The sequence below is a fragment of the Vulpes vulpes genome, chromosome 1 (assembly GCF_048418805.1).
Source record: "Vulpes vulpes isolate BD-2025 chromosome 1, VulVul3, whole genome shotgun sequence".
Lineage (NCBI taxonomy): Eukaryota > Metazoa > Chordata > Mammalia > Carnivora > Canidae > Vulpes > Vulpes vulpes.
This window is the reverse complement of record NC_132780.1, coordinates 37,750,893-37,822,981: the sequence shown is the minus strand read 5'-3', so window position 1 is coordinate 37,822,981 and position 72,089 is coordinate 37,750,893. Positions and strand designations below refer to the sequence as shown.

At 36.5% G+C, this 72,089-nt stretch overlaps 2 pseudogenes; both read left to right on the top strand.

Moving 5' to 3' along the window:
- Positions 1-37,481: 37,481 nt before the first annotated feature.
- Positions 37,482-38,231, top strand: LOC112922063 (small ribosomal subunit protein eS4, X isoform-like; annotated as a pseudogene).
- A 6,104-nt stretch (positions 38,232-44,335) lies between these two features.
- Positions 44,336-44,944, top strand: LOC112922040 (cofilin-1 pseudogene; annotated as a pseudogene).
- Positions 44,945-72,089: the final 27,145 nt, after the last annotated feature.

Here is a 72,089-nt window from a genome sequence, read left to right as displayed (position 1 = left end):
TCAATACTTATTATTTTAATCTTTTATACTTTCGTTAGACATGCTTTATGGCCCAATATATGGTGAAATTTGATTTACAAAAAGAAATCTGCAGTTGTATGAAGTAGTCCACATATATTCATACAGGTCAATGAGCTGAATTTACATTGTTTGTATCTTCTGTATCTTTACTAATTTTACATCTACTTGGTTTTTCAGTAATTGAGAAAGATAAATTAGCATTTTCTACTATGATTGTGTACATATCTATTCCTTCTCTTATTTTTTTGCTTTATGTTTGTAGCTATATTTTTAGTTCATATAAAATTAACATTTTAACATATTCCTTAGAATTGGTCTTTTTATTATTATGAGATACTTCTCTATTTCTTTAATAATGCTTCTTGCATGGAAGTCTACTTTAATTAATGTTACTACTTTTTTTTTAGTATAGTCGCACTGACTTTATTTTTTATAAATAAATAAATATATTAATTAATTTTTTGAAAAAGAGCAAGAGCATGCAGCAGGGGAGTAGTAGAGAAGGGGAGAATCTTAAACAGTGCAGAGCCCAACTTGGGGCTTGATCTCACAACCCTGAGAACATGGAATGAGCAGAAACTGAGTCAGACATTTAACTGAAGGAACCATCCTGGCATCCCTGCATTGACTTTCACGTGTAGTGTTTGTATAGCATTGCTTTTTTTCTATTCTTTAACCTTCAGTCTTTTGTCTTCATATTTTTAAGGTTTATCTATTGTAAACAGCATATAATTTGTTTTGTTTCCATCTCAGTCTTGAAATAAAAATCTTCTCATTAAAGTTCTTAATTTATAAGCATGATTATAAAAATATGATTATTGCTAAATGCAGTGTTATATCAAACATATTACTAATTGCTTCCTTATATCCCACAAGTTTTTCATTTACTTCACATTTGAGTAGTATTTTTACAGAGAACAGAGCTCTATGCCTGTATTTTTTTTCAACTCTTAAAACATACCATTCATTTAAGTTTTGTTTCCATTGTTTCTATTGAGAGTTGTTAGTTTTATAATTTCTTTCTTTAAGGATTATTTGTCTTTTTATTATTGCAAACTTTTCTCTTTGTATTTGATTTTCAGTAAGTTTTATGATGTGCCTGGTTGTGATTTTCTTTTCATTTATCCTTTCCAGTGTTTTTATTTTTCAAATCTGTCTCACTTCTTTCATAAGTTCTGGACTATTGTTCATTATTTCTTTAAATATTGCTTCAGCCTCTTATTCTTTCTTCTCACATTTTGTGTTTCCAATTAAAAGTATCCTAGATCATTTAATCATATCCCATATGTCACTGACATTCTTTTTACATCTATTCTATATCTTTTTCTCTCTATGCTTTATCTTGGTTATTTTTTTTCTGCTTTCTAAATTACAAACATCCTTTCATGAGGAGTCCTTTTTATTAGTTAGCCCATTTATTTATTTCTTAAATTCAATTTCCAGGCTTACATTTGATTCTATTGTATAGTTTATAGTTGTTTATGAATTTTTAGATCTTTTTTATGTCCTTGTGCATATTAATCAAGCTCGAGGTACATATTTCCTAACTCTGAAATTTGAATTGTGCTATGTGTCTATTTCTATTCTTTGTTTTTTCTCTTGGCCTTTTGTCTTGATATGTCTAGTAATTTTGTATTGAATACTGGATATTTTGTATGAAAATTACAGTAGTTATGGATGATGATTATTCCCCTGAAGACCATTCATTCTATTCATTCACAGAGAGCTTGAATGAAGTCAGCACTTTATTTCACTCTGGGACTGAGTGGAGGCTAAATTATTGTCTGTATAAGCTTTGATATACCTCTGGCTTGTCTCCACTGCTAAGATGTAATCCTTTTGAATTCCAAACTTTGGAACTGGCATGTTTAACAGGATCTCTATTCTTAAGTCTAATTGTTTCTTTGTTTTATCTTCATTGAGACTACTGAAAATTATCTTTGTTTTTCAGAGCCTTTCTATTTGGTTTCTCAGCTTCTTTCCTAGTGTAGTTACAGAGTTCAACAGATACTCAAGTTAAACACTGTTGAGTGCTGGACCCAATTCATTGCATCACCCTTCCCTTTTGAATTTTTGCTCCATACATCCTAGCTGCTGTGAAAGTCATGAACTTTCAGTTTTATCTCCTAACCCTGTGGAAATATCAAAAGCTATTCTGGCTTTTCTGCTTCTCAGTAGTGCCCTGCTTCCCAGATTCTCATCCTTTTACCTACACAAAAAATACAGAAATGCCTTGAGCAGAAAAGTAGCTCACAGAAAATATCAGCTCACCTCTCTGCTAATCTACCATTTCCCTCCTCTCTGAAAAGTTTGCGCCTTAAGTACTGGCTTTTGGTACAGCTGTATTTTTTTTTTTGTCCAGATTTTAAAAATATTTTCAATGGAATTATTGACCTGTTAAAAGCTACTCTATCTCATCTGGTGATGAGCCATGCCCCCCACTTCAAAATTAATATTATATTAATCTTTGTTGCAAGACTCAATTACTAAAAGTTTTAAAAAAACAACTATCTTACTGGTGGGAAGAGTAAAGTTAAATAAAGTATTTGCTTACTATGAACAATGGGTAAAACTATGCTTTAGAGGATAATTGTAATAATTGCCTATAATACTGATGATAATAGGCAAAATGTAGTTTTCATCTGCTAGAGCTTACAATTTTGTAGGAAACACAAAACTAACCCACTGAATTACTAGAGAAATATGTCAGAATATAGTCACACACAAAAGAATATATTTATATTCTAGTTCAGGATTTGGTAAACTACAGCTAAAGGGCCAAATCTGGCCCATAGGCTGCTTTTATAAACAGAATTTTATTGGAACACAGCCACATTCATTCCTTTATGTATTACTGTAATAGAATAATTACAACAGAGCTTGTATGGCCTACAAAGTCAAATGTATTTATTAAAGTCATCTATTACAAAAATCATTTAAAAAATATATTTAGTATCATTTTAGACCATCATTTTTTCTTTCCTAGATTGAATAATACTCATTAACAGAAAATTCTAAAATATCTCCCCAAATTAATTTATTTCCTCTTTCATGACTATTTTAAAACTTTTCCTTGCTGGTTCAGGTGTGAGGACTTTAGTCTGTGGTTGCAAGCTTGAATGATTGCTACTGCTTGCACTGAACCTACAACAAGATTCATTTTGTTTGCAAATGGCATTGTCTTCAATCTCCTTGCAAAATTCATATGCCCTTTGCTGTTGCATCTTCTGCCCTGGGCACAATTTGTCTGAGACTATAACTGGAAAAATCATATTTGAATTGTTGTCAATATTGGAGTCAGAAGGCTAAGTAGGGGCAAAAAATCACTTTTACATCTGGAGACTTGCCATGGGATGTTTTACTTCTCCAGGATTGTCCCATAGGGAATACCAGACCACATGGAGTCTTTCTAGGAGGGAGAGAGGGCTCAAAACAGCCCACTATAATCTATGTACTTGTAGTTTAGAGTTCTCAATGAGGGCGGCTTTTCAAATTCTTATTCTTTCCTTCCTGGCATCTTTTTTTTTCTATCAACCCCCTCATTTTTATAGTTTTTCTTTAGCAATATAGCACTCTTTATTCCCCACTCCCCAAAACACACACACTCACACACACACACACACACACACACACACTCCTATTTTAACAGAATTTTAGAAGTTTTGGCTCTTTGATTTGGGGCTTTGATCCATCCATCTGATGTTTTGTAGTACCTGGTACTTTGGTTCTTTGTGTTAGTAATTGTAGAAGCCATTAAGAAAAGATTAATTGTTGACAGAGTTTCATTACTCTTTGAATAAATGGAAAGTCTATGGACTGAGATTGAAGAGGCAATAGAATAGTCTTGAAATGTAGAGGATATATATATATATATATATATATACACACACACACACACACATATATTTAAATTAAATTATAGATTATATTTATATATTTAAATTAAAAAAAGAAAATGTAGATGATAGATTTACAGAATATATTTTGGAGGTACCAGTGTTACACAAATACATGCAGCATGAATTCCTCAAGTTCTCACCCTAAAGTTCATCAAATGACATAAAAATATAAGAATGGATAGAGAAGGAAAAACCTAAAACCAAAGGGAAGAAATTCATTTTCAAGGCAGTCATTAGGTGAGTGAGATAATACATCTGAGGAAACTGGATAAAAATAAAATTCAGTGTGAACAAATTGTTTTGTCACCATAAAATCAAATACTAGTCTGATGGATTCCCTCACTATATTTGGCAAAGGTGATTGTTTAAATTACAATGCACATTTAAAATGCTGTCAATTCTTGGCAGTTTTCCACTTGATATATTCAATGCATATATAGGGGGTTATGATGATATCTCCTGATGTTTCTTTGTGGATGTATGCTTAAGTAGTATTGGTGACCTAAAATCTCAAATGTGATTCACCATCTGAAATTCTAATAGGTAATATGGCCAACACTCATTATAGTCAGTTATACAAAACCATAGATTCAGGTTACCTGAAGGGGCTTATTACTGGTTAACACTTCAGTCCCACTGAATTTGGTGATGATTTTTCACACTAATTCCAAGTAGAAGGGTGAATGCCTACATAATGGAGATCACCACACTGGTCAGTCCAGTGCAGGCTAGCCACAGTCTAAAATCTACACATAGGGATCCCTGGGTGGCGCAGCGGTTTGGCGCCTGCCTTTGGCCCAGGGCGCGATCCTGGAGACCCGGGATCGAATCCCATATCAGGCTCCCGGTGCATGGAGCCTGCTTCTCCCTCTGCCTGTGTCTCTGCCTCTCTCTCTTTCTCTCTGTATGACTATCATAAATAAATAAAATAAAAAAAATAAAAAAAATAAAATCTACACATAAATAAAATATTCAAGGATGGTCCATCATAGTTGATAGTGGATTATTTATACAATTGACAATTTTCTCTTGACAATTGAATGAATTTTTATTTCTATTAGATGTGGATGACCTTAGAATTTGGGCTTAAACTTGGACATTTTTCTATATAAAGAGCCATTTTGTTACCCTTATATTCTCTTTTCCCTTATCACTCAAATGTGATTTGAATGGAAAGCAGTGTTTTGTTTGAAACAGCTATTGATGGGTTTTTAGGGTAAAGGCATCTAATTACTGTTGGGAAAATCCCTCTAGCTCTCCTCTATTTTTGAAAGATAAATGAAGAGACTGTAGATGTTTAACCAACTTCAATTATGTTTCCATTTAGTTCATGCTATTGAGGTTGATTTGTATGCAACCACAGTGAATTGTTCATGTCCGGGATCTGGGGTTTTTTCTTGTAATTGTAAGAGATCACAGTGGCATTTACACCTGCTAACCATAGGCTTTCATTAAGATGATTGATTGCTTGCATTGATTTATTTGATATGTGGGCATTCCTGTGGTGTGAGTTTTCATTTTAAACTGTACACAGTTCATCATTTGGGCTCTTCTCTTGCACTGCTATTAATGGAATTTTAAGCATACATTCTTCCGAAAGGCTTTTCTTGATTAGACAAAAATTTATTGCCTTTGAAGGAATAAGATATGAATCACTGAATGCTTTTTTAGGTTGCAGAGGGGGATGTTTAGTGAGCTTTATTATTCTTAACTTTTAGATGCCTCCTCAACTTGATATCATTGATTGCCAGTTTATTTAGACATCTGCTTCTAGAATTGGAAGCAGATTTATAATCAGAGGGATGTTCAAGGTTTAAGACTAAATAGAGTAGAACCAACTCACACTGCTTCTTCCTAGGCCCCAGATTACATTCTGAAACTCTTTGTGAACTATCAAAAACTAAGGCCATTGAACTAAATCAATCCCTGTTTACTAGGAAATTCCATTCATGTATATAATTTTTTTAAATGGATGATTTCGAATAGAAGGAAAAAGAAAGGTAGTCTAGCAGGTACACTTATTGAAAGCTTTAGGGGTGCTTGGGTGCCACAGTTAATTGACTGACTCTTGGTTTTGGCTCAGGTCATAATCTCAGGATTGTGAGATCAAGCCCCTCATTGGGCTCCATACTGAATGTAGAGTCTGCTTAAGATTGTCTCTCCCTCTCCCTCTGCCCTGCCCCCCATGCATACTCTCTTTCTTGCAAAATAAATAAATCTTTTTTTTTTTTTAAAGAAAATTTTAGAGAAAACTTTTCGGTAAATAAGAAGCATCCTGCCTAGTAAAGATTTCTAGAATCTTTACTAAGTTTTTAATGTTGCAAAATGGAATTGTAAATTAGATTTGTAATCTAGTAATCTAGTAATTTGGAAATTAAAGAAATTTATATACTTATAGTAAGTTGTATTACGTCTCCCCCACTCTCAAAGATATATTTATCTCCTAACCCAAGTACCTATGAATATGACTATTTGAAAATGGGGTTTTTGAAGAGGTATTTAGGTTAAGGATCTAGAGATGAGATCATTTCAGATTTAGGGAGGGCTCTAAATCCAATAATTTGTATAAGAAAGGGAAATTTGACACACTAAGGGAAGAAGACCATGGAAGATGGACGCAGAGATTGAGTTATGCTGCCACAAGGAAGGATGCTTGAAGTGAGGATCCAGAATGGATCCAGAAGCTTCTGCCACCAGAAGCTGCAAGGGGTGAGAGAGGATACTTCCTTAGGGCCTTCAGAGGAGGTGAATGATCCTCAGCAGGAGACTCATCTCTCATCCTGCCAACAACTAGATTTTGAACTTCTGGCTTCCAGAACAGCAAAAGACTTAATTTGTTTTAAGCCACCAGGTTTGCGGTGATTTGTTGCAACAGCCCTGGAAAACTACAATACTTACATTGTTGTCTATGTGAATGGCTCCTCCTAATATATGTGTCATTTGCTACCTGTATGACTTGACCAGAGGGCCCTGATCTTCATGCTTAGAAAATATCCACTTTTCCATTGCAAAATTTACTTTCCAATGTTGGCATCTATGACAACTAATTCATGGAATATCTGTACTATACTTTTATTTATTTTTCTTTAACCCTAGTCAAGAAATTACAGGCCCCTATAAAGTTTTCCTTCTGAAATTTCAATCAAATTAGTTTTGAGGCTTGGGAATTTTACTTAGATTACTTAATAGCTCACTCTTTGTTTTCTATAGTTGTCTCTTAGCTTTTATATGTTGCTTATAAATTTAGCACTTCATATAATTGTATTTTTATTGTCCTTCACACAAAACCAGTATACACAATAATAAAATGGAAATATATACAAGTTAAGCCTCTTGCCCTTAAATAAAGAATACTAGGGACTCAGAAGGAGAACTATTTCTTCTCAGAACACTTACTGTACTTATTGGCAGTATACTTAGGTGAATATTTGGATCTACAAAGATGGGCTTCATTTCAAATTGTTTCTTGGGTATAAATCTTATCTCAACTATGACACAAACTTTCTGAAAGCAGCACTTGCCTTAAACTCTATACCTGAGGATTTCCTCCCTAGGGATATTCCTGGTGTAGTTGCTCGATAAATGCTAATCCAACTAAACTGATGTGTGGCTTCCTGACTGAGTTCAGTATTTTCAATCATTTCCAGAAATTCCTACAGAATAGTGAAAAATCATCACATCCCTCTCTCCAACATCTATTACTTAATAGACTGTCAAGTTTAGGAGAGAATAAATTAGATATTATAGGGAGGATTTTATTAACTATAATCAATTGTTTAGGAGGGCACTGACCCCAGAAAAGAAAACCACATAATACATTCCTAGAGGAAGGTAACTTTGAAAGCTAAATTGTGGCAAGGTTCTTTTTTTCTGATGAGTGAGGGAGAGAGGAAATGGGTTACTTTAGTCCATTGGTAATGGGGAGGGCAGGGGGCAGCATGGATTGGTCACTCTGTATTGAACCTGAGTATTTCTTATTTTAATTGACAACATTCACATCTTTGAGCTTCTCATTTAGACTTTGATAAAATCAACTTGCAGAGGCAGATGGCAGGCTGTTATTTTTAATTCACAAGCCATGTTAAATGTATGCCATATGTTATAGAACTTTTCAGGCTCAGCCTTTTGAGTGCTACCACAATAAACTCACCAACTTACAGAAAAGGAAATCTGACAGGAAGAATTATGCACTTGCGGGTTACATTTTTGAAAACTGAAGTCAGTTACTTGTCTCTCTGCCTGATTTAAGGAGGGGGTGGGTGGGGAAGAAAAAGCAGCAAAATGAGAAGCCACACATTGAAATGGTAATATCTGCGTAAAAAAGAAATGGGATTAGGGGGTCTGATTGTTGCTCTATACTCAGAGTGATATGTCACATCAACAGTATGACACCTCCAAAGAATATATGAGGCAGCCCGTTATAATCCAGAAAGGGTTTGAAACATGAGTTCTAGTTTGTATACTGCTAATGATCCTCAGTAGGGGACTCATTTTTCAGGTCCTCAGTAGTTCGTTCATATGTCAAATAAAAAAAGCTGAATTAGATAGTCCCTAAATCACAACATGTACTTACAGTTACTCATGGTTAATCACCGTCATCGTTACAGGGCTATATTATAGAAAATTGTTCTTTTTTGGAAAATTCTCCACTTGTCAAGACTCTAAATTTCATAGGCCTTCCTCCAATTGCCTTAATGAAGGTCAACACAGTTATTACAGAAATATTTTATTGAGTTACTTTTATGAAATCTACTTATTTCTTCATGTTTATGTCAGATGATTTCAGTCCATTAGAGGCTTAATATCTGAGATCCTATGCTAGTAACAAAGATAAAAGGAAAGATCTTGGCCACCTGCCTCTAACACCCTGGACACAAGTCAGGTCGTAAAGACATGATTGTAGGAATCTGACTAGGATTTAGGGGAATTCAGGGATCACTATTCAATGATGAGAAAATTTGTGTCTACTTGCCGTAAGATTTAATATGAATATCAATATTAATTTGTCTATAAAATGAGTTTTTATAAACTTCTAAGTTTTCTTTTTCCTTAAGTAGAATAGCAGATGTTTTCTGCTCCATGAGCAAGAGGTGGGAGGAGAATGTCAGATGACATCAGAAATATCTGACCCTGTATAAGGATCTAGGGGTTAGAAAAGGAAGAACATTGCACGAGAAACATAAAAGAAGGCTATGACTTTCAGAAAATAATTTACAATACTCTTACTTTTTTATTACAGCTTCCTCATCTTACTCATAGAACTCTAAGTATGACAATCACATTTAGTAGGAAGCACAAGAGGTAAGTCAGAGTTTACCAGCTTTGTCTTGAGGAAGGTGGATGCAGATGAGAGTGCCTATTGCTGAGATCTGAGATTCTTTCATAAAGATTCATTTGTTTGAATTAAGTTGTACCTTCCCTTGCAAGTAGAGATTGAACAAGAAAGGTGCCCTTTTCTGCAACTCAGAGTCACCTTTGTATAACACTCAGACCTTTTTTATTGCAACTTCCTGATTTCTATTCCAACCTTATGTGCTAATATAGCAGCTCCCTGAGATGGTTTCTTTCTCCTACTTTCTTTGACTTTTGCCACCACAAATAGCATTAAAGGAGAACTTTCCTTTACTTCCACACCCCTACCCATTCCCACATTGTCCATGGCTCTCCTTCCCATTCACATTTGCACACATACACATACAGGGCTGTGTTAGGCATCGGTATTACTGCTACCATTGTTCCCTTTCCGCTGTACAAAATGTACTTTCCAAGGTACGCTACTGTCATACACACCTCTCTATGTGGTTGTCTTTCCCGCTCTCTGAACCTGAATTTCTTGAGGATCATGGCTCTGTCCTATGTATCTTTATTTCCCCAACATCCAGCTCTACCTACTATATAGTAAGGACATAAACAGATGTTTACTGAGAAAGATGAATGAAAGTGCAATAAAATCTGATTTAATGAACAGCTTATCTAGTTAGGTCAAGAACTGCTTCAGTTTCTAGGTCATTTATTCATTCATTAGACAAGAGTGTCACTAATTATGTTATGTAAGAGGTTGATAACATCAGAACTCACTGTTTACTACTACATAGACTTTGTTGTTTGTGTATGTATGTGTGCATGTAAATCCACACATGTATATTTAGAATGAGATTAACTATTAAACTGGAAATTATTCATTTCACAGTGTTGGTTTAATCATTCCCACTAATCTTTCTGTTGCCTCCAAAGTTTCTAGAACATTTTTATATATAGATATCTGGTCAAAGTGTGCTGCACTGCCAACTGTAGTTGAGATTTAAGAGTCCAGAATAGACGGACCAGATGGGCAGCTTCCCTCACAGCAGAGTTTCCCAAAGTGCATTCAGCAGAATACTTGTTTCATGGGGTGTTAAATGGGATGTTACTAGGTGTTATGAGAAAAGGAACAGAGACAGATGAGAGAGAGAGAGAGAGAGAGAGAGAGAGAGATTTATATATTATATATATAATACATATATAATTTATGTGAAAATAAGCAGAAGTTACATGTATAATATCTAGCATTTCTCATTTATTTTTTCATGAAATTGAAAAATTCTAAAGCATTTTCAAGAACTATTGTCCTATAAAACCTTAGGGAATTGCCGATTATTAATTGGTAACTAAAAGGCATACTTCTGTCTGATTGTGAGACTCCTGATTGTGCCACATTTTATGAATTCATAGTTTTAGGTGGATATGACAAATTTGTAAGATCTGAGCTTGTCCTGAATACTAGTATACACATGTAATTTTTCTGGATTTGATATGATATCTGGTTTTTGACCATAGCACTGATTGATTCCACTCATCTTCTTGGTCCCCATACTTCCTTAGTCTTTATCAGGCAATATCAACTAGGAAATTGGAAATGTCTCAAGATATTTCAAGCAGAGAGGATTTAATTCAGGGAACTGATCAGAAGGTTTTGGAAAGTCTTAGAAAGCAAATAGGAGAAGTGGAAGGAAATAAAAAAAAAGAGGGTTTTTGTTTGTTTGTTTAAATTCAAGATCTAAAGCTGCTAAACGATTCAGGCTGGAGAGACCTGCCCTCCCTATTGAGTTGCTAGAGATGCTGCTGTTGCCTCTTCTATAATGGAACCTTACTCATGTCATTTAATCAGGAGTTGGACTTATCCAGGAGGCTGGACTGCCACCAACACTGCTGAAACTGCTACCAACACCACTAGAGCCCACAGTCATCTAGAGTTATTCTCAGTTGCTCACGGATGCTACTGCTGCTGCTGGAGAATTGACCAGAAGAAAGGGAAAAAAATAGCATCTCCCTTATCCCTAATTTCAAATCTCCTACTATTGCCTTCTATGACAGACCCATCAGAAACTCAACTGGCAAGGGGGTTTTAGAAATGTAGCATGCAAGCTTTCAGTCAGAGATATGAGGGAGATTATAGAAAGGCAAGGATGGAGATAAAAGCCACAGACATTCTTGAGCACAGTCCACTTCTTTGGGCACTTGACATCCATAAACGCCTTTCTATTCATACTTAAGCTTTTATACAAGAACAAGAAGCAGTGGACCTCTACTTTGCAGATATGCTATCATTTTTACAAATAGAGACCCTAAATATAAGCATTGGTAAAATCCTTTGAGTTTATAAAATTATCTGTTACATGGGCTCTCTGTATAAAAGCCCCTGCTGACTTTCATTTGCCTTTTGATGTAGCTTACATTCTAAGGTTTATCATTGTAATAATTTCTTTACAAATTTTCTCTGCTTCACAGTCTTTATCTATTCTCTTTGACAAAACTCAACTACATAAGCCCCAATTAGCTAATTTTTTTCCTTTGCATACTCCTTTCACAGGTAAGTCTAACTGGAGAAAATCATGTAACGTAGCTGACTTGTATTGGAATAAGTTAAAATCACCAGCCTTAAGTGAGTATTCAGTATTGCCTAGGACTTCTCTACAAAGCTTTTCCTCTACTATGTTCAATGATTATTTCAAAATCTCCCTTCCTCACAATCATTCAGTTATATTAGGAAAAAAGAACCAATAGCTGTAAGTCCTGTCATTGCCTCCAACCCCCAAAGTCTTACATGAATCTGCATCTTTATCTAATTCTCCTTCCATTGTTCTCCCACAAAAAAGAAAGTGTCCTTCATTCTCTTGAAGGCTAATCCCTTCTGGGACCCAAAATCTCTATTTCTCAAGAGCTCTGTTTTTTTTTTTTTTAATATTCACACCATTATTTCAATCTCTGCCTCTGCATTATTCCTATCACCAGATAAACTTGATATAAAATTTTAAATCACAAAACAAAGCAAAACAACCCTCTGTTGTCTTTCATTACCTTTTAGCTACTTTCTTTGTTACATTTCCTAAGTTGCCTAACTATACTGCCTCTGTTTCCTCATTTTTGAGTTACTCCTCTCTGCACCCCACCTTGGCTTCTGTTATCAACACCTTCCTGAGATTGCTATTGCCAATTAACCAGTGAACTTCATTTAAGGGAATTCAGTGGACAGACACTTCCATGCTCATCTTACTTGGCTTAGTTGACTACTTCCTTCATCTTGAAGTGTATTTTTATTTTGTTGTTTGTTTCTCAATAGAGCTTCTCTCTGAAAAAGCACTTCCATATGTTGATGATCTTTAGGCTCCTATCTTAGGAGGATGTTCTCTTTATCTCTGTTCTTTTCCTAAAAGATTTCATTAATTCCCAAGGGTCCCGATGACTCTAAAATCACCATCTCCAGCCAAGAGCAAGCCTCTGAGCTCCAATACATAACTAAATTATTCATAACTTCACTCACATGTCTCTCAGACACCTCAAAGTAAAAACCTCTAAAATGGAGTCCGTGGCTTTCTCTTCTAAATCTATTTCTTTCACCATCTTCCCCATCTCAGAACAGGATTCTATTCACCTGCAAAACCAGACTTTTGAGAATCATCCTTACTATTCTTTTTTTTATCTTCTTCATTCATTTCACCAGTATGATCTGTGAATTCCACAGGAATTCATTTCTCTTCATCTTCATTGCTATTCAACCTCCCCAAGTTTCCATCATCTCCCAAATGGATTAAAGTCCACACTCTTACTATGCTCTACATGGTAGTAGATGATAGCCTTCATATATCTTTCTGAACTCTATCTCCAGTTTTACTCTTCTCTTCATTTACTGCCTCTCAACATCCTGGGATTCCTTTCAGTTCCTCAAATACATCAGTCTCTTCTCTGTTTTAGGATCATTTGTACTTCTGTCTTTCCTGTCTGGATCTCTCTTCCTCTGATACTTCAAATGCTCACACTGTCTTCTCCTTATCTGGTCAATGATGTTTCCTCATTGCCTTACTTAGCTCTCACCAGGACCATCTTACAGTATTATTTTACTTTAATCTCAGCATCTATTTTAATTTGAGATTATATAATTTTAGCTTTACTGATGGATTGATTGGGTCACTTTCTAGGTTGTAAGCTTCATAAGGCAGGAACTTTGTCAATTTCATTTAGTGACCAAGAGCCTAGTACCTGGAACATAATAGGTATTTAACAGCATTTTCTGGAAGAGTAAAAGCATGAAGCTATCTAAATGGAACCATAAGCAGATCTTGATCAAGGAGTGTGAATACTGAATTTCATCTGTCAAGCTCTGACAAGAAGTCTCAATAGAGAATTGTTTGATTGGAAGATTTCATAGAGGAAAGTAAGATTTTTCCACTGAAATTTGAACATTAATCATATGTGACCAATATCAAGCTTGTCCTCATGGAAGAAACTGTTTGCCAAGGATGAAGAGGCTTTGAAGTTAATCACTCCTGAGGACATACTATCATGAAACCATTGGCAAGTATCTATTAGGATCACTAGTTTTTCTTAAAATGTCTTGGCTTTTGCATATAGTTCATATATAGGCACAGAATTCTGGGTTTTGCATCACCTTGTTTTATAACAGAGGGCTGAAATATTTGATATTACTGAAAGTATTGGGGAGAAACCCAGACAAATTCCATTGTGAATCATCTGCCTTTTTTCTCATGAGGTGGAAATTGAATAGAAATAAGGATGCTTGAGTGATAACAAAATGTATTATTCTCTTTGGCCTAACAATTCTAGAGGTTGGGCTGAGGTTGGGTACTGTTCTTCTCTTAACATGAGGAGATAAAGGACTGTATGAAAACTCTCCCTTGCTTTATTCTGTCAAAACTCCCTCAGTTTCCATGGAAATAAGAGCAGAAAGGCCATTGACATGTAGCCATGGAGAGTGAGTTCTCCCTGACATGCTTTGGCTGCTTATAGATAAGGGCTTGTAGAGTCAACTACTAATTTAAAGTTTATTTAACTTTTACTATTTTGCCCATTTTTATTTTCATTTTTTTTGACAGTGCAGTTTTCCCAGGCTCATTTAAAAAAGAAATAGGTAATAAAAGATGAGAAACAAAAATTATGCAAGATCTCTCCATGACTTTAATTTGAGTAAACTTGTCTGGGTCTTTTAAGGATTGTGAGGAAAGGGTGAAGAATTTGAGAGATTTATTCACACTTTGCCTCAGTTTTAAGAGTGATGTGAACCACTTTTGCCATCACCTCCAGCTCTCCCGAAGTGATAGAATGAATGGCAGCTTGAACTATAGAACAGAAAAGAGGGTGAAATTTTGGAGAACTCAGGGGTATTGCACAAAGAAAGAATGAGTAGAGAATAAGCAGAGAAATGACCCTGGAGGTATAAGCACAATGAGGCCCACCAAGCTCTCTATTATTTATTGCATTTATTATTTACATCATAGCTTTTATATTTTCTCTTGAGAGTCTTTGCAAAATGTGAGCCTGAAAACTCTAAAAGGCACCTATTCAGAGAAAATGGGACCTAGTTTTCAAATTATCAGAATACCGCTTATCTCTTATTAATTTTTTTCTCATTTATTTCTGTTTCCTTAATTGAGGTTCATCATTGACACTTGGAGTTAAAGATCATTGCATTTTGCCCTGATGGTTGAAACTTTTATAATTATTAAACTATTAAACTATATAACTATAACTTTGGGCAACCAGGAATCTTTGGAGACTATATTAACTATTTCAAACATAGCATTTTTCATTTCAATTACTAATTTTAAGTCCCTTCCTTTCGAAACTCCTGTGTGGAACACAGAATTTGAGTCAGTACACTAAATGCAGACCACAAGTACTAACATAGCTAAAATTTGGCTCTGAGTTCCCTAGCATTCAAGCAATGGTATTGGTATTAAAAAACAGAGTCCTAAAGAGCAAAGAATGCCAGGTGCTCAGAAGAAGTAGAAGTATCTTTGGTACTGGGAACCCAGATAGGTGTCTCCTAGGGATTTTTACACAATGTAAACATTCTGTAACAGAGATAAGTATATCCACCACACCTTCTCTACAATATAGCTAAGGGAAAATTTTGTATGTTGAACCTTACATAGTCCTTCAACACATTTTGGCCACATCAAGCTAGAGTAAGATTGAGTAATTGCAAACACATGGAGGCCAAAGAATGTGATCCAAGGAGTACTTTGGATTGATCCAATAATCAAAATATATAATACTTAGGGAAATATATCACATCTCAGAAAAGCTAGGATGTAATACCAGAAAAAAAGTAATTTTCTCCTATTCCACTAGAAGATAATCAAATAGTTAGCTGGACTACATTCTTAGCCTTTTTTGGGCAAATTTGGGGCAGTAGTGATTCCTTGCTATTTGAGAAACTAACAAAATAAAAGTATTTTTACTGCAAAATTAGTTTATAATTGTCTTATTTAAAAAGAAAACAAATAGAAACATCAATAGAAGGATCATTTTCTGGCTCCAATGGCTATACATTTCAAAACACACACACACTCAGACACACACATACACACACACACACAGAGACATGCAGAAGCCAAACAAAGAATTGCTGATTGATGCTAAGCTGAATATTTTATTTTTAGATTATAATTGAACGAATTTGATTTACAATTTAAACAAGTGATATTTTTACAAAAGAAAAGATTTTTTTCTCCTATGTATTTTTGGTAAAGGACAGAATTCCCTTTAGGAATGAAATATAGCTAGAGATCCATCCATGTTGTCTTTTATAATGGAAACATATTCTAGCCTCTATAAATCTCACTTATCCCTTAAAAATCATGAACATAAGCTGACTATATTATAATATTTGAAGAAATCAACTGGAAGAAAGGTCTTCTTTGCAGAAGTTTTGCCGAAAGGTCCTGGGCTTCCTGGAGGTACTTATACTCCATCCATCCTTTTTTTTTAAAAAAGATTTTATTCATTCATTCATGAGAGACACAGAGAGAGGCAGAGACATAGGCAGAGGAAGAAGCAGACTCCCTGCAGGGAGACTGATGCAGGACTCAATTCCAGGACCCTGGGATCACGACCTGAGCCAAAGGCAGATGCTCAACCACTGAGCCACATCCATCCATCTTTTTCTTGTTGCTGCTGTTTTGATAGGGAGAGAGAAAGAGGGGTGGGGAGTGGCAGAGGAAAGTGAAAAAGAGAATTCCAAGCAAGCTCCATGCCCAGTGAGGAGCCGGACACAGGGTTCCATCCCATGACTCTGACACCAGGACCTGAACTGAAATCAAGAGCCAGATGCTCAACCAACTGAGCCACTGAGATGCCCCTATACTCCATCCATCTTAACTTGGACTGTGATATACCATCTTAGGTATTACTGAGGTTTTATTCACTGGATCAAAATATAATTAAGCTTAAGCCAAATATAAATTTTTTATATTTTGTACATGTTAAAGATTTCCTCTCACCTTTGAACATCATGACATAGTTGGGATTTTCCATCTTACTCAGTTTTAGTAAAAAAACAGTATCGGGGATATACCACACAGGTTTTGGTTGTCTCAAAGTGACAGTCAGGTAATCCAGATATATCTAAACCCTCCTTTGTCTATGCTGCCTCTTTTCTGTGAGACATCTAAGGTAGTTGTACATAGAAGGTACAATGTGAATGGAAATCTGGGGGTCCTTCTTTCAAAAGTTTTCTCTGAACATTGACTTTATGCCAGGCACTGTCCTAGGTGCTACTACAGTGAACAAGTGACAAGAATGCCTTGCAATAGAGCTTACAATCTAGTAAGTAAACCAATAAAAGATGGAATATATCAGATAGACTTGAAACAGTAATAACAACAATCTAGATCACTTCTTAAATTTCTTATTCCAAAGCAGATAGATCTTTGTCTTGGACCTGACTTAAAGTATGTGACTTAGGCTCATCTTTAATCCTTACTTTCACTGTGCCCTCAGGGGACCACCATGCTCACAGTGATGAATGCACTCTACCCACTGGCACAGGACAGAGGAAAAGCAGAGTGGTTTTATAGCAGTGATCTTACCTGCTATTAAACAGGCCCTTTAGCATCATAATTAGACCAATTGAAATTTCAGTTCCTTCTTGGTTTAGGACTGGTGCATTTGAGAGGGAGCAACCCTCTGAGTTAGAAGCAATGCAGGGAGTGCAACCCCTCCCACCCCCACCCTTTCTTTGGAGCATGAGAACTCATGTGCTATGGTTCTCATGTAAGGACTTCTTATGCATGTAACAAAAGAATTTCTCCTATTTGGGCTGCCTTCCCTCACAAACACCAAACAGTAACTGTAGGCTAGTAGTGTTCATTGGATACATTTTCTGGAAATATACCTGATGAAAGTATGAAGGCCCATAGGCCAGGATAGCTTGTCTATGCTCTGCACCACAAAAACCTCCCTTCTCTGCATTCTCATAACTGGGGTTTCTCTTTTTTATTTTTATAGTCAATTTATTTTGCTTAAACAGGGAGTAATGAGGATAAGGTTTTCATCCCCCTAAGATTATGGTCCTATAGTCAGGTAAAAATTTTGCTGTGTATATGGCAATCATTTTAGGAATATGTAATTTCTCTTGAATTGGCTGCTCCTAGAGCACTTATTCAGAAGGCACTAACTCATTCTCAAAGAGGATCATTAGAAACCAAGCCAAATAGGCAGCTGATCTGCCTTGCCTAGTGAAGTAAGCTGCTTTGGGAGTCCTCTCTGTCTCCCTCTCTGCCTCTCTCTCCCTCCCTCCCTCCCTTCCTCCCTATCGCTTTTCTGTTCTTTCACTCTTACTCTCTCATTAATTCAGCTTTCAGGGTTGCTGCAGCAGGTGGAGGATTTTATCTTTTCATCTCATTAATCACTTGTGGGTTGCTGAGGAGAGCTTTATTAATACCTGGTCGAAAGACAGGATAATCCATAACATCTTCTAGCAGAAGCAAAGCCAGCTGTGGAACCAGTGTATCACTATGTAACCAGGCTGAAGAAATTTATGCAAACTAACATGATGCATCTCTAAAGGAAACTTGCTCAAGCAGCTCAAATCAGGAAGGAAATGATTACTGTAACCCTCACTTGCATGATTGGATCTCTGCTAACATCATCAAAGTTGGTTTTGCACTCCTAACATTTCTGCTATCTTCTCTTTCTTACTGCTCTGGCACTACAGGATCCTAGCAGTTCTCCAGAACCCTGCTCTACCCTGCCCCTGTCCCACTAATTGCTCTCTCAAATTTGTGCTTCTTATTTTTTTGTTTAGAGTATCATCCCTTCCACAATTTCCACTGTGGTTAAATTTTTAGTTAAGATGTTGGAATTTGAAAGTGAAATCATATTACTATACTTGAAACTCCTTGGAGCACCTGGGTGGCTCAGTGGTTGAGCATCTGCTTTTGGCTCAGGTCATGATCCTGAGGTCCTGCAATCAAGTCTTGTATCAGGCTCCCCGCAGGGAGCCTGCTTCTCCCCCTGCCTGTGTCTCTGCCTCTCTCTGTGTGTCTCTCATGAATAAATAAAATAATTTTTTAAAGATTTTATTTATTTATTCATGAGAGAGAGAGAGAGTGAGAAAGAGAGAGAGAGAGAGAGAGAGAGAGGCAGAGACATAGGCAGAGGGAGAAGCAGGCTCCATGCAGGGAGCCTGACGTGGGACTCGATCCTGAGACTCCAGGATCACGCCCTGGGCCGAAGGCAGGTGCTCAACCTCTGAGCCACCCAGGGATCCCCTCTCTTTTTTTAAAAAAAGAAACTCCTGAAAACCCATATAGGTTGATGTTCTTCAGTCATTTCATCATCCAAATCCTCCACTCTCATGAAAAGTTCCATGTATTGAGTGTTAACAAATGCATTTTTTTAAAAGATTGATTGATTGATGATAGACACACACACACACACACAGAGAGAGAGAGAGAGAGAGAGAGAGAGAGAGGCAGAGACACAGGCAGAGGGAGAGCAGGCTCAATCCCGGGACTCCAGGATCGCGCCCTGGGCCAAAGGCAGGAGCCAAATGGCTGAGCCACCCAAGGATCCCCAAAAAATGCATTTTATCATTTTTTTAAAAGATCACAGACACTATAAAACTGTTAAATAGATTATCTGATGCAGGAGAACAACACACTAAGCTGATACAATTCCAGCCCAAAGCAAAGGATCCTGTCATTTTAATTTTATAAGCTTCTTAGGGGAAAATATAAGAGACACATTAGATCTTTCTGAGTACTGAACATAGCTTGGGGATCCCCATGATTTGTTTTGTGGATCTCTAAAATAGATGGTAGTAGCTGTTAGCTGAGCTGGCCTAGGCTGCATACTTCCCAAAGAATCAAAGATATAGTTTTAATAATGAAGAACTTTCATTCTGGAAAGTTTGACAAATGATGTTTTATGTTGTTACTAAAGGAACTGTTACTGAAGTATTAAGAGATTCATAAGGATTAAGGTTTAAGGTTGGATTTAAGTGAGTGGAATAGCTAGAAGCCAGTTAGATCAACTTCCAGGGCTAGATATATATATATATATATATATATATATATACACACACACATACATATATATGCATATATATACACACATATATGTATGCATATATGCATATATGTAATATATATATTTGTATATTAAAAAATTAAATAGAATTTGAATATGACTATCATATGTTTAGAAAGAAGAAATAACTGCTGAAACTGACTGGAGTCAGTGTTTTTGTGGTTCCTCTTATTGAATCTGTGCTCTACCATATTTGTTCTATACCTTGCATCCAAGCTAGCATCTCTAGCCATGGTTTCCCATCAAATTTTCTTTTTTTAAAGATTTTATTTATTCATGAGAGACACAGGGAGCGGCAGAGACACAGGCAGAGGGAGAAGCAGGCTCCCTGCAGAGAGCCCCATGTGGAACTTGATCCCAGGACCCCAGGATCATGTCCTGAGCTGAAGGTAGATGCTCAACTATTGAGCCACCCAGGAATCTCTCCCATTAAAATTTACTGTATTTGATGTGCTTCAACTTTGGTGTGACATAGACTACCTGATGAAGGCCACAAATCTTCCAGGATCACTGTAATTTTGTTTCTCAGAGGCATAACTGAAAGAAATGATAACTTCTAGAGTTTAGTGAAAATAAGGATGTAATTTTTCTCCATCTAAGTATCTGGATTCCTTAAATTCTATCTTGGAGGGGCATCTGTGTCTCTCATGAATAAATAAATAAAAAATCTTTAAAAGAACTCTATCTTGGATTAAAGACCCCTACAAATATAATCCATTTTTTGTTGTTGTTGTTGTTATTGAGGAATATATAGTGAAGATTGGGCCCAGATTAAGTTACATATAGAAAGAGAATGCTTGGGGCATCTGGGTGGTTCAGTCAGTTAAGTGTCTGCCTTCAGCTCAGGTCATGATCTTCAGGTCCAGGGATTGAGCCCCACATTAGGCTCCCTGCTCAGTGGGGAGTATGCTTCTCCCTCTCCCCCTGCCCCTCCCCTCTCCCCAACTTGTGCTCTCTTTCTCTCTCAAGTAAATAAATAAAATCTTTTTAAAGAAGAAAGATAATGCTTTATTTCAGATATTTTCAGCTACTAAAACCACCCCATTATTTCAGAACCAGAGACAGAGAGGGAGATAGGTCTCTAAAGCTTCTCTGCCTTTACAGTTCTGATTCCTACTCTGTATTTTGACTTGTTTTGGAGCTACCTGATTTGGACTTCTTTATTCTTTCTGCAGTTAACATATGGCACTGTCTCTCAGACTTGGTTCTCTATAATGATTTGTGTTTTAAAAAAAAGTCTCTTCCCTTTGTCATCTCAAGTCTTCCTCTGTCTTCCCTGAATGTTGATATTCAGTCTGTCTCCTGGCCACCTACTATTGCTCTACCTCTGACGAATGGCCCATCTCCAGCTCTGCAGAGGAATATGGACAAATGAGAAGAGAATGTGTTAATTAGGGAACTAGAAACTTAATGAATATTTGACACAGTACTTTGCCATTTGCTATGACTTTCTTTTTTGGCAGAGTTAAGCAGTGAATAATTTTAACTGTATTATGAGTTGATGCAATTTACAATACAATGTTTGCTTATATTTGGGAATGCAATAGAGAGTCCCTAATGTAGTCTAGGTCATCAGCCCCATTTAAATTTCTGCAATGGCTCCTAATAACTAGGATATAGCAATAGACCAAAGTCTAGCACCCTGAAGTGATCTGGCTCCATGTTGCATTTAGTTGACAGATAATATACAAGTCAGTCTGTTTACTTATGAGACAACAGGCCCTTCACTTTCCTTGATGAATCAAATTTACTCCTGTAAACATATTCTATGTGTCTCTCTAAGTTCTCCAAAATTCTATTTAGGAGGAAACATACACATATTAGCCAATTTCATTAGATTTATAACTAACTTGGTTTAGGTGGTAGAACCTCGATAATAGAGAGAAATTTGCAACACACTTTGTAATTGGATAATAATCCTCCTCATTATTTAGATGCACAGTGACCAAACCAATGATGATAAATGTCCTATTACACTCTAGGCTTATCTGTCCAAACTTGCATGAGTATGATAAAAGAGAAGGGGGCATTATAGACTTGGAAATTATACTATAACAATGGTTGAGGGACCTGGAGTATTTATCTTGGAACATGAGAGTAACATTTAAGAATCAGAATAACTGTCTTGAGTAAGTAGGGTTAAAACTTGAAGGAGCCATTCAAGGACTCCTTTGATCTATATTGTTGCTATATCTTAGTGGAGGTAAATTAGTTGGAAAGATACCTGCAATTCATTTTGCTCTTAGGTTCAACTTATGTTAAATATTTTTCCAGCATTCCTACTTTTAGAAAGCATGATGGCTATGGGTTTTACATTCCTTTATTCTTTTGACTATCCTAGGAAGGGAGTGCTTTTGTTCTCATAGCAGGGTGAACTTTGGGAAGTTTTTCCTCCTTTTCTATTTTTTGGAAGAGTTTATGAAGAATTGGTATTAATTCTTCAGATTTATTTATTTAATTTTTTGGGATTCACCACTGAAACCATCCATGTCTGGGATTTTCTTGGTAGTTTGTTTTTGATTACCAATTTAATCTCATCTCTTGTTATAGGTCCATTCAGACTGCTTCACAAATGACCTTTAGTACTTTGGGTCCTTATAAGAGTTTGTACATTTCATCTATTTAATTTGTTGACATACAATTGTTCAGTTTTCATTGATGTTCTTTTTAGCTTCTGTAAGGTCATAGTAATGTCACTTCTTTGATTTCTGATTCTAATAATTTGAGTCTATGCTCTATATTCCTCTCCTACCCTTCTTCTCCCCCACCTCCCCAACTCCCACCATCAAACTAACTAAGAGTTTGTCGAATTTTGTTGATCTCTCCAAAGAATCAGCTTTTGGCCCTATTGTTTTTCTCAAATCTTTCCTCTATTTGGTGAATTTTCATTTTAATCTTTATCATATCCTTCTTTCTCTTGCTTTCAGTTTAGTTCAATCTTCTTTGTCTCATATTAGTTCTTGCTACTGTTTTGAGATCTTTCTTCTTTCTTAAGATAAACATTTATAGCTATAAAGTCCTTCAAGGCATTGCTTTAGCTGCATCTCATGATTTTGCATATGTTGTGTTCTTATTTTCATTCACTTCAAAGTATTTTCTGATTTCTGTTTTTGATTTATTCTTTGGCTTATTGGTTATTTATGTGTGCTGTTTAATCTCCACATATTTGTTAGTTTTCCAGCTATTGGTTTTGTAATTTCATCTTACTGTGGTCAGATAACATGCTTTGCATTTTCCCTATCTTTTTAAATTCATTAGGTTTGTTTTACAGCTTCACATATCCTGGAGAATGTTCCATGTGCTTTTGAGGAAAATGCATAATCTGTTGTATTGGGTGGAGTGTTCTAGAAATGTCTATTAACTTCAGTTGGTTTACAGTGTTATTCAAGTCTCTTTTTTCCCTTGTTGCTTTTTTGTCTAGTTCCATCTATTATTGAATGTGGAAACCATTCATTACTGATTTATTTTTTTTCCTTAAAATATTCCCCGCTCTGTCATAACTTATGGAGTTGTGATCATAACATGTAATTATAGTTTCTCAATGCTAAAACCATATTACTTAAGTCAAAACTCTTGAACCTTAGTATTCCTATCTTCAAAATGTAATACTCACTCTGTACTGCTTGTTTTAAATGGGTTATGTTTGGATTGTACCTAATAGTACATGTAAAAGCATTTTGTAATTACATAGACTTCTATAATATTGATTCTCAACTGGGGGCAATTTTGCCCCCCTGTGATATCTGGCAATGTCTGAAGACATTTTTGATCATCACAACTTGGGAGGTGATACTAATATTGGTGGATGGAGGTCAGAGTTGGTATTAAGTATCTCACAAGGCACAGGAGAGTTCTCTTCAACACACCATTATCTGGTGCAAAATGTCAACAGTTCCACTGTTAAGAAATACTGCTATACATAGGTGACTCAGCTTTTGCAGAAATCAGGCTAAGAAAAGATATAAATGGTGTTTATAAAATCATGGAGAGTGTGGATAAGGGGATGTTAACCTTAGTCTCAGGACATGAGTGTCTTAAAGAAGGCTAGATCCATGAAACTTCAAACAAACAAGGAGTTGAAAAAATGTATATACTGAGTGAGTTTTACATTATACATATAATTATAATTAAATAATTTATATATGCAAAATAAAAATTCTAGGTCCCACATTTTTCCCAGAATGACTCATACAGTAACAGTAAAGACACTGGGGAGAAAAAGAAGATATGGGTTTAAATTCCCATACTAAAAACATATATCGAAATTATAAGTAAAAATAAAAAATATTAAGAAGTACATTAAAAGAAAGGATAAAACGTAAGACTTATTTATGTCTGCTAAAATCAGGGGATTCAGTTACAAAGAGGAAGCCAGACATTTTTGCAATCCAAACAGTAAAGCTTCTCTAGTTCAAAGGGTTAATGAACAGGCATCTAAAGAATACCTGAAAAAGCTAACTTCTGCCATGCCATCCTACCAGCCATACTTCCTAAAAATAACCACTGTTAACATTTTATGTTTTTCTAGAAAAATCGGGTCTAGTTTTAAAAACTAGTAAATACATTGAAAAACCGTGGAGATGGGGTTTATGAGAGTTCAGGGGAAGATATTTCCATTTTGCTTATTAATGGAAGCCTGGGATGTTTTAGAAAAGACCTTTGACATTTTTATTATGCCACAGAGAAAGGCAATTCTGATGTACCTCAGTATTTTTATCCGTTACATTCCCAGAGCAGAATGCAGTTCCGAGGAAGTATGGTATTTGGTTGTCATTATTACTCTGATTATTCTGGCACTTCTGAGTTTGCAAAACCCTCAAATCGAATTTACTCCTACACCTATCCTGAAAGGACACAAACACAACCACAGGAAAATGGCAATTTCAATGACTACACCATATCTCTGGTATATTCATTTCAGTCAAACTTCAAACTTAGCTAAGTCTTTCAGGAGCTTTAATGTTTTCAAAAGCTCCTTAGAAAATCTTTCAGGCAAAGGAGACTTAAAGTCACACACTCCAAAGCTGAGCAGTCAATGAGAATGCAGATAATAAGAATTTAGCAGACCATTAGCATGCAGCTGCTTCATTCTTAAAAGAATAATTTTATGTAGGAGTGGACCTCATTCTTTCTGGGCTGCAGTTTGCTGCAGAACACCTCAGGAACAGGCATCACTGGCAAGATTTCCAGTACAATGCACTATCTTCGGAACTTTTCAATAGCTCACCCTCAGTCTTGCATGTGATAAAGAACCATGAATTTCATGGGATTCTTTTTTTTTATGATAGGCCACTAATCACCCTTGATCCTATGATAAATTTAAATACTAACTAATCCACTTTGAATAGGGATTAAGCTTCAACATAGAAGGAAAGGATTCATTAGAATTCATTACATCAATTTGTAATTTGAATGATGCATCTTCTAAATAAGATACTGCTGTTTCTAGCGATTGTTAACTGGCAGCCTAAACATCCTTATTATTAATTAATGGGAAGGGTGATAAAATCTGTAATAATGGAGGGAATGTTGGTGTGCCCCCCTCCTCCTTTAGCTTCTTGAATTGTGTAACAGTTCTTATTTTTAAGACAAACAATCCCAAGGTAGAATAATCATCATGGCAGAAGGAAAAATATAACAAACTCAAATTTCTCATGTCAAGGATAATTTGATGTGTATGAAAAATGTAATGCATATTGTTAGACTTCCTCATTTGATGTATGATTTATACTTGTTGGACTTATTGTTGTCAAATTATTTTACAAATTTGGGGTAGAAATCAGATCAAATAATCATCTATCACTGCCGTATTTTCCATATCTGGAACGGAAACATCCAGTATTACTGAGCTAAACTGGAATAATAGCTTCCAAACCTGAGTAATATTTCATTCCAAACAATTGTTACTAATAGTACATTGATTTAACTTTTGATCTTCAGAATGAATTAGATATTTCTCTTTCCCACTTAAAAAATAAAGACTTCTGTAAGTAGTCAGTCATTTGAGAACTGAATAAAGAAATGTTCTGGGGCCTTAGGGGCTATGACAGTGTTTCACTCAACTTGAAAAACTAAATCATGTTTTTCAATGCAGTGAATTGTCTTAAATTTTAATTCTGTACTTACATAGGGTACTGTCAAATGAAGCTTAGTATTTTTATTCTACTGACTTTTATGGCTTATTAAAAATTATTTTTTTAATAAAGATTGGTAGTGACACAATGGGAGTGTTTACACAGCACTTGGTGGATGCAAAGCATTGTGCTAGTGCTCTAGCAGTAATTCATTTAGTCCTCACAACAGCCTTTTAATTCTGTCATGTTAGAAATCTCATTTCAGGGGTGCTTGGGTAGCTCAGTTGGTTAGGCATCCAACTCTTGATTTTGGCTCAGGTCATGATCTGAGTTGTGAGATTAGGCCCTTTGTCAGTCTCTTTGCTCAGCAGAGTCTGCTTGAGATTCTGTCTCTCCCTCTCCAACTACTTCTCCCCCCACCCAATAAAAAATAGAATAAATCTTTAAAAAAAAAAAGAAGTCTCATTTCATAGGTGAGGCACATGAGGCTGAGAGGTTAAACAACTTGTCCAAAGTCACACACAGAGTTAATAGTGGAAATGAGATTCATACCTAGATAATGTGTCACTAGAGTTCATGCTTACATTCAGTCTATGATTCTACCTTGTTGATTGAGTTCTCCCGATGATCCACTTCCTATACATATGGGAATGATTCTTGACTTCCATAATGGAATAATCTCCTAATAATTCTTCTTCAGCTCATGATTGATTTTCATCTTGTGCCTTGAAAGGAACCCAATGCATTTTTATAATCCTAAAGCTGGACACCAATGCAAAATGCCACAATTGCAGGCAATTTCCAGAAAATTTCCTCAACTCTTCTCTTTATCATCTTCACTATCTTTTTCCTACCCAATTCTTTTTGATATTGTTCCCAATTCCTCCACTGATCACAGCTTATATACTCATTCATTTCTTCATTTTTTTGCTCCTGATTTTATATATCTAATTTCTCTTGTCTTCCTCAGTTTATATACCTTACATAAAATTATTACACATTATACATGATTGAATAGTTTATGCTGTGGTAATGGGTACATCCTGAAATCTCAGTGTCTTAACACAATAAGGGCCCTTTTCTCTCTTTCAGCTCTTCTATCAGGACCCAGTGGTCTCCAAGGTCTTCATGGTAGAAGAGAAGGATGATGGAGTCAGTCATACTGATTCTTAACTGCTTTCACTCAAAAGTGGGACATGTACTGGTCAAAACTAGTCTATGGACCCAACTTAACTGAAGGGTGATTGAGAAACATAGGGGAGCATATGGAATATCTCGTGAGCTTTTATAATCTTTCCCATCATGTATTAAGACTTCACTATGTTCTGATATATATACATTATAAAGCTGCCTCTTAATTTTATCCTGAGAATGAGCTTATGATCTGCTTAAACCATTTTCTCTTTTTACTATTGATGTATAGTGAAGGGAACCCTCTAACACCAAAGCCTAGAATACCAAAACAATAATACTAATATTATAATGATATTTTGCTACACTTATAATGGACATTAGAAGACTCCAAGTCAGGTAATAAAGGTACCATCTAATTTTAAATTCATGAGATATAAAGAAAAAAACTTAAAGAAAAAAATTTAATTAAACCAGTGTGTTGTAATTCCTCTCTCAATCTCTTGTCCAATCTTTCATAAATTTTATAAAGTATGTGTACCAATCAAGATATTTTACAAAAGGACATAGTACATATTAAAATAACAAAACTATTGTTTTAATCTATGGCATTGGGGATCTTTTCTTCATATCATTCTAAGATCAACAAGCTGTGTTGGATTATCCAGCCTTATATAACTGTTTTCCAAAGAATAGGAATCAACACTTCAGTTTGGGAGCTCTTTATAAACAGGTAGAATTGTTACTATGCATATATGTTTGTATCCTCCTAAAATAATGAAGGTAGACATTTATTTAAAAAAATTGAGGTTATTTCTTTCGAGATGATAAAGTAATGCCTTTGTGGAGATCGGTTGTAGAAAAAAACATTTTTTTTTTTTTAAGCCTGGTAAAAGGCAACTGTCTTATAGAATGGGTGTCTAACTTGAAACTTCTTTTACATTAACTTAATCTTCTTTGAATGTCCAAAATCTTCACTTAGTGACTTTCATCTGAAGTTCTCCAATTTGTATCAACTACTACATGAACATTTATTTTCTTAAGCTTTCATATTAAGTGATATCACCAGTCAAATTTCTACCTCTGTTACTACATCAGTGAAACAGTGATTGAATACTGATATAATTACAGGTTATTGACATTTGATATAAGGGGAAAATAAGTCTTAAGTTAGTTGTCTATACTTTTTCAAATCAATTGATCTGCTGGAGGACACCTTTAATGAATGGATATTTGTAGAAGAGTGACTAAGGCATAGTAAGAAAAATATAATAAAAATCAGCTTTGAATTTTTTTAGTTTTCATTTTTGATCTTTTATTTTTAAAATTTCAAGATGAATTTTTGATAATGACATTTCTATGCTGGTCTTTAGTTTTGGTTTTATTTATTTTATGTATTATAGATAGAATTTATAAATTTTTAATGAAAAATGGTTTTACATATAACCAACTTATTGTGGTAATTATATTATTATCTTGTTTTATTTTATGGAGAAATTAGAGGAATACAATTTTGTTACATTTTTCTATCATTTGTAGACTAGATATTGTCTAGTATCAAAATATTGTCGGGGCAGCCTGGGTGGCTCAGCGGTTTAGTTCCGCCTTTACTCCAGGGCGTGATCCTGAAGATCCAGGATCAAGTCCCACGTCTGGTTCCCTGCATGGAACCTGCTTCTCCTTCTGCCTGTGTCTCTGCCTTTCTCTCTCTGTGTGTGTGTGTGTGTGTGTGTGTGTTTCTCATGAATAAATAAATAAAATATTAAAAAATATTATTGTTAAAATTGAAGAAGGTAGTAAGATTACATTTTTGCCACTAATTATGCAAATAGACTCAGAGGAGACAGTTTATGTAAAGTCAGGCATTCCAGGGATTCACACTGACCTTCCTGCAAGAACTTCAAGGGCTGAATGCAAATACCTTCACTGCCCTGAAATTTGTCCCAGTCAAATCCTCTCTTTCAAATCCTGCACAATAGAAGTCTTGGGTCCCCACCAAGTCCTTGTTTACATATTTAAGCAGATCTTCTTTCTTTTCTTTCCATTTTGAAAACTTGGCCCTGCCTTTTGGCATCCATGTTACCTATCCCTTTGCAAAGGTTGGTGATCTTTCTGGCTAGAAGATAGTGAGGATCATAATTTGTATAGAAAATCCCAGACACACCACTAAATTATCAGGCATAAAATGACTATGGATTTTCTTCATTAACTACAACACAGGAGTAATTCTCCTTTACCAGAAAGGAAAATCTGTTTGACTATGGGTTTAGCAATTTCTGGATACTTAGTTATGTTGATTAATATTTGAAAGAATGTCTGTATAGAACACCACCATAATCAAGATGAGAGATTGCAAACTGATGGCCAGTAGGTAGGCTCTGCTAGGCTAGAAGGTGTGCTTCAGCCATATTCACATGTTGGGTTTTGACTTTTTTTAAAAATACTTTATTTATTTATTCATGAGACACACAGAGGCTGAGACATAGGCAGAGGGAGAAATAGGCTCTTCAAGGGGAGCCTGATGCGGACTGGGTCCTGGGACTCTGGGACCGCCGTGAGCGGGAGGCAGATGCGCTCAACCACTGAGCCGTCAGGCGTCCTGGGTTTTGACTTGTTTTAAATGTATTAGTTGCCTACATCAAAAACAAAAAAATAAAAGGGGTGCCTGGATGGCTCAAATGGTAGAGCATTCTACTCTTGATTTTGGGATTGTGAGTTCAAGCCCTATGTTGAGTATAGAACTCAAAAACAAACAGGGATCCTGGGTGGCTCAGTGGTTGAGCGCCTGCCTTCAGCTCAGGGCATGATCCTGGGAGTCCTGGGATTGAGTCCCAGTGGCTTCCTGGCAGGGAACCTGCTTCTCCCTCTGCCTGTGTTTCTGCCTCTCTCCCTGTGTCTCTCATGAATAAATAAATAAAATCTTAAAAAAGCAGACAAAGAAAGAAAAATCCCAAACCAAAGCAAAGAACAACAAACAAAACCAGAATATTTTTCATAAAAGTCCAGATGTTAAGTGTCTCTTCAAAAATCTCTTACAACTTTGGACCTACATTGCTTGCATTCATTCAGCTGCAAGTGCTCTGGGTCTGTAGCTGAGATGTGTGTTCTTCGGGTCACAGTTCCTCTGCTACACATTCCCATCTCTCAATTGTCTTGTCAGTTTTGCTTCTCTTTTGGCATGACATGACAGACCTGCCCGTGTAGCACTGGGATTTGTAACCCTCTAACCCAAGTTATTCTTGTTCTAAATGTGTACTATTACTAATACCATTATATCAGAGTCACCTGATCATCTCACTAAGCTTCAACTGAATCTGAATCTTTGTTATCATGGTAGGAAATCTGCATGGCAGGAAATCTGCAAGTTCCCCAGAGATGCTTAAGGTATACCAAAATTCACAAATCACTAATAGAGTACACTGGGTATTTTCTAGAGGTTCCTATGTGAATTGTTTGGTGATTTCCCTTGCAAACTGCAAGGTCCAGATCCCTGACCCAATACCCCTCTCATGCCTTCTACACAGTTTGAATTTTTAAATACATATATTCCATATGACTCAGAAAAAGGACTGTTTCTATATATATAAGATTTAAATGAAGAAGATATTAAACACATTTTTTCTTCCATGTGTCCTCTGTTGGTACAGAAGACACATGGATTTTCTGAATTACTGGGCAAACAGGATCTAGAAAAGATGGAGTTGCGGGGCATTCCCTGTGCATTCCTGGAACTCCTTTCATTTCCCTCTTTTTTTTTTTTCCAGTCACACTGTATTTGTGTGGTATCTTTCCCTACTGGGAAATTGGTGTGCTCACCTGTCTTATAATTTTAGAGTAAGTATGGATTAGCTAACTGCTAAGTTTCTTAGAAGTCACAGGAGTCTTCTTTCTTTGGTCCTTTTGTTCTTTTGTTCTTTTTCCATTGTCTAACAAGATTACATGCTAGAAAAAACTTTGCTTCCCATGTGGAACTGGACTTTTTAAAAGATAGATATTGAAAGTTGTATAGTTTATTATGTTTCTCTTTTCACTTGGGTGACCAAGAATTTGAAAACCCAATTTTTAACTCAAATTTAATAATTGTACAGATATCCATGGCTGGAGTATCTGCATTTTAGCTTTAACATTTGGAATCATTTCCTGTGACATTTTTTAACTTGATCCTGAAAATTATTTTTAATGTATTATGGTTATATATATTAAGGCCAGTTCAAAAGACTTTAAATTGGGTGCCCAAATGCAAAACACACCCCCCCCCCCACACACACACACAAACACAAACAAAACAAAACAAAAGCAAGAGCAACAAAACACTAGGCTAAGAAGCCTAACTGATTTTCGTCCACTGAATGTAAGGTTTTAGGCTTAGGACCCCATTATAATTAGTTCTAAGTCTTCTTCTTTTTTTTTAAATGCCAACTGATTACCATTTCCAAAAAATAAATTTTAAAATTGAAGTTCCATATGTGTTGACAAATGCACCTATTCATTTAACACATACCATTAGTAAGAAACAAAATATTTCCATCATTCCAGAAGGTTCCTCATGATCTTTCCCAGTTAATCTCCAATCACTGTTTTAATTCTGTTAGAAAACAAAATTCAACTGAGTAAATTCTAAGGATCTTATTGGCTTATTCAATGATTCATGAAACAGACAGCATTCAATCTAGAAAATAGTAAAGAGCTCTGAGGAGCTGCATAAAATGAAAGACTTCCATAGGCAGAAAGGATGGGGAACAAGAAAGTCATATTAGACAAACAAAGTAGGTTGGTTACTGCAATGTAAGGCAGATGATGTAACTAGTACTGATCAGGCAATTCCTGATTGACTGTGTTAAAATTCCATTTCTGGAAGACCTTCAACTATAATTAAGTTGGGTCTCAGTTTGGTGACATGAGCTTGGCATAAAGGTTCAGTTTGTTGTTGTTGTCTTGTTTTTAACACTTCCCTCCTTTTTATCAGATTCTCAGCTTAACTGAGAGATAAGATAGAAATTTAAGACATTAGCACTACACCCAGTGACTACTCTGGAGTTCTTTTTTTAAAAAAATTTTTTTTATTATTATTTATTTATGATAGTTACAGAGAGAGAGAGGGAGAGAGGCAGAGACACAGGCAGAGGGAGAAGCAGGCTCCACGCACCGGGGGCCCGATGTGGGATTCGATCCCGGGTCTCCAGGATCGTGCCCTGGGCCAAAGGCAGGTGCCGAACCGCTGCACCACCCAGGGGATCCCTACTCTGGAGTTCTAACAGGTGTTTGTTTTTCTGAATCTCTGAGTGATATTCACAGGTCATGATATATTTTTATTGAATTTCTTTATGGCAGTCACAAGTCATAATGTTGGGCTTGCTTTTGGATCCTTTTATGATGTTCTTAGTCTTAGGGATATCATTTGCTTGATGGTTAGCAGTTGCAAACATACATTTAAAGCTTTGAAGAGACTATGTAACACCAGGGAGAGATTACTATGATTATTATAATGAACAGAATTTTCCCAATATCTGGAATCCATGATCCCTAAGACCCAAGCCAGTTAGAATCAATAAGTCAGGGAAAGACCTCATTGAAGGAGTCACTTTCTTAATGCAACTGGCTTGTTCAGTGATCTTATGTATGTGAGTCTCAGTTTCTCCATAAGTGTCCATCTGAGTGCAGCAAGTGGTGTTGGCCATAGCACAATCACTTCCTTAATCTGTTAAAAGATAACCAAGGATATCCTATAATCAAGGACATTTTTGGCCAAATAGTCTAGGGATTTTTGCTTTAGCAGCAGATTCTACAATATCTTCAAGAGTTAAGGAAAGGTTATTGATCATATCCTCATTTGCCAGGGGTGTAGATATGTACCCAAGGGAAGCAAATTTTGAATCATGAATGTCTATTGGAAATTCCTGTTTAAGTCTGTGGCTTGGGACTGGAAAACTGACAGCCATGGGATCCAGTAAAGTCTGGATCCCATGACTGTAGACTACACAGGTGGTTTTATTCTGGTTAACCTTACTGTGTATCCTTTTCTTTGCACAGAGCTTGGCTGCAAGTCTTCCTGGGTTTGGAATTGTTAACCAAAGGTAGGGCAATGGATCCACAGGGTTAGGGAACCTGACACAACAGAGAGGAGGCTGGGTTTGTGACAGACAAAGTAAAGTGTTCCAAATCAGGTGGAATTTTGTGACAGTCAGAACTGTAGGATCACCAGCATCATGGCAAATTCAACAGTCATTTAGAGTTTGGATCACTCCTGTTGGCAATGACCTGAGATATATGAACAACGGCATTATCTATCCAGGCCAGAGCAGGGAACAGGGTGGACAAAAGGATCATAAAAACCTTGAAGGTATAAGAATTAGGAGAAGGATAATCAAAGAGGGAAGAAGGAATGAAAAGAAATGTTCTTGATTCTATGTCTTGGAAGGAAACAGTCTACCTTGATGTTAGTTACTTCTTTTGTTACTCAATTTGATTTTGAGGTCTTCAGTGTTTTTGCACAGCACTAGGTCTAGGTGGAGCCTTCATTAGTTGTAAAGTATGCACCCAAGGTTTGCCACCTTATAATCTGGCAGGGATGTCAGTGGTCAAGAGTACTTGGTAAGGTCCTTTCCAATGTATTAAATGAATCTCACTATTGCAAAAGTCATTATAGTGAATAATAACTTTTTGTCATGACAGAAAACTTATGCCTATGGTTAAAGATCTGATGAGAATTTATTATAATGAAATTGATGAAAAAATATGGTTATGTCTGTGACACACAACATTTTAAGGTCATAGCTAAAATTATGACTAATGATAATAGAACATATCAGATTTCTAGGAATTTCATGCAATTTTTGGAACACTCATATTAAGTGTTTCCAGGGACCTTTTTCCAAGGAATGTGGGAAATCTCAACGTTATTTTGAAGCTGAAAAGACTCCATTAAGAGTTTGATTTTGGGAAGTTGTCAAAACATCAAAAGATTTGAATATCTGACTAAACCGGATCACAGATCATTATGAAAAAAGTAATTACCTATTTAACCAAAGTGACAACATAAGATATTAAAGTCAAATACAAAATGTAACACTGTTGTGAATACTTAACTCTTTCAATATTGAGAAGATTGGGTTTTCTTACATAATTAAAGACCTGATGAAGACAGTGTGAAGCACAGTAAATTACTTTGCTAAAACACAAAATCTTTGCTGTCTAGGCAAATTACTTACAAGGTAAAGAAGCTTTTATAAACTCTAATCAAAAGCAGACCAAAGGGATCCCTGGGTGGCTCAGTGGTTTAGCACCTGCCTTTGGCCCAGGGCATGATCCCAGACTCTTGGGATCAAGTCCCACATTGGGCTCCCTGCATGGAGCCTGCTTCTCCCTCTTCCTGTGTCTCTGCCTCTCTCTCTCTTTTTCTCTCGGTCTCTCATGAATAAATAAATAAAACCTTAAAACAAAACAAAACAAAACAAAACAAAAACAAAAGCAGACTAAAAAAGTCCAGAAAATTTTGTCCTTTTAGCAGAGAGAAAGCCAAATTCTAATTTTGCACCACTGTACTTTTGATATTAAAACTCATTAAAACAACAAGAACAGAAAACAAACTTAAATCCATTCCAATCTTAGCCAGCTTAATTATACATAAAATTTCCTTCCTAAAGCTTCTTCCATAACTTTTTTACATCCATTCAGATTTGGCCCTATCTTTTTTTTTTTTTTAATTCTGAAACAACCATTTTATTTTCCATTACACAGATGTCTCCTTTCACCATTATTATTTCTAAGTAGTTTTAGTTATGTATCAATTAGAATCATTAATCCTTAGAATCCTTAATTTGAAGTGAAAAGTAAGAAGTAAGCAATTGTTGACTTTTATACTACCATTCTGTAGATTGGCAAACCTGTTGATGTATTTCATAATTTCTGGAAGTATGTTCTTCCTGATAGTAAATGTTCAATGTGATACAAAATATGTTTACTAATAGACCCAAATATCTTTAGTTCTTCTGTGAAAGGAAGCCACAGTGGATAAATCTATATTCAGTGATTAATATTTCAGTGTTTTATGTTATTTGAATAAATATCCATCATTTGGCTTACCATAGTATAACTTTAAGTTTTCAGGTTGGCAAAAATTTTGGAAACTATTTAAACAGATATATCATAAAACATAATTGCTGAAAAGTTCACCTAAAAACTGTTATTCCACTTACCTCTCTTTATATTGCTTATTTTTAAATATTTAGATTACTCATGAAAATTTCACAAGACATTCAAGAAAATGTAGGGATATACTATTTTTTTTCTTGCTGACAAATTTTGTAATAACATAATCTTATTTATCTAGTAAATCCAGGTAAATTTTAAGTTGTAGTTCCACATTATAGTTAATGCTGATTGCTTTGAAGACATTTATATTTTAATTAAGCCAATGAACTGAAATTAGCTTTTATTTATCAAAGATTACCCCAGATCATATAAACTTGAAAATCATTTGGGTTAGTTTCGTTACTCTGAGAAATAGTTAATTTGACAAATGCTTATTTTTCTTTTAGCTAATTAAGTAGAGCTCCTTTACAAATTAATTTTGGCAATATCATTCAGAGGTAGAAAAACATCACAAACTATAATGTACATACTTAAGTATCTGACTATAGAGACAGGCACAAACAGAAATTTATAGCTTTTGTTTTAAAACTTCAGCCATGTGTCAAGTACAATAATACAAAATTCACTAGTTTACAAATGATAGTTAAATCCAAGCTGTGTTTCTGGCAGTTGGAATAAGTTAAAGTTACCTGCTCAGATGGCTAATGCGTCCTGTTGATATTTGTGGAGAAGACACTTAAGATTTTCATTTGCCTATTTTCCAAAGAGCACTGCCAACTCCCCATTTTTTTGCCTTTTGATAAGAATTACCTCCTTGAAGTTTGCATTTCAGAGATGGCCCAGATAAGAGTTCCTGGAGAAAACCAGGTAGAACATTGACATCTCAAAGTCACTGTGAAAGAACACAAGTTCCTGCAAGAGGGATTTTCATTTCCTAAAACCAGAATTTTAGAATACTTACAAGCGTTATGAGGTGAATAGGGAAGGTTTGGGGATTGGCTAAAGGGATAGGTGGACTTTGAATTGATTCAGGACCTGAATTTTTGTTCTTGTAAAGACTCCATTTATAAGATATGGACAGTTGTACTTAAACCCTCATGGAATTGGGTTACAACCTGAAAGGCATTATAGGCTGACCCACCCATCCAACTGCATTACCTTCAGTTTGCTTCTTTACATCAGGGAGAAGATCTCCAAATAAAATGGAGACCCAAAGATTCCTATGTTCTAGATTTAGAGCTGTTTGTTTTTGGAATGTTTTTCTTTCCCTTTGGGTATATACTTTCACATTTCTTAGGAATAAAGGCCTAAAACATAGTTCCTGTCAAGCTCTGAATATCGGCTTCCAATTTAACCAACTTCTGGCCATAGAAGTACTTACAAAAATCCTTTCAAATATCTCCTCAGGTTCATCTAGGACAAAGAATAAATATTTTTGCCAGTATTGAACAACTCCTCAGACTCAAGATACTCAAGCACTCTAAAGAGAGTGCTAAGGATACCACCATCCTGAGATCCAGAGCAACTTTTTTTTTTTAAGATTTATTTATTCTTGAGAGACACACACAGAGAGGCAGAGACACAGGCAGAGACACAGGTAGAGGGAGAAGCAGGCTCCATGCAGGGAGCCAGATGTGGGACTCGATCCTAGGTCTCCAGGATTATGCCCTGGGCTGGAGGCAGGCGCTAAACCACTGAGCCACCTGGGATGCCCCAGAGTAACTTTTAAGGATAGCCCAAATGAAAGAAGACAGATAATTCCCTTGAAAACTGGCAAGAGTTGGTAGGATCCTTGCTGCAAATCATGTCCAATCTACTTTTCTGTCCAGACATATTATTGGTACCCCTGACCTGATGGTTGCCAAGCCAAATACTCAAGGTTCTGGGTGAAACTGTCTGCCAGCTTATGCTATCTGCTAAGCCCTAGACTGGAACCTGGACTAACCAAGGGTTAAGGACTCACAGTGATCTGTTAGAGTCTTCTGTCAGTCTAGACTGACCCATTAAGTCTGGACTGGAAAACCAATTAGATCAGGAGCTCAACACAAAGAGAGCAGAGCTCAGATCTGAGAACTTACCCATGACCCTTGGAAACCAGAAGAAAGAACTCAAAGGGTCTGAAGGTAACAATGCCTGTGTTTCTTCTTGTCCCTGAAGTAGCCAGATGTTTCCTTCAAGTCCTATTACTACCACAGGACTGTTAAAAAACAAAATCCAAGTAAATATTAAAGATCTCATTGGCTTTATCAATGATTCAAGAATTAGGCAGCGTCGAATCTAGCACATAGAAAGAACCTCTGAGGAGCCATACAAAATCAAAGACTTGTAAGCAGAAAGAAGGAGGAACAAGAATATTATGCTAGGAAGTGGTCCTCTTTTCATGCCTAGTGCAGCCATGGCTCGTGGTCCCAAGAAGCATCTGAAGTGTGTAGCAGCTCCAAAGCACTGGATGCTGGATAAACTGATCAGTGTGTTTGCCCCTCGCCCATCTACTGGCCCCCATAAGCTGAGAGAATGTCTTCCTCTCATCATTTTCCTAAGGAACAGACTTAAGTATGCCCTAACAGGGGATGAAGTGAAGAAGATCTGTATGCAGCATTTTATTAAGATTGATAGCAAGGTCTGAACTGATATCACCTACTCTGCTGGTTTTATGGATGTCATCAGCATTGACAAGACTGGGGAGAATTTCCATCAAATCTATAACACCAAGGGTCGCTTTGCTGTTCATTGGATTACACCTGAGGAGGCCAAGTATAAGTTGTGCAAAGTGAGAAATATCTTTGTGGGAACAAAAGGAATCCCTCATCTGGTGACTCATGATGCTCGCACCATCCACTATCCTGATCCCCTCATCAAGGTGAATGACACCATTCAGATTGATTTGGAGACTGGAAAGATTATGGATTTCATCAAGTTTGACACTGGTAATCTGTGTATGGTGACTGGAGGTGCCAACCTGGGAAGAATTGGTGTGATCACCAACCGGGAGAGACACCCTGGTTCTTTTGATGTAGTTCATCTGAAAGATGCCCATGGCAACAGCTTTGCCACCCGACTCTCCAACATTTTTGTTATTGGCAAAGGCAACAAACCATTCTACAGCACGAAAAAAAAAGAGAATATTATGCTAAGCGATTCCTGATTGTTTTAAGATTCCATTTCTTGAGACTCCTGGGTGGCTCAGCGGTTGATTATCTGCCCTTGGTTCAGGTCGGGATCCTGAGGTCCTGGGATCAAGTCCCACATCAGGCTCCTTGCGGGGGGAGCCTGCTTCTCTCTCTCTCTGTGTCTCTCATGAATAAATAAATAACATCTTAAAAAGAAAGTTAAAAAAGAAAAGATTCCATTTCTTTGACACCTTGATATCAGACTTCTACCTTGCAGACTTGTGAGAAAATAAGTTTGTTTTTTAAGCCAAGGTAGTGTTTGGTGGGAGTATGTGTGTAAGATTCCATTTCTGGGAGAGCTGAGACTGTAATTGAGTTAAGTTTCAGTTTGGTGATGTGGAGCTTAGCAAAAGCAACTCCATTTTTTGACCTGTTTCTGGTTTTTATTTTTATTTTTATTTTTTTTATTTTTGTTTCTGGTTTTTAACATTCTTATCATCATAGCTTAGTTTTGCCTGTTCTAGCTCTTCATATAGATGGAATCATAAAGTATGCACTGTTGTATGTAAGGTTTTTTTTTCTCCCCACTCAGCAAAATGTTCTAAGAGACTCACCCATGTATTTGTAAATATCATTACTTTGTTCATTTTTATTGTTCAGTAGTTTTCTATTGTATGAATAGATCACTGATTATCAGCTTTTCTACTGATGAAAAACAGGTTGTTTCCAGTTTTTGGTTATTATAACAAAAATAGAACCTGCTATAAAGGCTTTTGTGAATATATTATTTCATTTATCTAGATAAATATCTAAAAGTGGAAATCCTCACTTGTAAGGTAGATATGTTTAACTTTCTAAGAAGGTGCTAGGATTTCCAAAATAGTTTTACTATGTTACATTCTTGTCAGAATTATGTGAGAGTCTAGTTGCTCAACATCTTCATCAACAGTTAGGCTTATCTTTTTCATTTTAGGTTACTATGGTATTAAAGGGGAAGGATTTTTTTTAAAACTACTGAGTTGCAGTTCTGCATATAGTCTAGATTTAAGTCAGATACATGGATCATAAATATCTTCCCATAATATAGTTTATATTTTCCTCGTCTTTTATTTCTTTTGATGAGCAGAAGTTTCTAAATTTTGATAGATTCAACTTTATCATTTCTTTGCTTTATGATTAGAATTTTCTGTTTCTTCTCTAAGAAATTTCTGCCTATCCCAACATTACACAAAATCTGTATATTTCTTTTTTTTTTCTAGAAAGTTTATAGATTTAGGTTACTTTCTATATCCAAGATGCATCGTGCAGCATTTTTGTATGTGGTATGAGGTCAAAATATGTAGATAAGAGATATCCATTGTTTTCCAGAACAATTTGTTGAAAGACTTTCATTTCCTTATTGAATTGCTTTGGCTTCTTTGGTGAACATCATCTGGTCATAAATGTGTAGGTTTGTTACTGGAATCTCTATTCTTTTCTGTTTGTATATTTCTCTATTCTTTTGCCAATATCATATTTCATGGATAAACTATAATTTATCCTAGCTTTAGGATAAATTTTGAAGTCATGTATCCCTCTAATAACAGTCCTCCTTTCCCAAGATAGATTTGGCTATTCTAGGTTTTTCTTTTTTCATTTTCAAATAAACTGTAGAATAAATTTGAGAATTCCACCAAAAAAAATAAAATCATGCTGAGACTTTGTTCCAGAGTGCACTTGATTTAGGGACAAATGACATCCTGCGAATACTGAATCTTCTGAATTCAAAAATATGGTATGTCTTTAGACTTCTAAGCCCTTTTAAATGTCTCTCAGCAATACTTTTTTTGCAGATGTCTTTCATGATTTTGTTAAATTCATCACTGAGTATATTTTAGCATGCATTGTAAATACTATTGTACTTTAATTTCATTGTACAATTGTTCATTGCTAGTATATAGAAAAACAATTAAATTTTTATATTTGTATCGTATGGCTTTGCTAAATTTATTAGTTGTAGTTTTTAATATATTCTTCATGATTTTCTATGTAGATAATCATGCAATCATTAAATAAAAACAATTTCACTTTTTTCTTTTCAATCTTAATATAATGCTTTTATTTTACTTCCTTATTGAATTGACTAGGACCTCTAGTAAAATATTCAGTAGAACGTTGTGAGAGAAGTTATTTCTGTCTTATTCCAGATTACAGGGAGAAAGCTTTCCATATTTAACCAATAATATTCATTATAATTAATTAATATAGATAACTTTCATAGCTTTTTCTTTTATCTCTAATTTGCTAAGAGTGTTTTCTAAATCATAAATGGGTATTGAATCGTGCCAAATGTTTTTTCAGTGCCTATATCATGTGATTTTTCTCCTCTTATTTGTTCATGTCATAAATTATATTTATTGATTTTAAGTATTAAATCAATAAATATTGCATTTCTAGGGTAAATTCCACTTTGCCATTATGTTTTATTCTTTTTAGTATATTTCTAGATTTAATTTGCCAATATTTAATTATGGAATTTTGGGCCTATATTCATGAGAGATATTTGTAATTTTCTTTTCTGATAATGTTCTTTATCAGAAATTATGCTGCTGTCATAAAATGAGTTGGTAAATGTTTTCTCCTCTTCTTCTGGCATTATTCCTTCTTTAAATTTTTGATAGAATTTACCAGCAAAGCAATCTCAGTTTTGTGAAGGTTTTAAATTCCAAATTCTGTTTATTGAATCCATATAGATCTATTCTGATAATCTATCCTTTTTTAAAATAAATATTTTATTTATTTGAGAGAGCAAGAGAAAGAGACAGAGAGAGCAAGAGCCCACAAGCAGGGGGAAGGGGCAGAGTCCTGCTTAGCAGAGAGCCTGATATGGGGCTGCATCCTAGGACCCCAGGATCAAGACCTGAGTGGAAGACAGATGCTTAATATGGCCTGCGCCGTATTAAGCCATATTAAGACACAGAGAGGGTAAATTGATTTTTAACTGAACTATCCAGGCACCCCCTTGATAATCTATTCTTATTGCATTAATTTCAGTAATTTCAGTAAATTGATTTTTCTTTCTTTTTTAAAAAAGATTTTATTTATTTATTTGAGAGAGAGAGAGAGACAGCATGAGCAGGAGGTGGGGAGGGGCAGAGGGAGGGAAAAGCAGGCTCCCAGCTAAGCAGGGAGACCCAGGTGGGGCTGGATCCCAGGACCCTGAGATTATGACTTGAGCAGAAGGCAGAAACTTAACTGACTGTGCCACCCAGGAACCCTAGTAAATTGATTTAAAAACATTTTTTTTCTATTTTGTCAGAATTGCAAAATTTATAAGCATAAGTATTCAGAATATCTTTTATATTCTTTTAAAGTTTTGTAGAATCTATAGTTCCAATGTTTCATTCAATGTTGGTATTGGAAATCTGTGCTTTTTTTTCACTTTTCCTTGCTGAATATCGTGAAGATTTTTTAAAATCAATTTTAGTGGTCTTATTAAGGAACCAATTGTTGACCTTATTGATTTTCTAATTATTTGTTTGTTATTTAATGGATGTCTGTTTTTATTTTTAATTATAGATAAAAAATTTCCCTCTAAAGTTGCTTTAGTTACACTAGATGCTTCAGCTCTCTTAGTTGTTATTATTTTCATTGCTTTTTTCTTTATCACAGCTACTTTCCAGGATTTCCTGATAAAATATTTCACTCTCTGACTTTAATTGTAGCATTGATAGTCATTTCCTTTTCTTTTCTAAAAATTCAAATTCAATTAGCCAAAATATAGTACTTCATTAGTCTCAGATGTAGTGTTCAATTAGTTGTGTAGCATTGATATTTAAAACATAATATGGTGATGCTTTCAAGGCATTGGCAAATAACTCTTTTAAAATAATCTGAAATACTTATAATGTGGAGAACAAAGGCAAAAGAAAAAAAATTACTTACAACTTCCTTACAACATATAGTGCATTGACAAGAATTTGAGACAGGTAGAGTGACCTTCTTCATGGAGCTTAGCTGCCTCGATGTTAATATTTTGCTAGAGGCAAAAGGCCACCTGTTGACATTAGCTCAACCCCCAAGACCTGTAAAAAATTCCTTTGGAAACTTCCTTTATCCCCATACTCCCTCCCCTCCTAGATATATGTTAATAAATATCTTGCTAGCATATGGTTAACTGATATACATCTGAAGGGTCTCATGACTAAGGTTTTAGATGGTAAACAACAGTTAGCCCCTCAAGATCCTGGAAAACTTGCTTCAAAATTCCTAAGAGACTTATGCTATCCCTACCCCCTCCCAACTTGAAAGTATAAAATCAGTCACCCCTTACAACCTCAGGGCAGCCTTTTCTGCCTATTCTCCTGGTTTAATAAAATCATCCTTTTTGCATCGAAGATGTCTCAAGAATGCTTTCTTGACCATTTGCTCCTGAGCCCCAACATTTCAAGTCAACTAAGTATATTCTTCTGATGAAGATTTCATTATGAGAAAATGATCACATTTTTCCAGCCTAATTAAAGAGGAAACCATGTATTTGAAAATAACAAGCCACAAAGTTACATGCAAACTTTTTTGAACTATTACAATTTTTCCTGGCAACCTGGCAGCTCTCCATTAACCTAGGACTCAACATTCAAAGGGAGAGAGTAAAAAACGAAGTCAAAATTTATTTTAAAGGCTGTCATCGTTTAATGTGGTCAAATCTTTGATTAGATTATCCTTTGATCAGTCTTCTTAAAACAATAAGATATGTTTATTTCAAAAAGCTCACACTGAAATGTAGGGTACTTTTTGATTTTGAACTTTTTCTCCAATTATTTCATAGTTATTATTCAACACCTTGAGACTCAAGGCTCAATTGTAGAGCAAATAGGTACATATTTAATGCAAAATAATTTCTTGTATGGCTATTTGACAACTCAATTAATAAATAAAATCTTAAAAAAAAGACCAGGAAAAATGGATAATATGTGGCCATTATGCAGTTAGCATTGGGGATGCCAGAAGTTGAACCAAGTGTATTTTATTTATTCATGAGAGACACAGAGAGGGAAAGGCAGAGACAGAGACAGAGGTAGAGGGAGAGGCAGGCTCCCTTCAGGGAACCCCATGTGGTACTCAATCCCGGGACTGTGGTATTGGGACCAGAGCCGAAGGCCAACGCTCAATGGCTGAGCCACCAAGGCGTCCCTGGAGGTATGTTTAAAAAAAAAAAAAAAAGAAAAGTTAATTTAAGAAAAACAATGAGCAAGAGATCTGAGGAAGAAATCTGAGAGGAGGAAATACTAATAGCTAAGAAACATAAGAAAAGATATTTACCTACAAATGACATAAGGACAATGCATATTTACATGGTATATCACTCCATGTCCATCAGATTAGCAAAAAGTAAAATGCTTAAAGATAAAGCATTGATGAAAATGTAGAACCTCACATACTTCTGGTAGGAATGTAAAATAATACAATTACTTTGTAGAGAAATTTTGCTGCATTTATTATGCTGGATACTTTCTGGTTATCCCTCCAGATCCACTCTTTCTTTGCCTAGACTTTTGCCATAGGAGGCTGACCTTATGTGAAAAGGCTCCCTGGTCCTTTGGCTTCTAGTTGGGTACAAATGAATATTGGAGGATGAAGGGGAAGTGAATTCATGGCATTTATTTTGTTGCCCCTCTCACATGTATTTGTTGTACCCTATCCCTTATGCCATAGATCCTGTCATAGATTTCTCTCCATGGAGTTACATTTTTTAAATCTTCAAAATTGCTTCCTCCCTTTGATACTTACTTAAGGCTTAAGAGTAGTGATAGCTATCTGCTATGGCTAATTCCAGAGTATTGTGCTATTTCCTGCATCCCTAAACTCTGATGATGCATCTTAAATAGTTTTTATTACATTCCTCTTAAAATGTCCACTTTGAATGTATCATCTGATTTTTGCTAGGATCCCAAGGATATCCTTGGTGAAGCTGAATAGCAATGATCATTATTTGGTATGTACCTCAAGATACTCTTGTGCATTTGCTCAACCTGTTATACATGAATATTTATTAAAACATTGTAATAGTAAAAATAGGTTCAGTTGGATCTCAGCAGCAGCTGCAGCAGCTCTCATCTCTTCTGACCCTTTTTTCTATATCCCTTTCGCTTCCGGAAACATGGCCTCTGGCATGACGGTTTCTGAAGGTGTCATCAAAGTGTTCAATGACATGAAGGTGCGTAAGCTTCAACACCAGAGGAGGTGAAGAAGTGCGAGAAGGCAGTACTTTTCTGCCTGAGTTAGGACAAGAACATCATCCTCGAGGAGGGCAAGGAGATCCTGGTAGGTGATGTGGGCCAGACTGTAGATGACCCTTACACCACCTTTGTCAAGATGCTACCAGACAAGGACTGCCGCTATGCCCTCTATGATGCAACCTATGAGACCAAGGAGAGCAAAGAGGAGGACCTGGTGTTTATCTTCTGGGCACCTGAGTCTGCACCCCTTAAGAGCAAAATGATTTATGCCAACTCCAAGGATGCCTTCAAGAAAAAGCCGACCGGGATCAAGCATGAGTTACAAGCAAACTGCTACGAGATCAAGGACCGCTGCACCCTGGCAGAGAAACTGGGGGGCAGTGCCGTCATCTCTCTGGAGGGCAAGCCTTTGTGAGCCACCTCCAGCCCCCTGCCTGGAGCATCTGGCAGCCCCAGACCTGCCCATGGGGGTTGCAGGCTGCCCCCTTCCTGCCAGACTGGAGGGGCTAGGGGATCCCAGCAGGGGGAGGGCAATCCCTTAACCCCAGTTACCAAACAGCCCCCTCACCCCCTGGACCTTCCTCCTCCCTCTATCCCTGATGGTTCTGGCTTTCCAAGACCACTTTTGATCTTCTGATTCCTCTTCGGTTGAAGCACACCAAGTTCCCCCCAGGAACCCCAGTTTGGGGGGGCTGTATTTTTTATCGACATCCCAGTTCCCCACCTGTTCCTCCCTTTTCCCATGCTGCCAACTTCTAACCGCAATAGTGACTCTGTGCTTGTCCGTTTAGTTCTGTATATAAATGGAATGTGGGGAGATGACCCTTCCTTGTGCCACCTGGTTCCCCTCTCCTTTTCCCCTGGTCTTGGCACTCATGGAAACAGGACCAGTAAGGGACCTTCAATTAAAAAAAAACAACAACACATACAACAACAACAACAACAACAACAGCAACAACAAACATTGTAATAGCAAAAATAAAAACTGATCTAAGTGTATAAAAACAGAATAATGGCTCAATACATTGAAGTATAGTAATACAATGTAGCATTACTCAGCAGTGAAATAAAAGTAGAGACAATGTACCAATGGGTATAAAACTCAAAAGTATAATTTCCAGTGGTAAAGTAAGTTTGAGAAGTGTTTAAACAGAAAGAAGCCATGTATATAAAGATTAATACCTATGTATGACATTTTTCCACAAATATATATATATATATTTTTCCTTAAACGTATACAGGAATAAAAATATGCATCAGAATGATAAACCCCAAATTCAGGAAAGTGGTTATTTCTAGGGAAGAAGAATGGGATTGTTTAGAGATCTGTAAAGGTCTTCAGTTTTGATCTGAAATTGAAATTGAAATGTTTTATTTTTTGAGATGGTAGATGATGCATGAATTATTTGACTTGAGTTGTTTTGTTCTTACTTTCGACCCTGTAGAAAATATTATTACAGTCCTCTAAAATCCTGCTTAATTATCTAACGAGTGGCCATCTGGTGATATCCTATGTACCCTTTTGTAACATTTGTGCAGTTTTGGTTAAAGTGGAAATTCTTCATCTTTCAGCTATTTGTTCTGGACACTAAACTTGGGAAGAACAAGTATGGATTTAAGCGAGAGCCCTGCTGCCAACTTCTTGCTTGAATCCAGCTGGGGACATTTTTACTGTTGTGTAAGACCTAATATCAGGAGACTCTGATAAGGGCACACCATGGGACAAAGATCTTCATTGCTCTCATCTTTCAGGATAATGCCCTTGCATTCATTATAGGATTATTATGGAGATGACAGGGGAATTTGAAAAATTTTGCAATATGAAGAGATATAAATTCTACATGAACTTTGCCCAAATGTATTCTTTAAGCTATGCTGTGTTATTTTCTAAGACACAAATTGGTTGCCTGAGATCCTCCTTTTCCTAAGAACTTTTTTTTTTTAACCATGTTAACCAAGAGATGCTGGGAAGGGATTCAGTACCTTCATGGTATCAACAATTTGCATATTATATCACATAGTAAAGTGTTTATTCTTCTGGCCTGAGTTTGAGTCCTTATGTGCTAACTACTAGGTGTAAGATCTTAAGTAAGTTATTGAACTTCTCTGAGTCTCAATTCTATCCTTTGTCAAATGGGAAAAATAACATCAACATCCTAGTGTTGCTGTGAGGGTTATATAAGCACTTAAACGGAAATCTAGACTTGCCAACTACCATGTAACTCAGAAATTGCACTCCTAGGCATGTATCCGAGAAATGGAAGCTTAGGTTCGCACTGAAACCTATACACAAATGTTTATAGAAACTTTATGCATCTTAGTCCCAAATCAAAACAATCTTGTTATTATGCTGGCCTGGTGAGGCCCACTTATCAGGAGATGACTGCCACTGAAAAGATAGTTTGTTACTCACACTTCCCAGGAGGAGGAGGCATACCCTGCCTTGCAGTTATGCCTTTGCAGGCGCAGCATCACATCCTCTTAGGAGGAAGGCAGCCCCACACCCAGGAGGATATTGAGGTGGTTAGGCAGTCCACAGCTTCCCCAGGCCTGGTGAACCCGTGTACACTGTGCATGCACGTTCTGTGGTTCGCAGTCCCGGGATCTCCAACAGTCCAAGGCCATGAGAGACGGGATCCCTGGCTCAGCATTCCCAGGGTTCGTCCGGAGGCAGAAGGCGTGGTAGTAAAACTAGCCAGTCTTTGTGGTGGTTCTTGCAGGAAAGATCAGGAAAGGCAGTGTAAAGGTTTAAGATTGCCTAATTTGAATAATTTCAGCCAGTTCTGGAATGTAGGGTGTATGTACCTGTATGTATGTATCTGGAATGTACCTGGCCATGGGGTGATCAGGGCAGTGGGAATATTGGTTTGCGGTGCAGGAGCCTGATAGAGGGAACCTGCACGTGGGGGTACAGCAGGTAGGTAGATGTTAGCCTTGGAGGGTGGGGGGGAAGTTTCCCCAGGATCAATAAGGACTCGGTTGTCAAAACATCATTATAAAGACACATGTTTGATCCAAATTTACATTTTAAAAAGACGTTATTTATTTATTTATTTATTTATTTATTTATTTATTTATTCATGAGAGAGAGAGAGAGAGAGAGAGGCAGAGACATAGGCAGAGGGAGAAGCAGGCTTGGTGCAGGGAGCCTGATGCAGGGCTGATCCCAGGACTACCGGCAGACACTCAACCACTGAGCCACCCGGGTGCCCCAGATTTACATCATTACAGGACGTGTAATAAACCTGTACCATGAAATACTTCTCAGTAGCAAAAAGGAAGAAGCTATGGATGCACGAATAACTTGGATGAATCACGCTTAAACATAGGATGAGTTGGTGGTGATGATGATAGGATGTGTGTGGCTATAAAAAGGTGACTCCTGTGATGAAAAGATGGTATACTTTGCCTAGATCAATGTCAGTATCCTAGCTGTGACATCATACTATAGCTTTGCAAGATGTTACCATTATGGGAACGTCTGGGTAATGGGTAACAGGACTTCTGTTATTTCTTACAACTGCCTGTGCATCTATAATGATCTCAAAATAATTAAAAATAAAAGCCTGAAACATAGAGCTTATAAATATTAGTTATTTTTAAAATTATTTGCTTTATGATACTAGTAAATCTGTTACTGTATGCATTAGAATCAATTGATTCATGAATTCAAACATTAATTTAGCAATATTTACTGATGCTTACACGTATAAGGTCCCATAATATAGGGTTATAAAGACAAGACTCCTGCTCTTATGTTTCTCTAATAAAAGAAGAAAAGAAGGATGAGATAATTACACAATAGGAAACATAGTGGAGTAGTTTAAAGCAAGGTTTAGAGCTAGAAAGGTCTATTGAAGCTTCTAAGTTCCTGCTTGCATTTTCTCAAACAAGTTGCTTAACTTGTTTATTTCTGTTGCTTTGTCTGTAAAATAAATGACAGTGGAAATAATGTCTCCTTTTAATATTTTTTGAAGTTTTTTTTAAGGTTTTATTTATTTATTCATGAGAGACGCACACACACATACACATACACACACAGAGGGACAGAGGGAGAGACACAGACAGAGGGACAAGTAGGCTTCCCACAAGGAGCCCGATGTGGGACTTGATCCCGGATCCCAGGATCACACCCTGAGTGGAAGGCAGATGCTCAACCACTGAGCCACTCAGGCGTCCCAATATTTTTGAAATTTAAATGAGATAACATAGTACTTCAGCTTTTAATGAATGTCAGTTTTGCACCTATGATCTGGTTCTGTAGGAGATACTGGGGATCCAGTAGTGCTTAAGAAAATGATGTCAGTCTTCAAGAAGTCTTGTGGGGTCTTTCAATACTCAGAATTGTTGAAGAATTGAATGCTTTGGGGCACCCTGGTGGCTCAGTCTGTTGAGCATCTGCTGTTGGCTCAGGTCATGATCCCAGCGTCCTGGGATTGAGTCCTACATTGGTCTCCCCGCTCTGTGGTGAGAGTGCTTCTTCTCCTGCCTTCCACTCCTCCTGCTTGTGCTTTCTCTCTCTCTCTGTGTCAAATAAATAAATAAAACTTTTTAAAAAATTTGAAAAGTAATTGAATGCTTTCACTGAAAGATCGTGGGCTTTTTCTTAGACTCAAGAACAGTGATTGATACATCTCAATTTTCAGATAGATGCAAGCACCTAATGTTTGTTCCTATAAATGCTGTATAATGTTTTCTCTGTATATTACTAAGGATGCGTGTGCAAACTGAAGTAGATACTTCTCTTATAATTTCATCTTAGTGTATATTTTGGCTTATAGACAGCAGGTCATATGCAATCACTTACTTAGCAAATTATGAATAAATAATAGCATGCAAATGAGAGAAAGATCTAAGATATTATATGGGGACAGAAATGATTTCTTTCAGAAAAAGCTTTTTGAAGGAAGTAGAATTTGAACTAGACTTTAAAAGATAGATAATATTCTAAGCATCTTTTAGATCACATCTATTGAAGAAATTAAGTACATGTCATGTCCTCAAAGGGCTTTATTCATTAAAAAAAAAGAATTTTGACACTCTTAAAGATAAAAAAAATTTGAAATGAATGGGGAAAATTGAAGATATTCCTTATACTTTGACTTGTTTTACCTGTAAATGGTACCTTAAAAATCTGCATGCAGTGTTTGCTTCTGAGGCTAGTCTGTCTATCTTCTATCTATCTAGAATTTATATATATATATATATATATATATATAGAGAGAGAGAGAGAGAGAGAGATAATATATTTAGCTAGGTTGAGTTTCCTTTGATATGAATATACTGAGGAATACAATAATTTCTCCAAACACATTCTATGAAGTATTGTACTGCTCAGTAATGATGCAGTGGTCTTTAAGGTCAAGGCAGTAAGCACTGATACCAGCCATTTACTTTACTCAGTAGTATTTCTCAAAAAATAGCAGTTCAATCACTGTTTAGCTTTATCCATCATAAGATCGGAGGCTGATTGTATCTTTGCTCCGAAGCAACTCTAGTAACTGTTAACTCCTTAAGAATAGCTTCTGAATTTGTGTAAAGTATTATGCAGAATGATTGGAAGGCATTTTAATTGTTAAACCTGGAAGGTAGTTATCCTTTCTTCTTGAGAATTAAAGCTCATCTCATGAGCTTTAAACTTAACATTACCCAGAGTCTGAGTTCTTCCTCGTTCAAAATACAAGAATGCTTTGAAAGTATGTTTAAAGTTCTATCTCCCTAAACTCTAGTTTCCTTTTATATATCACTTCTATTTATAGAATATTTATTGAATGTCCTCTTATATCTACGAGGGGTATAATGCGGTGTACAGCAAGTTGAAAACCAAAGCTGCTCTTAAAATTCTCAACACATTAGATACAAAAGAAATGTGTCACAGAGGGAACTTAGGAACCTGGAGGAAAGGGGAAGATTTGAGGATCTGGCAATAAATGAGTTCCCCCGAAGGGATGACCACTACCCAATTTAACACTCAATTACCAGTTCTGCAAGTGTCTTGGCTTTCTGGAGTTTCTGATAAAGATGATGAGAAATGATTTTTTTTTTCAGCTTTACTGTAATACCAAAATCTGTTAAATATCGGATACAAACACTAAAGTCCGGGCAGCCCGGGTGGCTCAGCAGTTTAGCGCCACCTTCAGTCCTGGGCCTGATCCTGGAGACCCAGGATGGAGTCCCATGTCAGGCTCCCTGCATGGAGCCTGCTTCTCCCTCTGCCTGTGTCTCTGCCTCTCTCTCTGTGTCTCTCATGAAAAAATAAATAAAATCTTTAACAAACAAACAAACAATCACGAAAGTCCTTTGAATCAACCATTTTTTTCCTCACTTGGTGTGTGATTTGCTTAAGTCTTTTTTTTTAAATTAAATTAAATTTCTGCTCCGCCCACCCCCAAAAGATATTTCTTCATCTTGGAAAACATTTGTGGAAGCAGTTTTTGTCTCTGGGAGAAAAGTAATAAGTTTTTTTGTATTCAATAAGTTACTTAAAAATAAAGGTAACTGTTTTCTTAGCATATATCTATATAAAGTTACTTAGAAAACATAGTTATCAAGATTGTGCATATAATTTCGACATTATATATACTTACTATACATTGTACAGTGTTTTGTTTCTGTTTTTTAAATTAATTTCATCGATGTCTATTTAGGTAATTTAAAAAAACATACACATAATTTAGAAGATTTTCTAAGTATTAGGGAGAATGTTATTTACTGTACACAAACTATATGGGATACCCTAATATATTATGAAATATTTTTGGAGATTGTTTTATTCAAATCTTTATTTGTTTAAATGTTTTTTAGTACAAATAAAGAACTAGAAAGTGAATTATTCTGAGACTTAATGAACATCTGGGGCTTGTGGAATGCTGAGAACAGAGTTAAGATTAAGAACATGAAAATTGTAAGTCTACTGCTCACATTTGCTGTTGATATATTATTTAAAAGATTTCTGTAACAACTGCATTCTGCTTACCTGACATGGGCAGGAAGGGTGCCATATCCATGTCTAAGTGAACCCCAACATGTGACAAAGTGTGAAAAGAGAATGCACAAAGCTTTCTTCACATTACACAATTTTCTCTTTATTTGAAAGAAGAGGAACTTCTCTCTGTTAAGTCTGAAAAATCACAAAGTTCTGTTTTACATTTAAGTTACAGAATTTTATTATACCATCATCATAATTAATAATAAAAATAAAGATCTACTCATCCTGGCTAATGGATGCAGATATATTTATATTATTTTTAATCATAAAAACAAGCAAGCAATGGACAAAAATAGGCCCCTCACTCTGAGTTAAGCATTTTTGTATATATTTTAGGAATGAGGAAACTAAGAACATTTAAGTAATTTGCACAAAATCACATGCTGAGTAGTAAAGATCTGAATCCAAAGCCTATGCTCAGCCCACCAGGTCTGTTGTCTGTCCTGTTGGAGTCCTTGGAAAATTTGTGGAACTCTTTCTGTTTTCTCAAACCAGAACCTAAATGTATCTTGTGCTTCATTGTCACACTGTTGAAGTGGCTTTCACACGCAGAATTATGGCAGAGCTGCTACCCAGCCAGGTGGGGTCTGATTGCCACCTGTTCAGTTCAGGCAATGGATGGAAAGGTTGGAAGGATTGGACTGGTAGAAACCTGGGCCCCCTTTCTTAAATGCACTCTTATTGTTTCAGATCATTTACATTCATGGAGCACTTCAGGACTCATCTCAGCAGACTGCCAGGGCTCTGCTGTGGAAATCTCCTTGGTATGCAGGCACAGATGAAGCCCCTTGAAGATGGCTGCTGCCCCAGGTAGGAAGTTGACCCAAGTGAGTTCCTTGACTCTTGAGACAAGAGCTTGGTTATAAGAGGAAAGAGTGTTCTGAGACTTGAAACAGAGGAAGGAGAAAGTGAGTGAAATTGGATTTAAATGGAAATCTGATGTTCATTTGAATTTGTTCCAGTTATGCTTGGAATGCCTGATGCATTTGAATTTTCAAGTTTAGAACAGTATTATGTGAAAATGCCTTGATAATTCCAGAAAAGAATATGTCTAAGGGGAATGAGGAAGTCAAGGTGTCTTTTATTACTTTCAGCTTTTCCTTAAATCCATTTAATTATAACAGCAGCTTACCTCTTTAATAGCTTTCCGGGGCACTTTGTGATATGTAACTTTGTTTTATTCTCACAATAGATGTTCATTGTAGGCAACACAACTAGTATTTTCTCCATTTTGTTGATAATAAAACTAAGGCAGAAAGATTATATAAATCTATTATTACTATTATTATTGGTGGCAAGTCAGTTAAACAATAAAGTTGATTATTTTTAAGAAGTTTATAGATGTCTGTATCTGTATCTGTCTATAAGTATGTCCATTTTATTTTTACTTTTAACATGGAAAATGTACATTTTGATCAGGGCTAAGGTCATGTTTTTGATGATGGTAGTTTCCCATGATTTATTTCTCTTTTATCAGTTAGCACTATATCGAATCATCTGTAATTTCCAGAATTTTTTTTTTTTTTTTGGTGGGAGGGAGAGGTAAGCACTTAAAAGCATTTACTAAAGTGATGAGTACAACTCCTTCTATATTTTTATGGTTAATTTAAATATATTTTGTTATCAAATATGTCATCTTTTGGGGGGGGGGAACAATTTGGCCTTTTCTGAGTCTTAACTACACACTTCAATGGCATTTTCATAGTGATACACTCTAGTTTCAGATCCATAATCTATTGGCATGTGAATATTTAATGAAGTTGTATAATTATAACAAACACAATGGATATAAGGGGTTTAGTAACAAACACAACTGATTCTTCTTAAACATATAATAAAATGAAGGGGCTAGTGTGTAGATGCACTTGTGAGCAGTCTGCTAGCTGTGAGCATTCAATATGCCAAAGAATACAGATGTCTTTAGGGATGGAAAGATGAGCCTCCATTTATTTTGATTATACATAGTTGAGAGAAGCACAATTGAAAAGAAGTAATCTTGAAAGTAGGCAAATGTTTACCTAAAGTCTATTCGTCATAATATCTACTCAACCAGTATTTATTAAGTACCAAGTATGTGTCAGATACACAATTCTAGAAACTGGAGACATTCTAATAAAATAGAGTTCATAGTAGAGGGAGAAGGACACTAAGCAAATTAAATGTGCAGGATGGCAATGAGTCTATGGAAAAGATAAAGTAGGGTTTGTGATAGAGACTGATTTCTAAGGCTCCCTAGGAATTGATGTTTTAGTAAAGATGAAAAGAGGGGTGGGGTGAATACTTACACTTCCATGGCATTAACATAAATAAAATGCAATGCAATTCAAAGGAGACAATTTTTCTTTAGCTAAGCCTGGGGATGGGTAGACCACCTCAGGGAACAACTAGTGCTGGCTAGTTGTTCTGGCCTAGAAGAGCTGGTATATTTGAGGGATGATCAGCTTGTCTGGAGCAGGGTGAAAGGGGGGAAACTGGAACAGAAAAATAATGAGAGGGTAGAGTAGGAGTGCTATTACAAAGAGTCATCTGGTTTCTTTTTTAGGACTTTGGCTTTTACTTTGAGTAAAACAAAGACATTGGGTGATTTGAGTAGATAGGGGATATTGTCTGACAGGTGACAGATCATTCTGTGTGCTCACTTGAGAATATTCCAAAGAAAGCCAAGAAGGAAAATAGGCAGATCAGTTAGTAGACTACTGTAAAAAGTCCATGTGAGAGAGGCCATGGTGATATCTACAATTTTAAGCAATAGAATTAGCAGTGATGGTGGAGATTTATTAATATTATTGTTAAAAATAAAACACAAGCTCAAAATGGAGTTGCTTATGCTCAATCTCAAATCTCCAAACTAGGACCTAACTGCACGATAGTTTTGATTCTCTTAGAAATGGAAACTTAAAACCAATCAGGAATCACCTGATCAGCCCTGATTAGATAATATGCCTGTTAGACTCCTGCCAGCCCCTAAAGCAAGGTGTGACCTTCCAATAACCAACCTGGATTTTTTTTTTTTTTTTGTCTAATATAACTTCCTTGTTCCCGCTCCCTTCTGCCTTTAAAAGTTTTTCATTTTGTCCAGCTCCTTGGAGCTCCTTTCTGTCTGTTAGATTGGATGCTACAAAATTCATAAATTCTTGAATAGAGCCAATAAGATATTTAGAATTTATTTAGCTTTGTTTTTTAACATCAAAAATTTTCAAGGTAGCAGGAAGATGAAGACAGAAAAATGAAAAACAATAAAAATATTTAACAAGTGAGTGTTGTTTAAATGAAGTGCTTATATAGTGAATATAATATAAATGTATATAATATGTAGAAAAAACGTATAATGGAACATTAATGGCACATTCAGTCATGATATCTGGCAGCATTAAGTAAATGTAGTGGGTAATAAAATAGACAAATTGTATTTTGACAAATACAAAATATAAATCTATGTTATTTGCACTTATAATGCAAAGAAGATAGGGAGCATATACAATATACACATGGATTATGGCTGTTTTAGATATCCTTAGCTCTCCTTCATTTATTTTTTTCTATGCTTAGAGATATTAGCTCGTTTATTCCTTTGTTCAATCAGTACATGAGTACTGGAGTAAGGACTACATTGAAAATTCTGCCATTGGCTTTGAAAACGATTTAAAGATGAGTGAAACATAATTCTTGTCATCAGTCTTTACAGTTTTATAGGTGGAGAGAAAAAAAAACATCACAGTGCACATATTGATATATCAAAAAATATATATATGCCACTACAACTAAATAAGCCCAAACAAAATACTGTGAGGGGTTATGAGGTGACAAATATTTAGCTGTTGGTGGCATTTGAGTTGGGCTATGAAATATCAGGGAGATGTTTTGACAATTTGTGGAATGGCATTCTCAGCTGAGAGAATAGAATTAGCAGAATGATAGAGGCAGGGATGTATATAACATGTTTGAGAAAATAAATTCTGTATAGCTAAAGTGTAAAGGAAGTAAATTACTATAGTATAAGAAGATACATATAGATATGTATTTATGTATATATATATATAATATAGTATAAAGAAATATGTAGATATAGTAGAATAGAATCAGACATGAAGCTTAAAGGACTTAATGTGACCAAAAATTATTGGTCATTGAAGAGATGCTTATAGATGATAGACATTTGCATAAAATACACTTAACCTCCATAAATTTCTGTTTAAATATTAGCTAAAATCTATATTCAGGTTGCTTCTATTATTAATTTTAGACTTAGGCCACAAAACTTATATTTCTTAAGAAGAAAAATACCTTTATGACTTCCCTCTCTCCCAGAAATATTTACTGATTTATTTTGAGGTCTTCTAATACAAATGTACTGTAGAAAGCTATTTGTGGATTGAAATTTTTACCCTAGGCCCTCATGCACTGAATTTCTTCTGAGTAGCGGCTGGGAAAATCTGGCTTATTCTGTGTGAAGTTATTTGGAAGAATGAAAAGAATTGTTGCCCTCCAGAAGAACTTGGTAGTGACGTCTGTGGAGAGGAGCTGGGCATCTCCTTTAAATTCCGGGTGACTTAGGGCTGTGGAATGGAGCCAAAGCCAGCCTCCCGGCTGCCCTTTGTCACAGGGGTTTGTAAGTCTGCATTAGTCAACAGCACTCTGAGGGTCTGATTACTTACTTGTGAACATTTGCTCTTGGCTGTAAACTGGTAAATAAACAAAGGCTCTGCATGAGAGAGCAATGGCATTTTGGTAATTCTAGGGGAAAAAAAAGTCAATTTGAGCACTTGGTTATAAAGAGAGGAAACCAAGATGTTAAATTTTGCAGTCGTTGGTACCCCCCCCCCCCCCATTTGTAACCGACAGATTGGATTTAACACATGGAAACTGGAAGACTACTTGTCTTTAAAAAACGGTCTAATTACATTTGAAACTTAAGGGAAATAGAAGATTCCAGGATATTTTTGTTTTGAATTTGAAATTGGGGACAGCGCATGCACAGTTGTTTGTTTTCACACTTTATGGGAATGAATCACACCATGTCGACCGTGAGATTTAATTATGTATTTAGCAGAGAAGCTGGAGGTGTGCCAGTGTGATAGCTAAGCTGCTGGAATAGCCCATGCACAGCCCCTTCCAGTTTCTAGACACTGCAAACCTTTCCTAATAGCACATTTAACATCAGAGATGGAATGGTGTTGATGAGATGCATCAAATCTCAGTGGAATGCTTTTGCCAGGAAACAAAATGCTGATATCAAAAGAAGGACATTCTTATAATGGGGAGCAAAGCTGCTGTACCTCTGGGCATAGGGTCTACCTTTAATTGAAGCAACTCGAGCAAAGCATGTCCTCTCTGCCTGCTCCCATTGTTCTTTTCGGCTATAGGTTAGTGCATGAACTCCCTCCATCCTAAACTCGCACATACACACAGAACTTAGCAAATATTTAGAGCCTGGGGGCCAAAGAATGAAATGAAACTTGAATTGTTTTACTGAAAAATTTACCAGTAGGTTAATGAGTTTTTTCAATACTCATTTTTAGAACTGGTTTGGGTGAGAAAGTTCTTAGATTAATAGATGTTCAATTTTTTTTTCCTGATAACAGCTGACTATGTTAACATCTTTAGGAGGGATTCATGAGGGGTACTTACATAAACTGAAAAGGAGGAGGCAAGGCTTGATTTTTGACAAAAAAAATATTTCCTCTTAAATGTGTCAGATCCAGTGTTTTCATTCTCAGATTCTTAAAAGTACTAGGACAAGACCAGAGTTGCTTTTTTCCTTAATATGTCAAGAGCCTAACAGAAGCCCTATACTTACTAGCATGAAAGAGCTGTAAGGTTAATGAAATATACATTTTTTTCGTTTGCTACAATTGTATCACCCTGACTGATTGACTATGGGTGATTATGTAGAGTTTCATTGTCCATGGTAGAAAATGATAAATATTTTATAATAAAAAATCTGGGATACAAAGACATGACCTCTAACATTTATATTCTCATGATTATTGTTGTCCACATCTACGTTTTTCTTGTCTCTAAATGGGGATGTGAATTCTACATAAATGCAACATAATGACTTTGGGCATAGATGGAGAAGTGAAGAACACAGATTCCTTCTGATTTGTGGTAAATTCTATATGGAAAAAATATTTGATCTTTTGATCCTTGGTTCCTCTGACTAAAGCTATTGAATTTATTCTCCTATAGTCTAGGTTATTGCTTGTGTGGGTTGTTGAAATTTGGTCTCGGTGAGTCTTCCTGTAGGCAATGATACAGATAATGTTTTAATAAGATGACTAATGGAACATGTTTTGGATAACTTCCAGTGAATGGAGTGGAATTGCTTTTGATTGGGAATGATGCATTCTTTGTGCTGGTGATGCTAAATGGGCACATTAAAGACTAAGATTGGCCAAGCAGGGTTGTAATGTGATTGGTTAAATTATGTAAATGGCACCCTGCTGATACTGGACTATAAAAAAGTCATTCAAAGATGAGTCTTTGAAAATATGTGACATTAGTTAAAGAGAGAGAGAAAGAGAGAGAGAGAGAGAGAGAGAGAGAGAAACCAAGAAAGTCATTCATGACCATGGATAGAATTATGCCTCTGTGGTTGATAGGCAGGGCAGCACCACTCAGCCATGAGCCCCTTTAAAGAATCCCCTGCCTTAGCTGACACATCCAAGGTCAAGGCCTTTTCTAGGGCTGGACATTAGTAGGATGTGGAAAGGGGACACTTTCAAAAGCCTGGGCTCTCATCCCAGTTTGGGACAGTTCCGAAATCAAGTCTGCCTTTAGAACTTCCCAAGAATTCAGCTGAGGCTTTCACTGAGAACACGTCACAGCTCAGTTTCTCCCTCTGCTCAGCCCTGTCTTTTTTTTTTTTCTCTCTCTTCTATAGATGTTGATCACAAAGCATCTCCCTACAGCCTCCTTCACACTAATCCCTTCTGAGTCAGTTTCCCAAGAAACCTAACTTGCAGCAGCCTGTCTGGGTAGTCTGGGTTGTCCTTTTGACTATATCTAGCTCTATGTGCTAAATCAACCTCTGTGGTCATAACAAACCCTAAGACATTCATGTATTCCATTTCAATTACCTTGAGGCAGATTCCCTGTCCTCCCTCTTCTCTCTATATTTGGATTCAAAGCATGTGAGGTGATTTCCACTGAACCTAAGCCATAACCAAAATCCAGCAGAGTCATCATGGTCTTTCCGGCTAAGTGGCCTACTTTGAGTATCAGAATTCACATATAAATAGCGTTCAACACCTATTCTGTTTTCCAGAAGATATTTCTTTGGCTCCCAGATGTTGAAAGCATCATCATGTTAGGAGCTAGGAAATGTTTTGTCATTTCTGTTATGTGCGAAGAATAATATTTAAAATATTTCCCTGAATTTGTTATTTTCCATCTTGCTTTGCAATTTCTATCATTTGTAAGCTTAAGTTGGTTTCTCTATGTATGTTTTCGGTGTGCCTGATTAAACCTGTTATTATGGTTTTATTTTGACACTCTTGGTGTCAATTTTCAGGAAACACCTGTCTAAAGAACAACGCAGAGCTCATCCTACAGGAGCAAGCCAGCCATCTCTGCCAGGCGTAGTAGAATTCTAGCATCTGTGTGTTCAGGCCAAATGGTGCCTGTACCAGTTTGAATTAATTTACTTATTGTTCAATTGGAGGAAATTCATGATATAATGATATGTTTATCAAGAGACCATTTTTTGCCAAACCAATTTCAAAGTGTTCCTGGAATGTTTATTGATTATTGACTCAGAACCTCCTCTCAGTGTAGCAAATCTCCCATTATACCTTTTAGATCACCGACTCAAAACTTGATTAACCATGTCCCTAGCTAATAAGTTATGTGTTGCATCATGTGAAAAGACAGTACCCTTCTTCAGATATCTTTTCCTAGTTAGCTTTCATTTGTAAGTAGTGGAGAAAATGAGCTTTTATCTGTGGAAAAGATCCTTCTTCATAGGTATCTTTTCTCTGTTTTCTTGGCATAAAACACATGCTCACCTCCCTATAAAAAATGATAATAATTAGTAGAAGAGGTGACTTTCAATCTATACCTTCAAGTGTACATGCAATGTTCCATGTCTTTATTTTTCCATGAGTGAACTGAAAGCCAAATTCTGAGGATCTTTCCTGCTGTGATGATGGGAAGCTTGATTTCTTTCTTCTTTTGTTGGAGCTGTTCTCTCTTCCCTGAATTGGGATGTGAATCTGGGACCTTTTGCAAAAATAAAGTATTAGAAAGAAGGTCCCTTGTCTTTCATCCTGGGACATCTGTGTACTGGGCTGCATGTTTGCGTGCCCTCCAACTTCATATTTTGAGGCCTTAACACCCAGTATGATGGCATGGAGGGAGGACTTTGAGAGATAATTGGTTAGATTTGGTTTAGATTAGGTCATGAAGGTGGAGCCCTCATGATGAGAACAATGTTCTTATAAAAAGAGGAGGAAAGACGAGAGCTATCTCTCTTTCTCGGCAGTGTGAGGATGCATTGGTACCTGAAAGCCCAGGAAGAGAATCTCTCATTAGGAACTGATTCTGCTGGCACTTTACTCTTGGCCTTCACAGCCTCCAGAAGTGTGAGAAATAATTATCTGTTGTTCAAGCCATTTAGTCTATGGTATTTTGTTACAGCAGCTCAAACTGACTAATAGAATCTATCTACATTGATGACTGCTGAGATGTTCCTTGCTCCTGTCCACATGGCCTCTGCATAGGTGGCATGTTTCTCCTCCTTCTGTGCCATACTTGTGACTGGAGATCTCTGCCAGGCAGTGTGTGGTCTCATTTATTTGAAGCATTATGCAACACTTCTCTCAGATAGCGTTTCTGAGCAGTGCACAGTTTCTCTTACTCTTGAGACCTGTATGCTTACTCTGCTCCTACTGGGTTCCCTGCATCTGTTCCTTACACTTCAGAGTCCTTAAGAGTATATGCATTACACAGGAAAAATTCAGACAGACTTATAGGTAGGCAATTTCTATATCCACATTCCCTGAGATTCAGAAACCTTTAATTTTCTCAAGAACAGATTATTTCCTTAATTAGTAGTAATAGTAGTAGTAGTAGTAGTAGTAGTAGTAATACTGTGGTGGTGGGAATCACAGATTTTAATATCTTAGAATCTTTTCACCTACAAATCTTAGCAGCCATTTATTGACAGGCTTTTTCATTGTAGACAGGTAAATAAAGGAGGATGCAGGTGCCTTGTACAGTTTCTGACCAGCCAGTGGAGAGAACTTCTGAAGTTTCAGTATGAATATGGTGGTCTTGGATACCAACGATCAAAGATGGTTTTCCTGGGCAGCCTGGGTGGCTCAGTGGTTTAGTGCCGACTTCGCCCCAGGGTGTGATCCTGGAGACCCGGGATCAAGTCCCACATCAGGCTCCCTGCATGGAGCCTGCTTCTCCTTCTGCCTGTGTCTCTGCCTCTCTCTCTCTCTCTGTGTGTGTGTGTCTCTCATGAATAAATAAATAAAATCTTAAAAAAAATATTTAAAAAAAAGGATGGTTTTCCTGGTGATAACAGAATACAAGGATGCTCAGTCACAGAGAACCAAAGGTCTTTCTCCGACACAGTGTTTAAGTCCTGACTAGCTGTGAGATCCAGGCATGTCACTTATCCTTTCTGTTCTTCAGTTTTCTAATCTGTAAAATGGGGCAATTTTAAAGTACTTAAAACAGTTTCTGACACATATTGTTGTTGCTGAAGTGATTGTCATGGCAATGATTGTTGAAGAAAATACCAGTACTGTTAGAAATGTAGGTCACCTCTCATCCCCTCTCCCATAGCAGGAAGGAAAGAATAATGGGGAGGAAATATTGAATCGACAGTGTATTTATCTAGATGGAATGGAATTAAAAGCAGAAGGAACTAAATTTACTTTGAATTGTTAAGATTAAGTTTCCTGACATCAAAGAAAATGGGTGTCTATAAATCCATTTTTCACAAGTGGGTCAAAGTGTCTATAAATTCATATCTTGCTTTGATAATTAGATAATTACCTTTAAAAATAACATGTGGTTTATAATGCATCAGACACAAATACAGGATTTATTGGTAAGAACTAATTGATTCTAATTAGTTTGATACCTAATTTGGTTTTATGTTTCTCTCTACATTTTACCTTCAAATTGAATACTCTTTACCTTAACAGCTCATACAGTATAATCTGTTAAACATTTCTGGAGAAAGAAATGTATCATTCCCTTGAAAGTTATTCATTCCAATCATAAAATGCCACAGGCTTTCTCCTCCCCCCGCCCATGTCACCCTGCCCCCATTCAGAATTCTATAGGGGAAGAAATGATAGGGAGATGAAAGTCCTTTAAGACTTCTCCTTTTAAGAAATGAGACTCTCTTTTCCCTAATTTAATTAAAATAAACATGACTTGAGAAAGAACAAGAAATACCTGAAGGTTTAATTCTAGTTTCTCTCCATCTGTCAGACCCATATTTTGTGAAATGACCTAGCAGCTGTGCAGCATAGACACCCTACACCAGTGTTCTCTTTTATACATGTATAAGACTCACGTTTTAGTAAATATTTTCAGTATTTTATTTATATCAGATATAGTCACCTTTTAAAAATGCCATTGAACTTTCTGTGTTTTCCTTTGAAGGTGGCATATTGGAAAGTGAAGTGAATCCTCTGGATATATTGTTGAGCTATGAGAAGATTTGGGAGCCTCTTCTGGTTCAAAACTAAGTATCAAATCATATGAGGAGAATCACTTTTTGGTAATTGTGAGTGGGTCATGGTCTGCTCCTCTGTGGAGAAGCAAGCACATATTTTGTATGGTGTTAACAAAAAGGATTATAGGATTATAAGGCAAAGCAAAAGTAATATGATGATGATATCTGGAGATAAAGTGGAGATTCATTCATTCATTCATTCATTCATTCATTCATTCAGCTCTTCACATATTTACTGAGCACCTAGGCAGTCTTGGAGGAGGAGAGGGCATTGTTTAGATACAGATCTTGTTCTCAAGTACATTAATGCTTAGAGAATTCCTTAGTAGGGATGATGTAATGTGTGGCACCTGAGAGGAAGGAGCCAGGTTACTTCTTAAAGAGGGTGAGGGGGAGGATGTGTTATTCTTCAAGCTTCCATGGAAGAGTTTTAAATCTGAACCTTGAAGGATAGATGAAATTTTACAATGTATTTATACAATATGTGTATTTTAGGGGAGGAATAGCATGGGTGCATTTGAAGGAGGCAGGAAAGTAGAGAGTATATTCAGGGGGAGTGAGTGGTGCAAATGAAGTAAAAGATGATTAAAAAATAATATTTATTATAGTTGATAATAGTGTATCATTTCACATTCAAGAGTGAGCCTTAGAACTTCCCTGGGAGTATATAAATAGCTAAGAGGAATGTGGTAGTGTAGCCAGAGATGGCCAGCTGGCCTTTTTTCTAATAATTCATATAAAGTTTGCATTCTATTCCACAATACATTTGTTGTTTAATATAAACAATGTCTTAAATTCTTTTCAGGATAATGCCACTATCCTGTGGTTGCACATACCTGTTGGCATAGTGAGGATCTCATAGCCCGGGGTTTATGTGCTCTGAGTTTGAGAGGCATGGGCACATACTTGCTCGGATATGAGCAGCAGAAAATAAGAGTAGAAAGGAAGATTAATACCACATTGTAGCTGGCCTTGGGCAAGTGGTGCTAGGCTAAACCACTTGGAAGGAATTCTTTAGGTAATGGGAAAATGATAGAAGATTTTGGAGCAGAGCAGTCACAAGGCTTGAGTTTACTTTGGACAAGCAGGATTGGCTTGGTAGCAATATTTATGATAGACCAAGGGGAAAAGCAGGGAATGAGGAAGACCATTTAGTAGCTGCCAATGAAATTCGGGGTAGTGGCAGAGATAAGGTAACAAAAGCAAAGAAATTCAACACAGACTCTGAAGAGATGGAACTTGAAAATTGATTGGATATTGGCAGACAATAGTGAGAGAGGAGCATAATTTTCTTGACTTTGGTAACTGAGTTGGACAGCCTAAAGGTCCATTAGAAGACATAGGAAATGTGAGAGCCAGAGGAGCAAAACTGAAAGTAAAGGCTGATAAGTTCCACTTGAAACCACAGAATTTGAGGCAGCCGAGAGTCATTCTATAGTCTGTCCTGCAGAAGCATGGGCAATTAAAAACAAAACAAAACAAAACAAAACAAAACACAAAGACTCCATTTATCTCATTAAGGACTCTTGTATTTCCAATAAAATCTTAGATACATTTAATAATGATATGTCAACATTTCAAAGATATTTACATAGTTATCTAATCAATTTTTATTACTAATAAAATAATAATTAAAAAATTAATAGTAGAGATTTAGGGTCACTGGAATAAGATAAACTTTAAATTCCAGTTAATACCTACAACATATTTTTGGTGTAGAGAAGTATGATAGTAGATCAATAAAATTCTTTTAAGGATAACTTATATTTTATTAGAATAAAATTATATGAGAGAAGTAAAATGAAAATATGAGTTCAAGAAGAAAAGGAAAGGTAAAATTCCAAATGGCAAAGAGTAGCATGTTCATGTAGGTTTAAAATAGATTGAGACATCATAGTTTCCATTGGATAAATTGAAAATTGATGTGAGCTTTATTTTGAAGTATAAGTATTTACAATATGCTGGAAATTGCATGCTTTCAGTTATTTATGCTAATAATGAAAAATTTTGGATATCAATTTAGAAAATGTAGGAGTGGCACATAGTTATTCAAAGTTATTTTAGGAAATACACGAGCAAAAAAAAAATTTGAAGAGACTACTCTATCATATTGTCTCACAGTTATTCTGGAATCCTCTCTTTGGATGCTGCTCCTCTGAATTTGTGTTTCTTCCTGCTGGTCTTTACTTTGTTTAGACAACAGTGTCTGACCTTGTGGCTGGGGTCAGCATGGAGCATGTGGTCAGCAGGAATGTCACCAGGAATGAAGTACTGCTAACCCTTATGAGGCCTCTGAGGTCGAGGGAGTTGAGGTGGTTCAAGTAAATACCGAACATCTACCAGGCCTCATTCTGGGTCAAAATTGTGTTTCATCCTAGTTGTGTGGCCTTGGGCAAGTTACCCAACTTCTCTGGATCTCAACTATAAATAACTCATGGAGTTGCTGTACGGTTAAGTAAGATTATGTGTGTGGATCATTTTGTACTGTTTGGTACATGGAAGAACTCAAGAAATAGTATTTATTTTCAGTGCAACCAGTCCTTTCAGAGCAGGTGAGTTTATAAAGTTATATCACTTATTCTGCTTTCTTTTTCTCTTTTAAGCAAATCTTCCATTAAGTAAATAACCCAAATAATAAAGTGACAGTAGAATGTTAAAATAGGCATTTGTGATGTGTTTTGCCATCTACCAACTATTAAGCATCTTTTTGATTACTAGAGTATTTCTCTACTGGTGAGCCAGAGCATCCTTAGGTAAAAGCCAGGAGGTATCCTTGTGGGTAGGCTACGAGTATGTTACAATGGCTTTACAAATCAGATGCATTTACTGAATACTCAGGGTGGGAGGTGAGTAGTGTTTCAAGAGGAGGTTTCAGCAGAGGCATGAAACATTAATTTGTGGCCACTTTAAAATATCTGGTGTAGAAGTGGTACTGGTGCTAGGACCATGGTGATGGCAGTGGAGTCATGTTCCTGGTGGCCAGATGAATTTTAGCAACCAGTTCATGATAGCAGCTCTATCAGATGATCAAATGACTGATTCTGGGCAATTTATTTATTTGTTTGTTTATTTTAAAAACATTTTCATTATTCATGACACAGAGAAAGAGAGAGAGACAGAGACAGAGACAGAGACAGAGACAGAGACAGAGACACAGGCAGATAGAGAAGCAGGCTCCCTGTTGAGAGCCTGATGAGGAACTTGATCCCAGGACCCCGGGATCATGACCTGAACCAAAGGCAGGTGCTCATCCATTGAGCCTCCAGGTGTCTTCGTTCTGGATAGTTTATACATCTTCCCTGGAAGTTTAGCTCCTAATCTGAAACTCTGCCTTTCTCATCTGTCCTGTGAGCCTCCAATATCCTTTTAACAAACTTCTTTGTCTGCTTACCCAGCCTACACTTCTCAGACAGAAGCAGACATACAATAGATAGGTTTATAAGACAGGCTTCTAAAGGAGCATGCACGTATCCTCTAACATCCAATAACGGTTTATTCTTCCTCAGACTGTTTTAGAATCTCCTTTTATAGCATTGTATCCTTCACACATAGTTCCATCTTGTTGATGTCTATAAAACTCTAAGCTATGTGCATATTAGGAGGTGCATTCTTCTGGTCTTTTAAATGAAGAGTTCTCAACTGTGTGTCTGTTGCCAACACATTGGACCAATATGAAATCATACCCGTCATAGCAGCAATGTTGATGTAGTGGGACTGGGATTGGAGTGGGAGGGGAGGGCGCTGCAAATTGGGGAAACTGGGGTGAGTGGGAACATCCAGCAGATGATGTTATTTGAAAAATCTCAGAGCAGAATCTGATTTACTATTATTTACTCCTCACACTGTCTCTTTCTTTAGTTCTAGTTCTAATCTGGAGTTGAATTGTGTTTTGTAAAAGCTAGTTACAACTACAGGCTCTAGATAACAGTGAATAATTTTTGCATCCCCTTTTCATTGGTAGATGTAGGCAAAAAAATGATGACATCCAGAAATAGGAGTCCCTGAGAGTGACTTTGTCCTATAATCCGTCCATCTTTGGAAATTAACATGTAAACCAAAAAAAGGCTGAGTGTTCTGATAAGGAGACATGAAAGTTGTGCTGTATACACCAATTTCTTGTGTGTATTTATCTTTAATGGGTACAATATTTGATGTAGTCTATCTTTTGGGCCCCTCTTTACTTTTTCATTGATCAGAATATTGCTAATAACCACACGGTACACCTTTTAAAAAGACTTCTTCAGTTGCACTGATAAATGTAATATATATTTTTTCTTTAAATTTGCTCTGATGTGTGCACTAATTAATGAATAAACACACTGCAACCTCTTTCTGAAAGCTGAGGGCAGAGTAAATGAGGCCTGTTATTTCAGAGGGCTTCGGATTTTATCTCTAATACTCAAGATTTCAAACTTGGATATTACATTAACCTTAGATATGCTAGTAATCAGTGTGGCCAGACAGCTGTCTCCTGATTACATATCTGAGAAGATAAATATGGTATTTATGCCAATCAAAGTCAACTCCAATTCACTTGTTGACTAGTCTCAAGCTTAATAGAGGGCTCTGCAAACAGAAGAAACTTAGGGGAAGTCAGCTGGAAATGAAAAAATTATTTACCCCCCAGCCATCTTCAGGCTAAAGATGCACAGTCCCTCAATACATTCGTTAAATGTGAGAAAGGCTGCAAAAACTTGGCAGGTTTACTGATATGTCATAACTTATGTAAGAATTGTCTGGTCTATGGAAAAAAAAAGCCTCTCTCTCTCTCTCTCTCTTTCTTTTTTAATTGTGAAAACAATGTCATAACATTCAAGAGAGTTTGGCAAATAGAGGGGAAGATATCAATCATAATCCCAACATACAAACATTAAACCAAGTGCAATGTTTGTGGGTCTTATTCTTTGTTTTTAATTCAAATGATAAGTTTCCCATTGTTGCAATCACAATGCACTCATAACAACCTTGTTCCTTCTTAGTAAAGTCAGTTTAGGAAGGATTTTTTTATGTGTTGTCATATTGCCTCATAATTAGCTATTTAAAAAAGTTACGTGGTTTTCAATTAGGCAGATATACTATAATTAATTGATTTAATTAGACTCTTACCTGTGGTTGCCTAATTTACTTTTAACGTTTTGAAATATAAAATATGTTTCCATGAATGTCTTGTGATCATTGTGCTTTCCATATTTGGGGTAACTTCTTCAAGATAAATTACCTGATTATAGGGGTATCACAACTGTAAGTGCAGATGCAAGTCAGCCTTCTTGGTGGCAAGAAGCAGAAGGAATCTTTAAGTGATTGTAGGTCATTTGCTGAGAGGAGAGTGGAGTAGGCCAAAAATAGCTACGAGTAGGAATGAAAGAAAATTGACAAGTAATAATAGCTGCCATTTTCTTTTGGGCACTTGCTATGCGCTTGCTGATGCGGTGTTTTATGTGTACTGTCATATAATAGTTGTATAATTTTTCACCAACCCTCTGCAGCACCAGTTTAGGCAGAGTAAAATGTTGATATTGAAGTCTGGTATTTGCCAGATGGGACAACAGAAGGGTTATGGGAGAGGTCGAGGGGAGAGATGATGCTCCTCAGCTAGATAGGAGAAGTGGTCACAGAGTATGCCCATTTGAATATGCTGTGTGATGCTAAGGACAGATTTTTGCACCAAGCACTGGCTGAGTGGACCATAAATAAAAGGACAATTTTTTTCAGACAACGTTTGTATTAGCAGAAGAGACCTGACTTGGCCTTCTGATTTATTACATGACTAGGTAGGCAGCCACTCTTTATAAAATAAACTTCTAAGGTGGAAACAAAGTGGAAAAATAAATGTTTAACTGGTCATCATAAGAGAAGCCATGTAATCATCTTTAGCATCATCATCCCTGCTGATGAATGGGCATATTGCACAATGGCTCCTATACAGCCTTTAGGGCCAGCCTGCTTGAGAGAGATCTTGTATCTGTCACTTACCAGCTGGTAACCTCCAGCCAATTTATCTATACCTTGGTTCACTCATCTGTAAAATGAGGTGCTAATGGTATAAACCTCATGAGATTGCTATGAGGATTACAAAATCAAACTATATTTGAGCACTTAAAGAATCTAAGTTTGGGGTGGTCATCATTGTATGTTTATTATTATAATAATAACCATAATATATGATTCCTAAGTGCTAGCAATGTGACAGGTATGTTATTACTTTAGCTCATTTAGTTCTCACAAAAAGATTCTGCATTTTACAGATGAAAGAACTAGGGCTTAATGAAGGTAAGTCATTTGCCAAATGTCATCCCAATTTATAAATATTAGAGATAGGATTCAAATCCAAGACTGCTTGAACCCAAAGTCTTATTAGGCAACTTTCTTGATAATATCAATATTACAATGTTTACTTTTCTCTTTCTCTGTTTTAAAAAAAATGAAGTTCTTTTGGAGAACTATAGCAGATAGTAGCAGCTTCTCCATATTTCGTCAATTTTCTTTTACCTTTTCTTGCCCATCAGCCCTGTTATGTTTTCCCTCACTACATCCAATATCAGTGTTTCTTTGGTAGAGGGCTGCCTTCAGGCTACTAAAGTCACTAGTATATCCATAGGCTCATTCAAATCGTAAAATAAACAGAATCACCAGGAGGGCTTGTTAAAAACAGATTCCTGGCCCTTTTTCCAGAGACTATGATTTTAGAGGTCCAGGGTGGGTTCCTAGAATTTCCATTTCTAAAGAGTTCTCAGATCTGAGAATCAGACCTTTGAGAACAACTGTCTTAGAGTCTCCACATTAACTAATTATAACTGTTCAGTGTTACTATGAGAACTAACATTGTAGCTTATCAAAGTAAAAACTCTAAAAAATTGTAACATAGGGATGCCTGGGTGACACAGGGGTTGGGTGCCTGCCTTTGGCTCAGGGCATGATCCTGGGGTCCCGGATGGAGTCCCACATCGGGCTCCTTGTGGGGAGCCTGCTTGTCCCTCTGCCTGTGTCTCTGCCTCTCTCTCTGTGTCTCTCATGAGTAAGTACATAAAATCTTAAACAAATTTTTTTTTTGTAGAATAAACAGAATACTTCCTTTTGGTTTACCTTTGTCTAGTGTCTCTCTTTTCCTCCCTTTATTAATTTATCATTTTTACATTGATTTAAGTATGTCTTTAAGTTGGCTTTTGCTTTTAACCTAACTGTATTTTGAATATGTGACTCTAGTCACATATTCCAGTCATTCACATATTCCAGTCATTCACATATTCCACTCATTCTCTTAGTGTTTCTTCTTTCATCTTTTCCTACATTTTTGATGTTTTTGATTGTCTGACTTATTTTCCTTTTTTTCAGTTATTGTTGGTTTGATCAAGATATTGTTCAGTCAAATTTTCTGCATTTAATTTGGAGAGTTTACTGTCTGTGTTTTCATTCCAGTAATAGTTACCACCCTTTCCTTGCCCTCCTATCGATGTGCATATGACTATAAATGAAAGTTCTGCACAATGCACAGACATCTACCTAGACCTATTGTGTCTCCCCAGGGCTAAGCTCTAATACCCTCCCCTCCAGTCTCATACCTCCTTTTCCTCTCTTTCCCCAGCCCTGTGATATCTTTGGAATCCTTTCACCTTTCTTCTCTCTCCATCCACCTTCAAGTCCTAGGGCTTGCTAAAATAGTTTGTTACTTAGTAGAATTCCAGAAATGTTGTTGTGCACTTCCACGTGCAAGTGGCAGTAGAAGAAATACAGAAGCAGTGGGTCCCTTGGCTTTCATTAAATCACAGCACTGAGACTTTTCTTCTTCCTCCTCCTCCCTTAATTAAAGGTTCATGCTCTGCAGGTGGCTACCTTGAGCTTTACTGTCTCAAAGGAGGTTAGCCTTGACTGTGGGATGTTCTCTGCAGAGGTATACTAGCAGCAGCAGAGATAGGAAAAGTTCCCTACCATAGAAACTTCCAGGAAGGCTGGCTATTGTTCACCTATTTCTCTGCCTGTTTGGAAAGCTAACTGAAAAAAAACAGAGTGAGAGAACCATTTATATATATATATATATATCTCAAACATCAAATACTGTATTTTATTTTAAGAAGGTAAGAAATTTCCAAAGATGTGTGTCAGGCCTCACAGCAGCCTCAACACCCTCTGTTATACACTGACACCTCACCACCTCTGTTTCTTGATGTCTCTGTAGTTGGTCCTTTATCCATGAGGCTTCCTGAAGACCTCAGAGTCCTTGACAAAGCACAGGCACCTGTCTGGTTGCACCTAAATGAGTGTGTAGTTACCCTGCTGTTCTTTACACAACCAAAGTATGCTGCCCCCTAGTAAAGTAAAGAGAGCTGTCAAGGGGGTACTGGATTCATTTTTTGTCAGTTTGTTTCTGAGCTCTGCAGTCAGGTTACATCATTGTCTTTACTGAGCCCGTGAGGTATGCCCTCTAGTCTCAGAGAGATGCAACCATATTTGCTTGTGCAATTTTGCCCTGTTTCCTAATTTCCTTTAACATTTTAATTTGAAGGGTTTGCTGACTCTGCCACCATCTTCTCCTACCAGACAACCTTGAGGTGTGTCCCTGACAACATGAAATGGGGTTTGTTGAATGTAAGGTTTATGAATATTAAAAGCAGGAAATTTGCATGATTATAGTACATTCTTCATTGAAATTCTCTTTTGTTTGAGGATACAGCCTGTATCAGTGTATGAAACAATTAATTAATGAACCCCAATTGTTGAAAAAAGGGTGAAGTAAAAAAAGTGGGATTGTAACTTACCTAAGTGTTTTATAGTTTAGCAACCAGTTTATCTCTGAAATAAATTATCAACATCAACATAGTTTTAAGTTTCAATTGCCATCTCCTTTGGAATTTTGGACAATTCATTGGGATGAGGATTAAAAAGAAAACAAAACAAAACAAAAAAACACCCAGACACTTGAGATTACAGTTTCCTTCAAAAACAGGGGAAACTTTTAATTATAGTTTTTCTTTTCTAAAATATGAAATGTTTCCAAAGACATGAGGCCCTCAATATTGAGTTGTGAGCTCACTCTGATGAGATGAAAGAAACCTGAGAAGAAACAAATGATGATACGTGATACCATAATGTGAACAGAGGTAATTTTTTTACAGAATACTGATACCTACATGAGAAAATTCAGTTTAATGTGAATGTTTTTCTTGAAAAAGTTAAAATAAATAGCAATAGGAGGGGAGAGAGAATGAAACAGAGGAAGAGAAACAGAGGGACAGAGAGGAGGATAGGGATATTCTTCCTACTTCATTTACGCACTTAACTCTGTGGAAGAGAAAGCCAACTCAGAAGACTCTTCATGCCGTTTTTCTGGCCCTGTTCTTTTATTTTTTTTTTTATTATTTTTTATTTTTTGCAATTTTATACCTTTATTTGACAATCAGCGATTAGTTATCATCCACATTAACAGTCTGTAGATTCTTGAAAGTGGTGACAGGTACGTAGGTAACCAGCGTGTAGAGCTTGTTTGGTGAATCTCCATCCTCGTTGTGTTTTCTGGACAACCGCACACGGATATGGTATGGAACATTCCTTATTCCTTTGGCCCAGACAGCGTTATTGAGCCTGGTGTCCATGCGCACATCTGGAGCTCCCATCTCCTTCATGGCAAATTTCCGGATCTCTTTGAGTGCCCCTGGGGCATGCTTCTTGAAACCCACTCCATGGATACATTTGTGAATGTTGATGGTGTATTCTCTGGTCACTACCTGTTGATGGCAGAACGGCCCTCCTTTTTCTCGCCACCCTTCTTTGCAGGAGCCGTTCTGCTGGGCCCTAGTTGGAAAGGAAGGGCCCTGTTCTTTTAAATGAGTACACTTTTCCAAAATGTGTTATGTTTGAAATACTAACCTCATAGTGCTATGTAAATTAGAAAGTGCATTGAACCTGAGGCCAGAAGATCTTTAAACTGAAGAGCAGCCTGAAGGGCTAGTCCCTGTCTAGAAAATTTCTTAGTTAGCTGACCTTGGGAAAGTCA